At 45.4% G+C, this 71074-nt stretch overlaps 4 protein-coding genes across 4 annotated transcripts in view; 2 read left to right on the top strand and 2 right to left on the bottom strand.

Annotated features, from left to right (window-relative positions):
* Positions 1 to 10862, bottom strand: part of LOC109257302 (olfactory receptor 10J1-like) — a 25543-nt gene extending 14681 nt beyond the window's left edge. The window contains exon 1 of the mRNA XM_019433337.2: positions 10303 to 10862. Coding sequence (XP_019288882.2) covers positions 10303 to 10807 — 505 coding nt within the window. The 5' untranslated portion in view covers positions 10808 to 10862. The remainder of the gene's footprint in view (positions 1 to 10302) is intronic.
* Positions 10863 to 30015: 19153 nt separating this feature from the next.
* Positions 30016 to 32265, top strand: LOC109257197 (olfactory receptor 10J4-like). Its single transcript, XM_053908896.1, is given in 3 exon segments — positions 30016 to 31315; positions 31318 to 31501; positions 31534 to 32265. Coding segments are annotated over 3 exon segments (1023 nt in total). The 5' UTR covers positions 30016 to 31176; the 3' UTR covers positions 32234 to 32265.
* A 4683-nt stretch (positions 32266 to 36948) lies between these two features.
* FCER1A (Fc epsilon receptor Ia) lies at positions 36949 to 42799 on the bottom strand. Its single transcript, XM_019433338.2, has 5 exons — positions 42652 to 42799; positions 42037 to 42057; positions 40749 to 41003; positions 38749 to 39006; positions 36949 to 37308 (listed from the first exon to the last, which is right to left on the bottom strand). The coding sequence occupies exons 1-5, from the start codon at positions 42707 to 42709 to the stop codon at positions 37109 to 37111; spliced, it is 792 nt and encodes a 263-aa protein (XP_019288883.1). The 5' UTR covers positions 42710 to 42799; the 3' UTR covers positions 36949 to 37108.
* A 24589-nt stretch (positions 42800 to 67388) lies between these two features.
* On the top strand, positions 67389 to 69130 carry LOC109257321 (olfactory receptor 10J1-like). Its single transcript, XM_019433357.2, has one exon. It carries the CDS (start codon positions 68127 to 68129, stop codon positions 69057 to 69059), a length of 933 nt encoding a protein of 310 aa, XP_019288902.2. The 5' UTR covers positions 67389 to 68126; the 3' UTR covers positions 69060 to 69130.
* Positions 69131 to 71074: the final 1944 nt, after the last annotated feature.

The following is a 71074-nucleotide window of genomic DNA, read 5'->3' as shown; positions in this document are numbered from 1 at the left end:
CGCTCTCTTCTATTTAGTATTTTGCCTGGTGTATAGTTTTCCCGCCCTTATAGCCAGCCTTCTTATTTTGTGTCAGATAGCTAGCGATGAGTGCTAGAGGGACCATAAAAGAGCTCCTGGAGAATGTCACTGGTGTGCTTGATGATAAATGAAGTGGTCAGGGAAGGAGCACATGAGCTCGTTTCGCTGGAGGCCTGACTGATGGAGAAAGAACAAACGAGAACGTGGAGAACCTGCGCTCTAGACTGAAGGAATGGTAGGGGTAAAGGTCCTCAGAGGGAACACACCTGCCGTGTTGATAGATGTTGGAGTAGTGGGGGGTTCGCAAGAAGAGATGACGCCCTTCTTAAAGCACGGGCGGCAAGGACAGGCAGAGCTTTACAGGCCATCAGGAGGAAGGTGGATTTTATTCCGGGTGCAATGGGGATCTGTTGGATAGTTTAATGAGGGGAAGGGTGTCATCGGATTTTCATTTTTAGAAGATCACTTTGCTATCTAGTAGAGAATGGAATGGAAAAGCACAAGAATAAACAAGGAGAGTGCATCGTGAGAGACTTTCTGGATCAGAGTAGTTTCGGTGGAGATGGGAGGAAACGGATACATTCGCGTTGTGTTTTGTAGATAGGGCTGACAAAGCTCGTCAGGAGACACCAGTCTAGATGGCCCCAAAGGCTCATTTTCTCTCTCCTTTCAGTAGTTTGGCAAAGAGCTGACACAGCAGGTCTAAGAAATTTCAGTGGAAGGAGAGGCCGACGCCAGCTGCCAAGTTCTCGATGCTGCTGCCCTTCTTTGTGACAGGGCTGTTTCCCCCTGGGAGCTCCTGCTGTTGGATAATCACTTAGATAGTCCCTGTTTCCCCTTTTTTATAAGTGTGTCATTCCCGTGGTACACCCAGCCCACTTGTGCACAGCCAAAGCTACGGGTTAAGGAGAGTTGGGAGATTGTGTGTCCTCGTGAATATTTTCTCCTTACAACCTTGTTTGGTTTAACACCCTGCGGTGCTAGCAGGATCTTGTCTTTTTCTTCTTTTGCATAAAAATGTGCTGACCGATGCCATTCTGGGGAGGAGGAGGAAGGAAAAGATAGGATTCAAGATAGGCTCACTGGGTTTTGGATCAAGCAACTGGGTAGAGAAGGTATCATTGGCTAGTTTGGGGAATGGATACTAATTTTGGATGTGTTTTATCTGGAATAATCCTACACCTCCAAATGGAAGTGGCGAAAGTAGGCAGCCAGTTATACAAGCTTGGATCCGGGAAAGACCACAGCTGGAATTATAAATTTGGGATTTCCCCTTATTGTTCATAGCTATCAGCATAACGCGACACGAACTAATCTAAAGCGACCTTTTCTTTAGAAAACGTTGTAGAGGGAGTGGTCAGAAACCTTTCCCTTCACAACAAGAGTCCCAGCTCCAGATAAATGCTAGGCTATAAAATCATGTGGTGTGAAGTCAGAGGATAATTCTACCAAAACTTTAAGGAATAAATAACCACACCAGTCTTTTAAGAAGGTGGGAAGGCTAGAAAAAGAGGGAGCCCTTCAAATTGTTTTATGATGGGCATAGCACTGAAAACAAAGCCTGATTTGATTATCACACATACACTGGACGGACACACACACACACACACACACACACACACACATACATGTTGGGGAAGACGAATTTATTCTACCCTTGAAGGTTCTTCTAGCTGGACTAAGAATCAGATTGATGAGACAGATTAACAGGAGAAAACCCAATTTAATAGCAAATGTATGGAGAAGCCACACAGTCCCGGAATTTCAAAGACAGGCAACAATGTGAGCTCAGGAGAAGGGTAGGGTCTGAGGATACAAAGGGGAAGAAGATGGTTAGTGGGAAGGTGAGAGCAGGTGTCTGGAAAACAAAGGTGCCCTGTTATGCACAGAAGTTTCTTAGGTAGCAGGAATCTCTGTTAATAGTGCTCTTGATATGCCCCGATTCGAGAGACCCCCCCGAAAACAAACCACCAGAGTCCAGAGCCAAAGCCAAGCAGCAAGGGTCGTTTATTGCAGGTTCGAACCCGGTCCTCCGCGCACTCGTCGCCGGTGACGCAAGAGGCCCCGAGCAAGGATCTTACAGCTTCTTTTATAGACAGGCACAAACAAGTTAGGGATTTTTTTGAGGTTACAGAGTTGTTATAGGCTGACGTTTAAATTTGAATGCTCAGCAGAACTCGATTGGTTCCCGCCTTTATTTCAAACCATTCAGTAGAACTTGATTGGTTCCCGCCTTTATGTCAGACTACGACCGGGCGGCCCTGGCTGGTTTCCGGATGGCAGGGGAAGGGAAAGATCTTTTCTTTGCAGTTGTGAGTACACCTGGTAATTTTTCTCTTAGCCTCTCACTCTTTCTGGTACTGGCATACAATTGAGGGGTGGGGGGGGGGGCGGGTAAAGAGCTTCTCCTGAAGCTGCTGGGTTTTGATTGCTCAAAATAGCCTATGTGACAAAGTAGCCCATCTTGGGGCTGCCTGCTGTACACATGCAAGTAGACAGAAAATACGGATTTCACTAAAGTAAATAAAGAGCAACTGGTACTAGATTAAAATAATCGTATCCTGTGGCAATGCGTCACAGCCATATTGCACGCGATCAATAGGAAAACCACTGGATCCAAAACTCTTGGGATTCAAAAACGCGCTTCATCACTTATGGACTATGTAATCTTCGCCCTGTTGTTTAACCTCTAGGCGCCTCAGTTTCCTTTTCACCAAAGTTTATATAACATTCGTACCTATAAAGTGGGGGTAATAATGGTATCTACGTCCCAAGGTTATTTTGAGAATGAAATTAGTTAATTAGCAAACATCCTTAGGAAAGGACCTGACACATGGTAAGTATTCAGTATGTTCCCTATTATAATACCAGTAATACAAGCATTCTGAATGTTTCAATCTATTAATAAATTTAATAAACCATAAACCATATAAACAAAAAGAGGAAAATTATATGCCTCTTTCTCTAGATGCTGGAAAGGATATCCAATAGAATGTAACAACCATTCTTCATTTAAAATAGCCAATTAAATAGGATAGATGAATAATTCTGTAACATAAAAATGAGAAACACTCCCATTAAATAAAACAAGACAGTGGGGTGCCTGGATGGCTCAGTCCATTAAGCATCCAACTTCGGCTCAGGTCATGATCTCACGGTCTGTGGGTTTGAGCCCCGCATCGGGCTCTGTGCTGATGGCTCAGAGCCTGGAGCCTGCTTTAGACTCTGTGTCTCCTCTTCTCTGCCCCTCCCATGCTCATGCTTTGTCTCTCTCTGTTTCTCAATAATAAATAAACATTAAAATTAAAAAAAAAGAGAGACATAGTGGTCACCATAACCATTATTGTTTAACTCCATTATTGTTGTGTACTGACCAACAATATTACATCAAGAGAAAGAGTGAAAAGGTATGAAAACTGGAAAGGGAGAGGTAGAAGTGTAGTTCCCAGGTAATATAATAGAATACTTGTAAAATAACCCAAGAGATTTCACTGAAAAATTATTACATACATTAAAATTATTCCACAAGGACTCTGGGTTCAGGTTTATCATTTTCCTAGCTACACGGGAATAAAAGCCAATTAATAATATAATGGAAGAAAAGCTATTTCCAATTGCAAAATTATAAGAAATGTCAAAGAATAAACAGAAATGTGCAAAATTTATAGAAAAGCAAATTTCTGGTACAGATAAAATGGTATAGATTCATTTCTCTTCTTAAGTACAACTATACCCCCTGGAAATAACCCAAGAGGCAACCAAAGGAGAACTCTGAGAGACGGTGAGAGGAAGCCAGACGTGTTTTAGACCTCAGGCCTACAGAAACAGCACAGTGGCAGGAAATCTTAACCTTCCCCATCCCAACATAAGGTCACCTTGGCCCCTGTGTTTCCTGCCCATCGACCTGGCTCATTTCCTATCCTGGGTCAAAGAGGAGTCCCTCCCACAACAGTTGGCGAGCCTAGCACCACCACCCACTAATAAGTAGCCAGGGAAAGTGTGTTCTCTCCCTGCAGGGCCTGTAGCTCCCCTCCCTGACCCAAAACATTAGGGCTACTGATCCACCAAGAAAACCCAGTTCTGGAAGCCTCTTTGACCTTGTGAGGCTGATGCTTCCCTCCATCCTCCAGAGACAGAGTATAGGCATGGGGAGTACTAGTGGAAGAGACTCTCCATTCCCACATGTGAGGGGCGTGTGACCCTAACAAGCACTTGCCTAGAGAAGCCTCTGTCCCCAAGGCTCAGACTCCCCTCCACACCAGCAGCCCAGCTTGGGGAAACCCCTGGTAACCCTCAGGCAGCACCGGGAGGGCCATCTCAACAGCCCCAAATAAGACAAACACACCAAATAACAGAAAATGTTCTGAAAAGTAAATATCACTGGAACCACAGGCAACAAAAGTAGGCCAGGCCCTGCATGCTAACCCTAAAATGGGCAACTGCCTGCTAAAATAAAAGACTGAAGTAGGATCTCGAGTCTTCTCACATAATAAACAAAATGTTCAGGATGCAAACCAAAAGTTAGTAACAGAAGGACAATAGGAAAACTTCTAAAAACATAAAAATTAAGCATCCTGCTTCTAACAAATCCATGGGTCAAAGACCACGTCTCAAAGGAAATAAAAGAATACATAGAAAGGAGTGAAAATCAATGTAGGATGTGTCGTACATGAATGTGGCTAAAGCAGTGTTGCTGGGGAGATTCATAGCACTGAATGCTTACATTAGAAAGGAAGGAACTTCTCAGATTGGTAATCTAAAGTTCCTACCTCAAGAAACTAGAAAAGAAGAGAAAATAATCTCAAAGCAAGCAGAAAGAAATGGTAAAGAGCAGAAGTCAATGAAATAAAACACTAGGAAAATAGCAGAAGAAAATCCAGGTAACAAAATGGGTTCTCTGAAAACTCAACAAAATTGATAAATCTCTAGAAAGACTGACAAAACTTGAGAATACACAGGTCACCAACATCAAGAATGAAATGAGGGTATCACTACACATTCTGCAGCTATTAAAAGGATGATATGGAAACACTGTGAGCAACCTTGTTTCTAAATCCAGCAACTTGACAGAAGTGGATCAAGTCCACTTGATCAAGTGGATCCTCAAAAAAAACCAAGCTACCAAAACTCAGCCAGATAATCTGAAAAATCCTATAACTATTGGATAATCTGAGTCATTTTATAACCATTAAAGAAATTGAATTCATAGTTTAAAAACTTCTAAGAAATCTCCAGGCCTAGATGGTTTCACTGGAGAATTCTACCAAACATTGAAAGAAAAATCAATATCAAATATGAACAATCTCTTCCAGAAAACAGAACAGGATAGAACACTGATCAACTCACTTTAGGAGTTCATAATTTATGAGGCCACTCTTACCTTGTTACACCACGTAAAGGCTGTACAGATAAAACTATTGGTAAGTATCCCTCAGGAACTTAGATGCAGAAATCCCTAACAAAATATGAGGAAACTGAATACAACAATGTATAAAAAGAATTACACTCCGTGGCCAAGTTGGATTTATTTTAGGAATGCAAAGCTAGATCAATGGTCACAAATCAAACAATGGTATCCACCATATTAACAGATGAAAGAAGAATGATCATATAATGACATCAACTACAAAGAAACACTTGATAAAATCCAGCACTCATGACAAAAATTCTTTGCAAGAATAGAGGAAAATTACCTCAATGTGATAAAAAGCATATCTGAAAAACCTGTACTTAACGGTGAAAAGCTGAATGGTTTCCCCCTTTCGCCCCCACAACATTAGGAATAAGGCAAGGATGTCTGCTTTCACCACTCTTATTTAACATAGTAATGGAAGTTCTAGTCAGTGCAATATGGCAGGAAAAAGAAAAGGCATACGGATCAGAAAGGAAGAAATAAAATCGTCCTCATGACCTAATCGTCTATATAGAAAGACCCAGAGAGTCTACCAAACCCCACCCCCAAAACTCCTAAAATTAGTGACTTAAGCAAGGTCATAACACACAATATCAACACATTTCTGTAAACTAACACTGAATGTATGGAAACCAAAATTAAAAGCACGATATCATTTACCATTTCTCCTAAGAAAATGAAATGCTCAGGTATAGAATGTGTGTAAAATTTGCATGCTGAAAGTTACAAAATGGTGATAAAGGAAATCAAAGAAGACTTAAATAAATGGAGAGACCTACTGTGTCCATGGACTGGAAGATTCCACATCATAAAGATGTCAATTCTCTTTAACTTGATCTATAGATTTGATACAATTCCTATGAAATCCCAACGACGTGCTTCATAGACATAGACAAGCTTGTTCTAAAATTGATACAGAAATACATAAGACTTAGAGTAATTAAAACATTCTTGACAAAGGATAAGAGGACTCACTTGACTCAATATTGAGACTTGCTCTAAAGCTGCATTAACCAGGACAGTACAGTAGTGGAAAGCATAGACACTGCAACAGAAAGAAACCCAGAAACTGATCCACAGAAATATGCTCAACGGACTTTTGACAAATGTGAACATTCAGTTCAGTGGAGCCTGATTGCCTTTATTTATTTTTTTAATGTTTATTCTTGAGAGAGAGAGGGGGAGGGTCAGAGAGAGAGGGAGACACAGAATCTGAAGCAGGCTCCAGGCTCTGAGCTGTCAGCACAGAGCCCGACGTGGGGCTCGAACCCACGAACCGGGAGATCATGACCTGACCTGAGCCAAAGTCAGATGCCTCACCGACTGAGCCACCAGGTGCCCCAGATGATTGCTTTTAAAGATTGGCCTGGAGTAAGTAGTTATCTGCAAGCAAAAATCAAACTTTGACCTCAACCTTAAACTTGAAACAAAACTAACTCAGGGCGTCTGGATGGCTCGGTTGGTTAAGAAGCAGACTCTTGATTTCAGCTCAGGTGATCTCACACTTGGTGGAATCGAGCCCTTCATCAGGCTCGGTGCTGGTGGTGCAAAGCCTGCTTGAGATTCTCTCTCTGCCCCTTCCCCCCCCCCCCCCCGAAAATAAATAAACTTTAAACTAACTCAAAACAGATCATCTAAATGTAAAACATAAAACTATAGAAGTTTTAGGAAAAAAATATAGAAAAATGTTAAAGTTCCTGATTCCAAAGGAGACTTGAGCCAATGGAGAATAACGCTATGTTTTTGAATATGGAGACTCAAGATCATTAAGATGTCAATTTTCCATAAATTATAAATGTGGTAGGATTCCCGTAAAATAGTGCTGGAGTGTGATTTGCTTGTGTGTGTTTAACCGTGTGGAGAATGCTGTGTGCCTTTGGGGTGGGGGAGGGTAGGTTGTAAATTGAACAGACTGCTTCTAAGACTTATGCGAAGCAAAACATCCAAAAAAAAAAAAAATTCTAAAGAAGAATGGCAAATAACTAGCTCTGGTAAATAAAACGCTGAAAAAAAAATCCATGATAATTAATGTTGTGGACACGCGGAATAAACACATAAATGCGACAGAATAAAAATCCTGCCTTGTCTTTGCATTTCCCATTCTTCATTTCACAGGAGTTTCATTCGCCCCAGGGTAAACCTGAAAGAACCCAGAAAAAAAAAATCCATTGAATTTCAAAAAGATTTTTTTTTAAAACGCTTAACTAAAGCATTTGTCTTAAAAGCCGAAACAGTTTTTAACTTCAGCAAACTTTTCTAGAGAGGAAAGCCTCTTTTAGCTTACAAATCATGGTTCTGAATATCAGCCTCTTCATTAGGGGGTCAGGGGCAAAGCTGAGTGCCTAGATGCCTTCAAGGAGGGGCTGAGGGAGGTCCAGGGGCCCTAGAGTAGTCATAAGGAAGGTGAGGTGCACGGACCACATTGGTTAAAGAGCACGAGACCAGGGTCCTCTCAGTTGATGGCACCTGGGGCACCTGGGTGGCTCTGTCGGTTGAGCGTCTGACTCTTGATTTCGGCTCAGGTCATGATCTGATGGTTGTGAGACTGAGCCCCATGTCAGGCTCTCTGGTGAGCACGGAGCCTGCTTGGGATTTTCTCTCTCTGCCTCTCCCTCCACCCCATCTCTCTAAAGAAATAAACTTAAAAAAAAAAATAGATGCCACCAAAGATGACCACTGGGGGTCATGCATCTCCATAGGATCCAACGCGGAGCAGTTAGAAGTGACCGGGGACTATAGTTCCCTCCTCTGTGGTAAGGAGACTAGAAGCCTTGAGCAGAACTTGACTGATTCACCCCGAGGAGAATGGGGAAAAAGGGGGGAGCAGGAATTGAATTCAATTATGTTTACTCAGAAAGTGACTTATTCACTAAATTGCCCCAGTGTGCATGGAAAGGACTCGAGGCCTTTTCCTTTATCCGTCCGATTGGGAGCTCAGAATGACCAAATAGATTGAATTGTAGAACTTCTAAAAGTTAGGTGTTTATGCACCCGCATGCGTCGGGTTTAAATTCATAATCACTTAACACCTTTTGATATTTCTGCATTTCAGAAATATTTTGCAATGAGAGTACTGTGTACTCACGTGTTTATTGTGTCTCTTTACAAATAGCTCAGGAGAGTAACTTTGACTTGCTCAGCAGTTACAACTGCTAATCACCGTGTTATTCAACACCTGTTTCGTCTCACAAGTTGAGTCTGAAGTTCACCCTCATTGTTTTCTATATTTTTGAAGCGAAAAATGGTGAATAGTCTTTCATCATTACACGTCAAACTCAGTTGCTTTGTTTCTATGGAAGTTTCATGTCAAAAATCCTTTACTGTTGACTTTTTTTTTTTTTTTTTTAGCTTTCCAGGAGTAATAATATTAACCTAATATATCAGAAAGATATTTTGTTGACCCTTTTTCATATTTTCATTGAGCTTTCTTTCCTTGCCTTTGTGACTGGGCTTGTGAAGGGCTCAAGACCCAATGTGAGGGACGTTTTCTGAATTCCTGCCCCCTGCCCTGACCGTCCCCTGGTCCCTCTGCTTTCTCCTACTCTCCTCTCACTGGAAGCTCCCATTTGGATCTGCCTGTCATTTTTCTTTCTTCTTACTCAATTTCACAGCGTTCTTTGAGCAGTCGGCTCCCTGAGCCATCTGTCTGCTCTTCTTCTGAGCCCCTTGGTCATCCTGTCCATGGGGGCGGGGCATTGCTGTCAGCCCCACAAGGACTTCTTTGTGTAGCTTGTGTTCAGCCAGAGGAAGCAAAGGGTCAGACCCAGTCATGTGCGCTGTTTCTCTGGCCAGAGCTTCACGACTCTCACACGTGGTTAGGAGTCCCCGGTGCGTAAATTCCCTTCTCCTCCACCCCCAATTTCCCTTCCCTTGAAGCCCCACATGTGAGTTACAGGAAACTTGCAGGGTGTTGCTAGAAAACCTTCTCTCTAGAAGGTTTTTAGCTCATCCCAAACCCATTTCCTGAAAGATAGCTCTCTTTTTGCTTCCCTTATCTTCTTAAAACACAAGGCGATCAGTTTTTGGCCCAGTCTCCATTTTAATAACCACTGGTTCAAGCATCCAGTTTATGTTAAAAGAAGATTCAGTCAAGTGTGATTTTAAAGTGGTTTATACTTCAGGGGAGTGGACTGGTCATTTTAAATGGAAGCTTTTGAGATGAACACTAGATCACGCTCTGACCTTGTAGCTATCTCCTGGAATAGGGCCAATGGGCAACTGTTCACAGGCCTGCAGAGTGACTTATGTTTTTGTTATGTTAACAAAGAGGTTGAGGAAGTAAGAGTCGATTATTAGAAGCCGGCCCCCAGCCTCACTTTTGCTCTGGCCCTGGCTGCGAGGAGTGAGATTTCGCCAATCACTTGAAGCCGTGGCCGTGTAACATTACCTATAAGCTCCCGTGCGGAAGAGCCGCATGCCTATTTGGGTAGAGATTTCATCTTAGGGAAGGGATTTCCTCCCCACCACTCTCCTCAGAGCATCGTGGACTTCTTTGTTTCTCAGACTGTACACCACAGGGTTCAGCAATGGTGTTATCACGGTGTAGGTCACTGAGATTAACTGGTCCTGATCCTTGGTGTTCTCTGACTTGGGCTTGAAGTATGCAATAGAAGCGCAGCCATAGTGGACAATGACCACCATGAGGTGGGAGGAGCAAGTGGCAAAGGCTTTCTTCCGGCCCTCAGCTGAGGCAATCTTGAGGATGGTGGAGATGATGAGGACGTAGGAGATGAGGAGGAAAGTGGCAGGGGCTGTGATGGCCAAGAGGCTTACAGTTAAGGTCAAGATATCATTAACGATTGGAGTAACACAGGCTAAATCCAACACAGGTCGAACATCACAGAAGAAGTGCTCAATCAGCGAGTTACAGAAAGGCAGTCGGAAGATGGCCACAGCCTGAACCAGAGAGAGCAAGAACCCCGAGGCACAGACCGAGGACGCCAGAATGGTACAGGCCCTCCAATTCATGACGATTGAGTAACGAAGTGGGTTGCAGATGGCCACGTAGCGATCAAACCCCATGACTGCTAGCAGGAGGCAGTTGGTGATGGCAAAGCCAAGGAAGAAAAAGAGCTGAGTCCCACAGCCCACCAGGGAGATGGACCGGCTCAGACCCACGAGGCCGGAAAGCATGCGTGGGATGATGACCAGGGAATAGCAAGTCTCTGATGTGGAGAGAACACTTAGAAAGAAGTACATGGGGGTGTGGAGGTGGTGGTCAACACGGATAATAGTCACGATGATGACATTGCCGGCCAGAGTTAAGAGGTACAGGGTTAGAAACACGGCAAACAGTATGAGTTGATGTTCTCGGAAGTTGGAGAAACCTTGGAAAACAAACCCCCTCACCTCTGTGTGATTGGCTGTCTTCATTGAGGACGTCAGATGAGAAGGGTAAAGAGAAGGTTGACACTATCCCTTTGCACCAAAGACCACCACGTCCCCTGGTGAGCACACTGTCAAGAGCAAAGATTCAGTAGCTCAAAACAGGTTCGAAACTTCATGAATCAACCGTCTTTCCCAGGGGCGTGGAAGACTCGGTCCTAGAACTGAAGTAAAGATATCAAAAATCTGAGCAACAGTATTTGAAAGTTTGAGGGAAAGCATTCTTTGCAAGGACACCTGACCCTGTGGATGGCCCATGAAGTTGGTCTAGATTTTCTTAAAATGTTGACCACATTCTCAGGGGACGGTGTGATTAAGTTAGAGACTATGAGATAGACACACAAAAAAGCTTGAAAAATTGGAAATGTTTGGAAATCTATAGTTCAAAGAGGAACTTAAAACGGAAGTTAGGAGGTTTTTAGAATTAAATAGTAATGGAAGCACCACGTAGCAGAACGTGCATTGTGCATTCAGAACGTTATCAGAAGAAAGTTTATCATGGAAAATGCTTGTTTTTTTAAAACTGAAAATTGATGAGAACTCATCCTGAGAAGTTATAAAAATAACAGAGTAGGAGGGGAAAAACAGGCGCCTGGGTGGCTCATTCTGATGAGCGTCTGACTCTTGATTTTGGCTCCGGTCATGATCTCATGGTTTGTGAGTCTGAGCCCCAGAGGCGTTGAGCATGGAGCCTGCTTGAGATTCTCATATTCATTCATTCTCTCGCTCTCTCTCTGTCTCCCCCCCCTCCCCTTCTCTCCCCCCTCCTTCCCCTTCTCCCTCTGCCCCTCTCCCCTGCTTGTGTGCACACTTTTTCTAAAATTAAAAAAAACAAAATGAATAATGATGAAACAGATGTTAATGATAAAATATAGAAGATCTACAAAGGTAAACTTTAGGTAAACTCCTAGTGAAAATCTGATCAAGAAAAACAAGTGAAGACATAAACTGGATTATGAATAAATGAAGGGACACTGTTACAGAAGCTTCAGACACAGAAAGACGAACGGTAACATTATGAACAACTTTACCTCAATATATTTCTAAACTTCAATGAAACGGATACATTTCTAAAAAAATTATCAACTTTGAATCAAGAAGTAGAAAACCTGAAAACTTTTTTAAGAAATAAAGACAGTAATGGGGCCCCTGGGTGGCTCAGTCGGTTAAGCGTCCGACTTTGGCTCAGGTCATGCTCTCACGGTTTGTGGGTTCAAGCCCCGCGTCGGGCTCTTTGCTCACAGCTCAGAGCCTGGAGCCTGCTTCGGATTCTGTGTCTCCCTCTCTCTGCCCCTCCCCTGCTCACACTCTGTCTCTCTCTGTGTCTCAAAAATAAATAAACATAAAAAAATTAAAAACAGAAAAAGCAGTGAAAAAAATCTATAAATAAATCTCTAGGACAAGGTAAATTTACCAGTAAGTGCTATGAAACATTACAAGATAAGCTGATTTCAATATGAAACAGATTTCTATGTTAGGTAGTAAAGAAGTCCTCCTTACCTCCTTTTACAAAGCTGGAATTATCCTGACGACAAATTTAACAGGCCGATCTCACGGATCTAGGTGTAAAACTCTTAAGCAATTATTATCAAGCCAAATCCAGCAATGTATAAAATGGGTACATGACCAAGTTGGTTTTGTTTCAGAATGCGAAATTTGTTTAACATTAAAATGATCCAATAACGTATTTCCTCAAACTGTTTAAAGGGGAAAAGTCATGTGATTATTTCAATAGCTGCCAAAAAGGCATTTTTAAAATTGAGTGTCTACTTATAAGAAGAACCCTGAACCAACTAAGAATAAAAGATTTTCTTTAAGCTGGTAAAGCATGTGTACAGAAGTTCAGCCAACATACACTTCGTGGTAAGATACTAAAGGATTCTCTGTGAGATTGGGAATGAGATAAGGGTGACTGCTTTATCCACCTCCTTCAACATTGAACTGTACGTCCTAGCCAACCCAGTAAGCCACGAAAAAGAAATTAAAGATATAAGGATTGAGAAGGAAGAAACTCTTTACAGATGATGTGCTTGTGCACACAGAAAATCCAAAAGAACCTACTGATAAATTAAACATTATTAAGAGAGTTTAGCAAGCTTTCTGGTACAAAATTTATAGAAATCCATTGAATTTCTGTACTTCAACAAACTGATAGCAAATTAAAGAGGCTGTCATTTATAATAGCTTAAAAATATCAAGTACGTAGGAATAAAGGCCTTCACCAAGAAAATTACAAAACCTTAATGAGGAACACTAAAGAGAACTGAAGTAATGGAACAATGGGCCCCACTGATGAGTTGGAAGATCTAAGATTATGAAGATTCCAATTCATCAGAAATCTATGAGTTCCTAGATCTGTGGTTGACAAATCGGTAGAGTTCAATCAGAATCTCCGATGGATTGCTGTTGGTTGGTTGGTAGCTTCATAACTGATCCTAAAATTTATATGAATGTACTAAGATCTGAGAGAAGCCAAAACACTCTTGAAGAACAGAAGATTGGCCTTTCAAATATTCTTACTTATTAGGCACCAGTCATTAAGAAGGTGTGGTGTTGGCACAGAGGTGAAGAGTCACACTCGTGGAAGAAAACAGAGCTCTGAAATATGGCAACTCTTCATGCCAGGGCTGGCACTGTAGGTTGGTGAATTAGTCAGTGATCTTGGAATTATTGCCTGTCTGTATGGGGGGAAATGAAATTAGATCGCACCATAAAAACATTAATTTCAAATGTATTAAAAAACCTAGGAAGAAGCAAAACGCCCTATGAAACGTTTAGCAGATCATATATGAGAATGTTTATAAAGCTCTGGGTAAGAGATACAAAACATAAAGGAAAATAATGATACATTCTGTTACATAAACATTAACTTCCATGTTTCAAAGTACAGTACAAGAAAAAGGGGCGGGAACAAGTAAATATATATATTAAAAAACCACAAATAAAACACTAGTATCTAGAGTATCTAGAGTTTGAAACACCAAAAAGGAAAAAAAAAAAAAAAAAAAAGATCAGCTTAATATAATGATAGATTTAGCAAGTGTATACGAATCCCATATTAGGGGATGCACAGATGGCATGTGAACAGATTTTTAACGTCATTAGTAGCCAGGGGAAAATAGACCGCAGACCACAATTTCACACCGATCAGGCTGCGAAAAAGTCAAAGCTATCACAAATAAAGAGCACTGGAGGTTCTGGTTCCCTGCTGGAAGGAGAGCGAATTGACACAATCATTTTGGAAAACAGTTTGACATTACCTGTTCAAGTTGCAAACCAACGGCCCCTATAGGTGCCAGCCATTCCACCATTAGAATTTAATCCAGAACAACTAAAGACACACAAAGTTAAAACAGCTTTGTTTATAATAGGGGAAGCAAAACAAACAACAACCCTGAAAAAACCAAACGTTGTTGAGAAGCAGAAAGGATAAAGTAAACCCTACAATATATTATGGAACAGCAAACGAATTAATTATAAAACAGGGGTACGCAAACACAGCCCAGGGGCCAGTGGTCTGTTTTGTAAATAAAGCTTTATTGGGACCCAGTCACACCCACTTGTCTACATGCTGTGTGAATTGCATTCACGCTGTGGCAGTGAAACTGAGTAGCTTCAGCAGGAGTCTGTATGGCTCACAGAGACTAACATGTTTACCACCTGGTCCTTTACAGAAAAGGTCCACGGATCCTGTTAAAGATTCCTAAGGGCACTGGTTACAGTTTCAGACTTCAGCATAGATGAATCTCACAACCATAATGTTGAATAACAGAAGCCAATCACAGACACGTGTGTGTGTGTGTGTGTGTGTGTGTGTGTGTGTGTGTGTGTGTCCCATTGATGTAATGTTCAAAAGAAGGCACGACTAAATAATATATTATTTAGGGATAATCTGTTTCTTTATAAATGTGGGAATACTTTAATCTAAAATTCATGATCGTGACTATTTGGTGAGTATTTGAAGTATTTGAAAGGAGCATCTATGAGGCTTCTAGATTTACAGTGATCTTTAGTTTCTTAGCCCGGGGAGAGGGTAGCTAGGTGTTTGCTATTTTTCTTAAAATGCACATTTGTTTTATATACTCTAATGCATACCCTATTCTACAATAAAAATTTTAAATTATACGTCAAGGAAAGTGTTCATGATATTGTTAAGTGGGGAAAATATCACAAAACAGTAAAAGTCATATGATCCCAATTTTGTAAAGAAAGTAAAGTTCTATATTCACGTGTACGTGAATATGTATGTATACAAAAAAATGAAAATTAAGTAAATGAGAGGCAACTGGGTGGCTCAATTGGTTGGGCATATGACTCGATCTCGGTTCAAGTCGTGATCCCAGGGTCACGGGAACAAGTCCCACATCTGTGCTCGGCGCTCTTTCTCCCTCTTTCTCCTTTCCCTCCCTCTCCCTCCTCTTCTTTCCCTCCCTTGCTCATGCTCACTCCCTTGCTCTCTCTCTAAAGAAATATAAATATGTATAAATGAATATGTGTGACATTTGTAAACAGAAACTAATAAGGTATTTTAAAAATCTGTACTATGTAGCTTTTAAATGATACCCTGAAAATTATGTAATTCAATGGGAAATAAGTTATAAAACAGGATATGATGTATACAAAATTACCTGAGTTAGATGAAAATGTGCCTAGAAAAGATGCTGAATGGAAATCCTCTAAATGTTAGTAGCGTGTGATTCTGCGGTAAACTTATGGGTGAATTTTTGCTGTCTCCTGAATTTCCCAAAGTGTCCATAATAAATATATATTATGCAGTGGGATAAGGTAGCTTCAATTTCTTTTAAGCCTCCCTTGGGGTAATTCTCCTCACCCTCTTTCCATCCAGGCATCCCGCCCATCTTGGTTCTCTCAGGCTTTCATTCATTTGTACATGATAACACTTGTCACATTCAATTGAAATGATTTATTATCTCACTTTTCAACTAGATTGTAAGTTTTTTTGATGACAGATCCTACTTAGTCGTTTCCACCTACCTGGAACTTGGCTCAATTTTTGCCGTACGTCAGGCCTTTGATCCCTGTGTCAAAGGAACTGATAAGGAAAACTCTGGAGGTACTTCTGGTCTGAATGAGTCCCCCCCCCCAACCTCTGCCAAGTACTTCCAGCAGTACTGACAGCGATGGGTGGAAGTCAGAACAGTAGACTCAAGTGAGCATCTCGACCTCAGAGCTGGAGAGAGGAGAGGTGAGGACGTGACTTGCCCATCAGGGGGGCATTGGAGACACATGGAGCTTGTGAAGCACTCAAGCAAAAGATGGACATGTGGCTGACAGGCGGACAGAAAGGGAGAGAATCTGCAGGCTCACTGAAGTTGAGAAGGTTCCAGGGGACAAAGATGGAACTATATAGGAAGACATGGGTGGCTGAGCTAAGTATTGGCAAACCATTATCATCAACATAGACCATTGATCTTGGGTTAGTTTTCCAAATCTCAGTCTGACTTTTGGTGGATAGCTCTTTTCTCTAAAAAGATTGTAGAAATGTATATGAGTTTTTTACATTTGACAGTTTCCTTTATTTGTCAAAGTAATAATGCACCTACTACTTAGAAGTAACTCTGGGGTAGAAATGTGGGGACACTTAATCCCCAAAAGGATGCAAGACGCCTGATAGCACTCATCTAGTTCACGGCAAAGATAACCTGGGGGCCCAGCTCTCTTTGCCCAGTACTGAGTCCTTTGCTCTTGAGAGAGCGTAATACTGGAGGACCTTTCTGTCCCAGCTGAGATACCGATAGGTGTAACGCTGACACGGGAAGCGGGTGAGTCTTCTTAAGGAAGACATTAAGAAACAGGAAGTCACTGTATCTTGTTCTGCGTTGTTTTTGATATCTCTGTGAAGGGATGCGGACTTAATAAGTATTACCCAATTTCCTTTTAGTTCCTAACGTAGCTACTAACATCTTGTTGAGGGGGGGAGGGTGGGAGGCAAGGCTCAGGGGGATTTGGTGTCCCCTTTTTTCCTCTTTTTCTATCTCAAGGACAGCGTCTCCTCCTCTAGAATCTCCAGCCCCAGCCCAGTTCACGTCCGTGTCTCTTTCTCTCCTCCCCCCAACACAGATTATGCCAAGCATATTTTTCTGGAAGCAGTGATCTGATCTGGATGCCCCGTGTTACACTGACAAACGAAAGCAGGGCAGAGAACCTGACCCAGAATTAAGCATTATAAGTAAGAGGAGTCAAGGCAGGGTATAGACCTCAGAGGCCGACGCAGCAATAAAGTTGTCTGGGGTCATTAGAAACCAAACTGGAGAAACGAACATCTGGTTAAGATACCTGCCAGCCTGTGAAGACAGACTACATTGTTTAAAGTTTAGCAATTACCCTACAAAGAAATAAAATACTCATTTTATCGGTGGAGAATCTGAGGGTCAGAAGGATGAACCACTTATCATACGTTTCTAGTAATGATAAGAGCAGGTGTGAAACACAGGTCTCCAAATCCATTCGCTTGCATTGAATCCAAACCGCGCCGAATGAACGTTCAGACAAGAGCTTCAGGTTATGGGGAGGGAGGTACCAGCTGTCGGAAAACTGCCTGACCCTCAGCCTCATTCACTCGAGACACCAGGGACATCGGTAGTAGATGACAAGTCTGGGATTATAGAGGTTGTCTTATTTTTCTCCCCCGTCCACGATTTTTAATAGGTTCCCTCATTATTTACTTACGGGCAGGAGAACAGTCTCTTCCACTTTATAGGCTCCTGGGCTCAGTCGGCAAAGTGGGAAACTCTAAAGTTCAAGAAAAGCATCAGAAAACCAGAACAGGAAAACGAAGAAGCTTAGAATGTCTAAAATCAATTCTCTCCTGGGTTTTTCTACCGACAGCCACTTACTTCCTGCAAAGTTGGCAAAGGAGGCAAATTCTCTGAGTTGCAGATCTACCTTAACTTTTTAAACAAAAAACTCAGAAGAGGACTCTTCACAAGGTCTGGGGGGGGGGGGGGTGCGGGGGAGGAGAACTCGAACCCCCGGCCTAGAAGTGCATCATTTCCTGAGTGTCTAAAGGAAGCTCGGGGTATGGTGACAGGCTCAAAGCCCGGAGCATTGATTCCTCTGGCCTCAGAAGATCCTCCTGCAGAGCTGAAGCCTCTTTAGAAACCCCAGATCCGGGCATTCAGTCTGTGAATTCCCAAATCCCTCTGATCCAGGACTCCAGGGATATCCCCTTGAGAATTGTTCCAGGGCACAGAGGGCAGCGCAGAAAGAGTTTGAGGCTCTATCCCAGGGGACTGATTAGGAGCTTGGGCAATTAGTAGAACAAAACTCTACCTTTGTTGACTGATTCGCAAGAGCGGTTAGCCTCGTAGAAACAAATACGTTTTGCTAAAACTCTAACGAGCGCAGGAGACACCTGCCAAATGCGTGCCTATTAGTCTACATCTGAGGACCGTGCCTTCATTTATTGAAGTAACAAAGAGTAACGCACGGTTCCAGGCACTGTGCTGGGCATTGGTGGTGCAAGTGTGACAAAGACAGTCACGGCATTTGCTTGCATGGAGCTCATCATTAATGTATTAGTCCACCGGGTATTGTGCAGATTAGTAAAAGGAGCCTCCTCTGCATAGACGCAGCCCGTGGGCACCCCTCTTGTTGAGGAGACAGCGTATTTTGGCAGCTGGTAGAAGGGCATCCCTTCACGTGGACGGCTCCGTATTGGGATGTACCACTGGTCGAGTGATGATGGGCCGCCTTTATCCCTCCCGCTGTCCCTTGGTTCGGTATCTTTGTATCGTCTATGGCGGCCACACCAGGCAGGTTTCAAACATCCAAGGTCACAAATAAACACATTATTACAAACAGCGACACATGCCACAAAGGAAGAACAGAGTTTTGCGAGAGCACAGAATAAAGGGGGTGACGTTTTGCTAGTCTGGGAAGTGTAAATATTCCTCTGAGCGGTGATTTTGCGCTGGGGTCTTTAAGATGAGTGAAGGTCAACTAGACGAAGTTAGGGAAGAGAACTGGAGGCAGAGAAAAACAGGAGGGAAGGACTTGATTGTTGACAATGCGTCGTTTCAAGAACTGAAGGAAAGCCCAATTGTGCACAGAGAGCTCGAGGGAGAGATGAATTTGGGTCTGAGGATGTGAGTATAACGGGTCACACAGCACTTGGCGCTTATGGGGCAATGTGGAGCCAGCAAAGCTTTTAAGGAGGCAACGGCACAGTCCGATGTGCTCTCTAAAGCGTCTGGTTGAGAAGTGGGAAATGAATTGGAGAGGAGCAAGTTTGGGACCGGGTTAGGCGGCTGCCACGGTTGTCCAGTGCGAACACGACAGGAGCTAGGGCCACGGCGGCAGGCACGGAGTCACCGACTCCCTGGGATAAGAGAGACCAGTTCACAGCGGGCACCCTAGGGGGTGTGGTCAAGTGACCTGCCTCCTCCAGGACTCAGACGTGATTCAGGAAGCATTTCTCAGAAGAATGCCCATCTAGAGAAGGAAAGTATGATTTTTTTAAAAACAAAAAAATCCGAGGATTCTGTGCTGTGACCCTCCTCTTGAGGCTGGACAGAATCCTGACTTCATTCATTTTAATGGAGAATAAGTCTCTCACCCAATTCCCAGACTGGAGACAGTTCACATTCCCAGAACTCAAGTTAGTGTGTGTGTGTGTGTGTGTGTGTGTGTGTGTGTGTGTGTGTGTAGAATGGCAGTGATCGCACAAAAGGGGATCTCAAATAGAAGCTATAGAAAAGGAGCAAATGCAAACTCTAGATTTGAAAACTATAATAACTGGAATTTCAGGCATCAACAGTAGATCTGAGCTAGCAGAAGAAAGAAGCGGGAAGCCCGAAAATCAATCCTAGAAATCACCCAGCCTTCAGAACAGAAATAGAAGCATGAAAACAGAGGGAATCTCCCAGACCTTTGGGGACAAAGGAAACATCCCAGCATTGGTGTGATGGGATTCCCAGAAAACAAGGCAGAAAAAAAAAACTTAAATAAATAATGGCTGAAAACCTCCCAAATCTGATGAAAACCATTAACAGATTCGAGAAACCCAACAAACCCTGAGTGGGATAAATGCAAAGAGAACCACATCCAACTGCTGAAAGCCATGTACAGACTAATCTTGAAAACCGAAGAAAAGTGACTCACCCTCATGTACAGAGAAAAAGCAGCGTGATTAATAGTGACTTCCCGACAGGAAACAAAATTGAGACCAGAGGAGAGTGAAATGGCATTCAGATTGTCAAGGGGAAAAAACAATTAACAACGACAACAAAATCTGAATCTAGCAACAATATCCTTTAAAAAATGAAGGAAAATTAAGGTGTATCTAGATAAAAAGATGGAGAGAATTTTTGCCAGCAGACCTACCCCGCAAGAAATACTAGACGTTCTTTTGCCTGAACGGAAACGGCAGTTGACAATAACTCATTTCCATAAAGAAGAATGAATAAAACCAGAAATGCTGCCTATCGTAACATGTATAAGTAATCATACAAGAGTGTGTATGTGTGTGTTTATGTGTCCACATTTTTAGGTTCCTCCTGTAGTAATGTTTTTAGAGGAAAACAGACCATCATTCGAAGCGGTCGTATTGTTATAATACTGTATGGCTTTATAAATTGGATTTATAAAAATAAAGATGTTACATGACGATAGTGCAAGGGCATAAGAGGAAGAAACGGAGGCGTATTTCCATTTTGCCGTATTTCATTGAAATCAACTTTGTATTAACCTGAACAACATTGTGATAATTTAAACATGCATAGAACAAGCACTCAAAAAAAATATCCAGTTTTAAAATCAACAAAAGAATCAATAGGGTACAATAAAAAAGTTGTTTAACAGAAAAGGCAGTAAAGGGGAATAGAGGAATGTAAAACACATGAAATTTGGAAAACAGCTAGTGACATGGAAGACAGTGCTTCATTCACACTGTTTATTACATTAAACGTGAACGCACCGACGACTCTTGGTTTCTGTTCAGGTCCTGATCTCACAGTTTGTGAGTGCGAGCCCTGCATAGGGCTCTGTGCAGCCAATGTGGAGCCTGCCTGGGATTTCCTTTCTCTCTCTCTCTCTCTCTCTCTCTCTCTCTCTCTCTCTCTGCCTCTCCCCTGCTCGCTCTGTCTCTCTCTCTCTCTCAAAATAAGTAAACTTAAAAAAGAAGGTGAACACATTGAATCATCAAGTCGAAAGGGCAAGATTGTCAGAACGGATTTTAAAAAGCAAGATGTAGTTGATAAGTTGTTTACAGGCAGTACCTTTAGAGTCAGAGACACAGATACTTTGAAAGTCACGGTGGTAAATAGATACGCCACGCAAACAGTAACCACAGGAGAGCTGTGTTAATATCAGACAAAATAGACTTTGAGACAAGGGATGTTACAAGAGACAAACATTTATGATAAAAGAGTCACTCTGTTAGGAAGATATAAAATTATGAAGGTATATGCACCTGAGAGCAGAGCCCAGAAATCCATGAAAAGGACAGATTGAAAGGAGAAATAGACCACACAACAAATATAGTTGGAGAGCTCAATAATTCTACTTTAGTAATTTATAGAACAATAAGAGAATCCACAAGGATGGAGAATACACGAACAACATCGCCAGACGACTTGACCTGACAGTTCTGGAAAACTACACCTGAAAAGAGCAGAATGTGTATTGTTTTTGAGTACATGTGGCACGTTCTCCAGGCTAGACCGTAGGGCAGGTCACAAAATAAGCTTCAAATTTTTAAAAATGGACATCTTCTTTTCTGATGTTTACATAAAACAATAACTTTCTTTTGATTAGTGTTTGCATGGTATTTTTTCCATTCTTTTATATTTAATCTTTCTGTATGCTGACAAGGTATGTCTTCTATAAACAGAATTTTGTTTTCTTATCCCGTGTGACAGTTTTTGTGTACTAATTGGATTATTATTTTGCATTTAATGAAATTTACATTTTTATATTATAACAAAATTACCGATATCTTTGGGTTTTACGTATGTTACCATTTGTTTTCTACTTTTCCCATTTTTTAGATACCTTTCCTTTTTATCTTATTTTGGAATAATCAAGTATTTTTATTATTCCTTTTACTTGTTCCTTACACATCACTTTAATGTTTATTTTAGAGATTAGATTTCAAGGACCATGCCACGATTATGTGAAACCTGAATTTGATTTATCCCTATCTTCATGTTGTTACTGTGTATTTTCATTCCACAAGTATTTAGACATTCACAAGATATTAATTAATTGGATAATATTACATATAATATTAATTTATGCTTTCCATACATTTATCTTTTATGCTGAAATTCATTTTGGTTATTTTTTGTTTTGGTTTCTGTCTGGCATGAATTTTCCTTCCATCTGAAGAACCCCAGGGGCACCTGGGGGGCTCAGTTGGTTAAGTGAAGAACCCCAGCTCATAGTTCTTTAGTGCAAGTCTTCCGGTGAGGAATTCTCTCATTTTTTTCCATTTCCGAAGCTGTTTTTATTTTGGCTTTTCTTCGTGCATGATATTTTCCTGGAGTCTAGAATTCTCCTTTGGCAGCTACTTCCTTTCAGCCCTTCGATATCATTCCACGGATTTCTGTTTCTTATTACTGCTGTTCAGAAGCCAGTTAACAGTCTTATTGTTATTCCTTGAAAATAGTGTATCTTTTTCCTCTACCTACTTTTAAGCCTTTTTCTTTTTTGGCCATCTTACACGGTATGTGTGCATGCATTTTGTTGGGGTGGGAGGTGTGTGTGTATATGTTTTGCATGGAGTTCAGCGTCATTCTTGACTCTCTGTCCTGATATTGTCCTCAGGTTTGGAAAACTGAGAACATGTTTCTGCATCTGTTGCTTCTGGTACATTCCATCTCTCTCTCCTGTCTACCCATAACTCCAATTACACATACGCTAGACCTTTCACCAGGTTCTCTATGCCTCCTGTGCTCTTGAATATATATTGCACATTCTTTCTCCCTCCCTGTGCTTCTGCTTGGATATTTCCTACTCACATGCTTCTCATTCAGTGATTTTTTTATCTCTAGTTTTCTTCTTTTTTATAGTGAAACTTTTTAAAAAGGTTTACTTATTTATTTTGAGAGAGACAGAGACAGCATGAGTGGGGAGGGGCAGAGAGAAAGGGAGAGAGAGAATCCCAAGCGGGCTCCGCGCTGTCAGCACAGAGCTCGACGCGGGGCTCAAACTCCTGAACCGTGAGATCATGACCTGAGCCAAAGTCGGATGCTTAACCGACTGAGCCCCCCAGGCACTCCTATCTCTGGTTTCTTTCTAATGTGCTGTTAAAATATTCTATTGAGTTCTTAGTTTCAGTTATTACAGTTTTTACTTCTGATGTTTTCACTTTATTTAAAAAAATATATTTTCCAGTGCTCTGTTGTGGTTCCACAATCTGCCAGCTATTTCCTTCAACACAATAAAAATTAGTTTTTTTATTGCTTTGCAACAAATTACCACATACTTTTTTTTTTTACATGTGGCAAATTTACATTCATTTTCTAATATTCTGTCTCAAATAACCACAGATTTAATAGCTTGTAACAACACAGACATGTTATGTCACGGTCCCCGCGGCTCAGGCGCTCCGGGTCCCCCGCTCTCTGTCACGGTCCCCGCGGCTCAGGTGCTCCAGGTCCCCTGCTCTCTGTCATGGTCCCCATGGCTCAGGTGCCTTGGATCCCTTGCTCTCTGTCACGGTCCCCGCGGCTCAGGCGCTCCGGGTCCCCTGCTCTCTGTCACGGTCCCCGCGGCTCAGGTGTTCTGGGTCCCCTGCTCAGGGTCTCAAAAACCTGAAAGCACAATGTCAGCCCAGCCGCATTTCCTTCTGGACCTGGGCGTTCTCTTCCAAATTCACGTGGTCGTCGGCAGATTCATTCCTCGCGGTTGCAGGACTGAGGCCGTGTTTGCTCACTGGCTGTCACCGGAGATCAGTTCCCCCAAGTGCCCACATTGCTTGCCACATGGCCCCCTTGGGAGTCCTCTCAAAACGTGGCCGCTTACCTCTGCAGAGTCAGCAAGGGAGGGTCTCCGTTCTGCTAAGACAGATTTTTATAGGACGTGATGTAAGCGTGAGAGTGACATCCCGTCACCTGTCTGTCCTCTGTTGGGAAGAGGCAAGTTACGGTTGTGCCCATGCTCAGGAGGAGACGATGGTCCGGGGGTGTGTATCTCGGAGTTCTCAGAGCCTTAAAATGGGAACTTTTTTGGTGAATCTATTTCTATTGAGTGCTTTCTTTTTTCCTTCTTGATCTTTAGCCCTGTGGTCTTTTCTCCTGGTACAGTTAGTGCATCTTCACTGCACCCTGCATGCACAATATCGGGGGTCCTCCAGCCCTCCCCGCCCCCTCCCCGGAGGGGGCCTGGTAGTAAATAATGTAGGACTTGTGGACCCAAAGTCTCTCTTGCATCTACTTAATGCTGCTGTGGTCGCGTAAAAGCAACCACAGGCGGCATGTGGGGGCGGGGTGGCTTCTTTTCTTTTAATTTTTTTACTGTTTATTTTTGAGACAGAGACAGAGCATGAGCGGGGGAGGGGCAGAGAGAGGGAGAGAGGGGCAGAGGGAGGGGCTCGAACTCACAAACCGCGAGACCGTGACCCGAGCCGAAGTCGGACGCTTAACCCACTGAGCCACCCAGGCGCCCCGGGAGTGTGGCTTTGATTAAGAAACAAACACAACTTGAATTATGGTCACTGAAATATGACTTTCATACAATTTTCACGCCACACAATGTTATTCTTTAAAAGTTCTTTCTTTCGATCATTACAAAATATATGGCCCATTACACAGCACGTAGGCCGTGGAAAAACCGATGGTGGGTTCATGGGCCGGCAGGCAGTAGTTGGCTTACCCTGCTGTAAGTGAAAAAGCAGTGAAGATAAATTGAGGCTCTACGTTATATTATCTTCCTCTGTTTTACTTCCCAGCAGGTAGTTAGACGACGGGCGAGAACATATTAATAAGCAGGGATTACGTGAAATTGAAGCTGGTTTCAGTCTTTGTGAGGGTTAGTTTCTTTCTACTTTACCTCTCAGTGGAAATACAGCCCTTAAGCATTTGGAGACCACCAGATGACCAGATGCTCTGCTCTCTCTTTTTCTTTTTTTTTGTTGAGTGTTTGGACCAAAGCCTCTGAGCAACAAATTACAGTTCCTTGAAGAAATTGCAAACAGTGGGTGTCGGGCTGACATTTCTACATATCCTTTCTTTGTGGAATCTTGGCCCCTCCATTATTCACCGACTTAGAAGCTACACCACCTCTTTCTTTATTTTTTTTTTTATTTTTTTTAATGTGTATTTAGTTTTCAGAGAGAGAGAGAGAGAGAGACAGAGTGCAGGCAGGGGAGGGGCAGAGAGAGAGGGAGACACAGAATCAGAAGCAGGATTCAGGCTCTGAGCTGTCAGCCCAGAGCCCGACGCGGGGCTCAAACCCACGAACCGGGAGATCATGCCCTGAGCTGAAGTCGGACGCTCAACCGACTGAGCCCCCCAGGCGCCCCAAAGCTACACCACTTCTTATGGTCATTAGAACATCGTCGCAGAGATGGGAGAGAGATAATTCCATCCTTCGATTGGAGGCAGATGTGGAGAGTTAGCGGTGGGGGTGGGGGGAGGGGGGAGGACCCTGGGAAGGGCCCCTTATTCCACTTTCTGACTGAGCCTCAGTTTCTTCATTTGTAAAGTGGGGATAGTAATATTGAATATTTACCTACTTCATCATATTATTGCGAGTCGCCCAAAGCCACGTGAAGGGTGCAGAGCGAGAGCAACTTCCGGGGGGACGTCGCCGTCCTCCCCGTCGCCACACGCGACTCCATCACCCGCAGGCGCGTCAGGAGGCTCGGGTCAGAGGAGCATCCGTCCAGACGCCAGTCAGATTCGTGGCAGATCTGGACGCTGAACCTGGGGAAACGGAGCCCCTAGTCTAATGCTTTTGCACCATCACCAGGCTGCCTTCCTGGATCGTCCTCGCCCGCGGCACCGCCGTTGAGCACAATTTCAAGTTAAATTCGGTCTCAGCGGTAGTCACGGAGGACTTCACCGTGTCCGGACGTGTGCTACTGTTTCTCCCGAAGCCGGATTTCCCGGTTGGAGTCCTGGTTCCTCATGTGTGAGCTCGGTGTCCTAGAGAAAGTTCCACAACGTCTCTGTGCCTGTTTTCTCTCCTGAAGAGGAATGTAGCTACGCTCCCTTGCAGATTGATCGCTAGGATTAGATGAACTAACATATGTACACTGCCCGGTTTAGTACCGAGCAGGTAAGAAGCACGTATCATAAGTGTTAGTAATTATTTTGATGAGTAGCAGCTGTAAGTACCCTGAGAGAAAAGATGGAGAGTCTCTGAAGATGCTTTATAATTGAATTACGGATGTGAGGCCAGTGTGAAGAGTATGACTAAAGAGTTAAAAATATGTGACGCTTGAGCGCCAACTTTTGCCTAGTTCAAAGCCGTTGACGCTCACTGACGTCTGTGTGGGCTGCGGGTAGTGACACGGATGTACTTCGCGGAAGGTGGCCTGGCAAGGCGGAGGCCTTGGGCGGAACCGGGCCAGAAGTTCCAGAATGATGCAGGGTGTGCAGCGAGCAGAGCAGAGATGGGCGAGATTGGTTAAAAGCAGAAGTCACGGGATGGAAGGGAATACAGTCCGTGGTACCGTAATAGCGTTGCGTGAGGACACGGGGTGGCTACACTCGTGGTGGGCGTGGCACAACCCACAGAGTCAGGTTGCACGCCTGAAGCCAGTGTCACGTCGTGTGTGAACTATGCTTCAATCAAGAAAAGGTATAAAAGTGAGAAAGACAAATACCATATGATTTCACTCATATGTGGAGTTTAAGAAACAGAGTAAGTGAGCAAAGGGGGAGAAAAGAGAGAAGAGAGAGAGAAGCCAACCGAGAAACAGACTCTTAACTACAGAGAACACACTGCTGGTCACCAGAGGGGAGGTGGGGGACGGGGAATAGAGGGATGGGGATTAAGGGTGTACTTGTGATGGGGGCGCCTGGGTGGCTCCGTCGGTTAATCAGCCGACTTCTCTGCTCGGGTCATGATCTCGAGGTTCGTGTGTTCGAGCCCCGCGTCGGGCTCTGTGCTGACAGCTCGGAGCCGGAGCCTGCTCCGGATTCTGTGTCTTCCTCTCTCTCTGCCCCTCCTGCGCTCATGCTCTGTTTCTCTCTGTGTCTCAAAAAATGAATAGAAACGTTAAAAAAAATTTTAACAATAGTGCCCTTGTGATGATCACCAGGGGATGGATCTAAGTGTTGATTCACCATATTGTACACCCGAAACTAATATTACACTGTGTGCTAACTATGCTGGAATTTAAACAAAAAGGTAAAGGTAGTCTTACAAGAGAATTCTAGGCATGGATTGGATTGGTGATTGCACCCTGGGACTTTAAACTGGCTTCCAGTGTGGGGTATCTGAAGGTCAGCCCTCTGCGGACCTGGCTGCAGGGTTCCATGCTTAAATCCTTCTTGGCAATCATGGCTTCCCTTCTGCCACACATGAAGCATCCTTTCCAGAAGGGTCTTAAGCTCCTCAGCTTTGGCACCAGAGAAATGGACAGAAAGTATAACACGTACCTTGCGGGACCATGGCCCAACCTACCAAGTTTCCAGATCAGCCTTTTCCCCACAGAGATTTCTCCTAATTGCCAAGCCAGCTCTACCTTTCAAAATGTTAATCCCAGGATGAGGCAACGAGCTTGCTGGGTAATGAGGTCTCTTGGCGCTCTGCTGTTTGGATTGTGTCCTCTGCTACCATAGGTCACTTGGGAGTAGTAGGTGCTGTTTTGGGGAGAGAGACCCAGGAGTCTGGACAGGAAGTCCGCACCTTATTAAGAAACCTCAAGCCAGAATTATTATTGCTTTGTGACCCAAAGAAGAGCTGCTGTCCGAGGAGGCTGTGGGAATCCAGAGGAACTCAAGTGACTTTTCCTGTCCGTCACTCATAGGCTCAGGCACTGAAGACTGGGCTGTGTGTCCTTCCCTTCCTTTCTAGTTTCTTTCCGGTATCCCCTTCTGGGCAATATCTCAAGATTAGCCAGTAAAGGCGGGAGTTCCTGTGAAACCACAGCTCTGCTCAGTAAGACGTTAGCGATCATCAGATAAGAAAATCCGTAGACTTTTGGTAAAATAGCGCTAGTTTTGCACAGTGACCCAGACTCAAGTAACTGATGGATTTAAAATAATCTCGGGAAGGGCATTGACAAAAACCTGGGAAATGCTTTGTAACTGTTAGTACAAATCCATATGTATTGTTGCAGGCGTTCGGTGTCCCGAGTGGGCGGATGTGACTCTCAGAAGACCCAGAGAAACAGGCTGCTGGTGAGTTTCACTTCCTTGTACTCTGGGACGGTGCTTGTTGATTGTAGCGTAATATTCGTTCATCACGGAGTCAACGGTGATCTGTAGAAGGGGGACCACGATCTCTCGTAGACAATCTTGTGCTTTTTATCCTTTTGGAAATGTGTATGTGTGAACTAATGTAAGGAGGAGGGACGTAAGACTTGAGGGCTCTTTCTTTGGGTCCTATACAAAAGGCTGTCCAGAAATCTAACTTCCGTGAGGGCACGGACCCTTGCTTGGTTATCTTTGTGTTCCTGATACTAGCACAGCACTCACTTCGTGACGTACTCAGCACATTGAACTCCTGGAGAGATGGTTTTGCTTGCATTCAAAACAAAATTTTATTATTTACAGTAGACTTAAAAAAACATTGGAGACCCAACAAGACAAGTAAGTTCTCTTCCCTGGAGAAAAACTGTAAGATTGGGTCAGGGACAGGCTTTGTTTCCCTCTTTTTGTTGTCATTTATTTGAGAGAAAGAAAGAGTATTAACCCCAAAGTCCACTGGGGTCTGAATTTCGAGGTTTCTGTCCATCTGTACCCTCCCTACCTTTTTGTCTCTTTCCTTCCTCACCTCCATTTCTTACACCCGAGATGAGTAGCCCTCTTCTTGCCAGTGTTTCTCGTCTCCCCTTCCCACCCTGCTCCCCTTTCCTGGTGGCTCTTCTGGAGTCCACCCACATAGTGGTGCTGGGATAGAGTCGTTTCAGGTGATAGTAATTTAGAGCGGATTAATGGTCTGGAGGAGGAAGAAAACAAATATTCTAGGCTACAGGCAGGAGTAAAATCTTTTTCCAGGCAAGTGGAAGGGAGTTATAAGAACAACCTGGATGCATTTCCATGTATGTGGTCAAATATAATAAGATCTGTGGTTGTCGATGGATGGGTTCCGAACTATCCGTCAAAACCCAAGAACACAACTTGGATGTCACTACAGACTGTTCCCGGCTAGCAGCTGGATGGGCCACTGTGATCTAAGGGAGAAAGAAGATGTTGGGCATCTCTGGGATGGGAGTGCAAAGCAGAACTAAACATCTCATTCTACCAGGTCCACACCCATGTCGGGATAGTACATGGGGCACTACATGGGTCTGGTCCGTGCACCGCGAGAAAGATGTTAAAAGCGCATGATGAAGTTTGTATGAGCAGTTGGAAGGGAAGTGATGAGAGTTATAAAAATCAAGACTGGTTAATCACAGGCTTGTTTACAAATCCTTGAAAGCTGGGCTGAAGCCGATTAAAAAATTCTTTGTAATGTTTATTCGCTTTCGAGAGAGACAGAGCGTGAGCAGGGGAGGGGCAGAGAGACAAGGAGACACAGAATCGGAACCAGGCTCCAGGCTGTCAGCACAGAGCCCGACGTGGGGCTCGAACTCACGGACCTCAAGATCATGACCTGAGCCGAAGTCGGACGCTTCACCGACTGAGCCACCCAGGCGCCCCCAAGTTTTTATCTTACTTCCAGTCTAGTTAACCTACAGTGTTACATCAGTCTCAGTTGTGCAGTGTAGTGGTTCAACGATTCCATCCATTACCCAGTGCTCATCAATGTACCTGGAGACTTCACCCTTCATCCCGCCACCGGTTTCTCCCACCCCCCACCCCTCCTCTGGTGACCAGCAGTGTGTTCTCGATAGTTAACAGTCTGGGATTTTTTGGTTTGTTTCTCAAATTCCACACACGAGTGAGATCATACGGTGTTTGTCTTTCTCTGACTGACTTATTTCTCTTAGCATTGCACCCTCTGGATCCAACCATGTTGTTGCAGATGGCAAGATTTCATTCTTGTTGATGCCCGAGTAATATTCCATTGTGTATGGAATGAATATACCACATCTTTACCCATTCATCTTTACCCATTCATCTATCGAGGGACACTTGAGCTGCTCACATAATGTGGCTGTTCTAAATAATGCTGCAGTAAACATAGGGGTGCATAAATCTTTTCGAGGTAGTGTTTTCATCTCCTTCGGGCAAACACCATCAGCAGATTTTTTACCATTCAGGGGGCTCGCTTGGAACTTGACTGAGGTTGATGCAATGAGGGACCTTGGTTGGGAGACCGTTGCAGGTCTCTGCGGAGAATGACATTGTGCCCACAAGCTGGGTGTTGGTAGAAAGCGCAGGGAAGAGGGGACACAGAATACGGCATTTCGGGAAGGACTGTTTTCCGCATGGAAAAGGATGATGCTCAGCTTTCTGAATGGAAGTAACGGATAACCATGGCGGGTTCTTTCGGGAGTAGACACGGGTTGAAAGGCAAGACTAAACCTGCCGCTGTCCAGTCTCCAGTTCTGAGCTCACATGAGATGAGCCCATTTCTATCCCTGTCTCAACTTGAAGTATGCAAAATTGAAGGGAAAAATAGAATATGTGGTCCTTCTCTGATTAGGTGAGTTTTATCTCTGCTCTCACACTGGGAAAACCAAGCCCCTTCTTGAAAGGATCTCCTCGGATCTGTTCCATCCTGTTTTCTGCTCAAATTCAAGGAGATAAACCATACCCCTGCAGTGCCTTATCAAACCTTTTCCATGGCCTGAGAGGTTATGTGGTGTGGGGCTTTCAGGAGGACCAGCTCGTAGAAATGCTCCCTTTTCTAGTCTTTCATGATCACAGGGGATTTTAGGCGCTGGGCTTGGTGAAGTGACCCTGAGAAGCAGAAATCATTACAGGACTCTTCTGAGCCATTCGGCAGTGACAGTGTCTTCTGACAGGTGTTGAAAGGATATCAGCCTCAGATATGTTCTGTCTTTTACCTCGGTTACTGTCCTCACTAGATCCTTCCCAGCAAATCCAAGAGTGTTTGAGGACCAACTTCTTCCCTGACCTGGACTTGCCTCTTCGATGTCTGGGCAAATTATTTCTACTGATCTCCTCTGTACTCAGCCTCTGCCTTCCCTCTGGGATCTGACTCTGCCGCCGATCTCAGGGTCCTGGGGTGGAGCCCAGGAAGAGGTGGATAGAGGCGATGACCGCAGCTGACACTGATGACCGTCGAGGTCCAGGGCATTTGCTCAGAAGATGGACACACTTTTTACCCAAGGCCTTGGGTTAGCCTGTTCTCTTGTACAGTTGGCTCATCACCCCTGTCCTTTGCCCAGAACCACACCTCCCTCAGTGCCAACACCAAACTCTACTGCCGTGGTCGAGCTCCTCTTTGAAAGGAACTCGGGTGGCCGCACAGGCTGGTCTTTGCCGTCTTTCTGAGTTTGCACCTGCTGACTCTGTCCAGCAATATCATCATCATCGTGACTGTTATTCGTCTGGACCATCACCTCCATACCCCCATGTACTTCTTCCTGAGCATGCTGTCCCTCTCTGAGACCTGCTACACTGTGGCCATCATCTGTGCTTTCCGGCCTCCTGAGTCCCCACCAGCCCATTTCTGTCCAGTCTCCTCAGTCCCCAACGAGCCATCTCCATCCCAGACTGTGCCACTCAGTTCTTCTGTCTCACCTTCGGCATCAACAACTGCTTCCTGCTCACGGCCACGGGGTATGACTGCTACGTGACCACCTGCAACCCCCTGCAGTATTCAGTCGTCATGAGTCAAGAGGCCTGTGTCCAGTTAGCAAGTGGCTCCCTGGGAACTGGCCTGGGCATGGCCATTGTCCAGGTAACATCTGTGTTTGGCCTGCCCTTCTGGGACGCCCTTGTCATCTTTCACTTCTTCTGTGACGTGAGGCCCCTGCTGAAGCTGGCCTGCGTGGACACCCCTGTCAACGAGATCATCAACTTTGTCGTCAGCATCTGTGTCCTGATTCTGCCCATGGGCCTGGTCTTCTTCTCCTACGTCCTCATCGTCTCCACCATCTTCAAGATCCCCTCCGCCCAGGGCCGGAAGAAGGCCTTTGCCACCTGCGCCTCCCGCCTCAGAGTGGTCATCGTCCACTGTGGCTGTGCCTCCGCCGTCTACCTCAAGCCCAAGTCCCAGGGTTCCCTGGGGCAGGACAGACTCACCTCTGTGGCCTACACCGTCCTCACTCCCCTGCTGAGCCCTGTCGTGTACAGCCTGGGGAACAAGGAGGTCAAGGATGCCCTGCGCAGAGCCGTGGGGCAGAAGCCCCTTTCCTCTTAACAAGGACAGATTATTGGAAGGCTTTTAACTGATTTTGTTTAATGTGTATTAATATTAATGCTGTTTCAAAAATGCCTTTAAATATGGGATCAAGAAGGATGCTGGGATGGCTCGGTCAGTTAAGAGTCCGACTTCAGCTCAGGTCATGATCTCATGGCTCGCGGGTTCGAGCCCCGCTTTGGGCTCTGTGCTGACAGCTCGGAGCCTGGAGCCTGCTTCAGATTCTGTATCTGCCACTCTCTCTGACCCTCCCACACTTGCACTCTTGCACTCTGTCTCTCTCTTGTTCAAAAATAAATAAACATTAAAAAAAAATTTTTTTTTAAATTTTCCAGTAAGCTCCTAAACCTGCAGAGGTTAATCTTGAGAAGTTTCTTCTTAGATGCTCCCAACTTAAAACCGGACTTACAGCCAGCATTCCTGTCTGAGCATCACAGAAGGTGAACACGTGCGCTCTGGTGCAAGGCAGGGTCCTTTCTCCCTCATCCTTCTGTGCACTCTGGCCTTCTGCGCCAAGGAATGAGCATACCCTGACTTCCAGACACAGCTCCTGCAATGCCCAGAATCACCCCACGGGGTGACCCTACATGGGCAAAATATCACTTGTGAGAGTGTCACGGGGTCTGCTGGTTATGAAGGGTGGGGCAAGGCAGTGGAAATGAACAAGCTCTCCAAGTCAAGTTAACCTGTCTGACTTTGCACAAAACACTAGCTAGCACGTGAAGTCAGCCTGGAGATCAAAGACACCTTTGCCTTCATGTCCAGATTTCTAAACATAATAGCACCAGTGCCTTGCTATGAGGATAGTCAAAATTATTTTCACAATGTTTGGCTTAGTCATCCTGCTTAAATCCAGATAAAAAGCCATTAGGTAGAGATCTGACGGCCGGGGTCTCACTCTCTTCTGTCACTTGTACTCAGTGGATGCTGTGCTACCCTACCTGGATTGCTTACCTTTGGGCCCCACACATCTGTTCCCCCAGCTGCTGGGAGGCTCTGAGGCAATAGAGGTCAGTTGAGTGGCTCTTCGGAAATTGCTCTTGGTGAAGAGCTACTTTCTCCACAGTCTCACACCTTCTGCCAGGGCAGACCGGCCGCAAAGACTTGCCTACTTCCGGCTGTAAAGACTGGCCCCCGTCCCTCCAGCTAAGATGATTAAAAAGGGCCCTCCCGGCTCCAAGGCTCTCATCTGTGAGCCGGTTTGACGTACATCACATTTCAGCTACTCCCCCTGCCAGGGTCCGCTGCCTTCACTCTCACACGGGTGTTGATGCCGAGGGCACTCTCTGGGACACCTGTTACATTTCAATCAGTTTCAGAGTCTGTTTTCTTTTTCTTTCTTCCTTTTTTTTTTTTTTTTTATGTTTATTTTTGAGAGCGAGAGAGTATGAGCAGGGGAGGGGCAGAGAGAGAGGGAGACAACAGGATCCGAAGCAGGCTTCATGCTCTGAGCTGTCAGTACAGAGCCTGACTCGGGGCTGGAACTCCTGAACTGCGAGGCCATGACCTGAGCCGAAGCTGGACGCTCATCCGACTGAACCATCCGGTTGTGCTCATCAGAATCTGTTTTCTGAGGATCCTAATCTGCAACAGTTTAGCTTCCCATTTCTAGGACAGTCCTTGGCAAGCAGAGAGCCCAGATTTTTAGCCTTGATATATTCTAGTGAAGGCAGGAGGCCAATGGCTTCTATATTTTAATTAAAAAAATAATTTCACCCTATTAATTGAACTATACTTACTTGTGGCTCAATTTGGTTGGTTGGAAACTGGTGAAAAAAATTTAAATGTGAACTTTTCTCAGAATCCACAAGAAGTTATTCCTTTATCCTCAGCAATTTTCAGTTGCATGGCAGCTTTGAATCCCCTTTCGATTACCTTGCAGTGAGATTGCTGACCACTCTCGGTGGTATTTTTAAAATTTCAAATACAGGAAAGGCTAAACGTGAGGCTATATCATTCCAGTTTTCAGGAAGGGAAAGAGTGTGGATGCTCTAAGTGATATGGACAAGTCAACTTGCCCATGATTCTGGGCACATTTTTAGGTAGAAGTTTTGGGACGGGGATGCCATGGAGATTGATGAAACAGCAAATGGGATTTGGACTTGGTAAGTAACTGCCCAGAGCAGGGCCGACAGCTTAACATAGGAAGACAGCACTGTTCTCTGAGGTTATCTAGGGACCCAGGCTGGCAGGTGCCTCTGGCCTTCTCAACATAAAGCTCCCATCTCTGGGTTCAAGGAGATGATCCTGTTGTCCTACTTCCCATTTCGTGAGAAGAGAGAAGGAGCAGGCTCTGTCTTCAAGCACTCGGTTCCCCAGCATACTGATGAGGTGGGTCTTTTGTCTGAGTTTCCATGCTTGAGGTGATCAAGGGAATATGTCTTTCCTTGGCCACCAGTAGGGAGTTAACTGACTTGATTTTCAAAAAACCAATCTCTATTGAGGATTCATGATTTGTGGCAGCCGATTTGGAATAGCAACTATGGGAGAGAAAATTTGCTCTATGAACTGGCTTCGACCAATTTGGTAAGAGACTGGAGGTAGCAGAGGAGGCCCTAAGAGTGAAGGGGAGTGGATTATTTCCATTTTAATCACCTGTAAGATATACATGCTCCCTCTCTGGCATAGACAAAGTATTTTATGTATATAGAAATAAAAACGTCCTTTTATTTTTTATTTTTTTAATGTTTTTATCTAGTTTTGAGAGAGATTGCATGAGCTGGGGGAGGGGGGGTGGGCAGAGAGAGAGAGGGAGACACAGAATCCGAAGCGGGCTCCAGGCTCCGAGCTGTCAGCACAGAGCTCAGCGCGGGGCTCAAACTCGTGAACGGTGAGATCATGACCTGGGCTGATGTTGGACACTTAACCGACCGAGCCACCTAGATGCCCCCAAAACATTCTTTTAAATGCCATATTTTGGAGCCCCACTAAATATTTAAGCCCTAACCACATTTCTTACGGAACAAGAGATGTATGAAGAAGAAGGAAATAGGAAGAAATGAATGGTAGACATGATTCTCAGACAAACCTGAAATTCACGTCCATGGAAGAGTACAGTGAAGACCATGTGTGGAGGATGAAGGAAACATTCACACTAAGAGCTTCTTGGGGATGCGTTCTGAGCCTTCGAGCCTGTGTAGTCACCACATGGGAAATAGGCTTCCGAGTAACGGAGGACAGAACGTCTGGGCTCAAGGGAGCTTAGAAGCCACCTAGTCCAAACCCCCTCTTTTTGCAAAGAAGGAATGGAATCTTAGAGATGGGCAGGCGGCTTGCTCTAGTCACACGGCTAGTTCATGGCGGCTTGAACGTCCAGGTATGTGCTCTAAGCAGAGCTCTTGCAAACTCGGGTGGGGACAAAAGGGGAGGTGAAGGTGAATTGTGATCCTCCAGAATCTAGAAAATGCCTCAGAAGTTGTGTCTCAAGCTGATCAAGCCTGGACTTTCTACGCATGTGAAATATCCCTCAGCTCTTAACTCTGGGTCATTTGGCCTCAGATCCTCAGAGGAGTAAGTCACTTGCTCTTCCGTCTGATGTGTACGAAGCTGTGTGTAGGACACTGTGACGGAAGAAGTTGTCTGTGAAGGTGGTGGCAAGACCATGGTCTCAAGGCTGTAGCCTAAAATGGATCTTGTCTTTTCTTAAAGGCAAGGGAAGTGTCTGGGACAATACCAAGGGTCCTCCCGTGGGGAGTTTTCCTGTTTTTCCTCTTTCTGTTGCAGGAAACTCATAAGGCCCGTTGACACGAAGCCAAGTGCCTAAGCTGTTCAGTGGGAATCTGGTCATTTCTTACGTGTCTGAAATGATTTGGGGGAGAAAAGTAGAAGTGGTATTAAGGAGGTTCATCCCAGATACCTGTATTTAGAAAAAGAAAAAACCAAAAAACGCCAATAGTTCTCTCTGCTTCATGGTCCAAAAACATCTTTTGGAGAAAATGGGACTTGTCAATCTCATGCGTGTTTGTGAACCATCCCCCCACCCCCACCAGATTCACTTCCTCCTGATGTTAGTAATTGTTCTAAAATATAGTAAAGTTAACAGGTGCTCTGATCTCTCATTGACTGTTGTGAGCTCACGGTCAGTACTGCTAATATATGTTACCTCTCTTCCCTAATGCCTCCTCCTGGCACCCAGGATAAGTGTGTCCGCGGCAAAGGTGGTGTGGGGGCGGGAGAGCGAATGTTGGGTCTTTGCCTGAGATCTTTCTCAGTCCTGGGCTGTTTTTCAGAGCTGAGAGTTCCGGTGATTCCTATTTGCTGGAATTTCTCCAAGTTCAGGTGCTATAAGAGGGTTTTCACGACTTTGGGAGATAGCAGAGAGAGAAACAATCACAGGGAAATCTCAGACTGAGACTCATCCCCAGGGTCCTAAGGCTCAGGATGGCCCCAGCTTCAGGGAAATCCAAGAGCTAGAAGCTCAAAAAGGGTAAGTCGAAGTGGGAGCAGAAAAGTGAGTGATCTCACTGGCACGCTCCCAGGTCCTCATAGGCCTGGTCCAGATTTACGATAGTCGGGAGAAAGCCTTCCTCATCTGGGACTGTATGGTTCTTGCCTCTAGAAACAAAAAAAGAAACTAGCAAGCCTCAAATACTTAGACATGTTACCTGGTTTCATACCCCTTTTGTTCAAGTTGGACTTCTCTCTTACAGACGCTAATAAATGAATATATTCATTCTTTCGTTTGTTTAAGTGATGTTTATTGAGCCCTTGCTGTCACATGCCATGTAAGCAGTTTCAGCTGGTTTAATGAAGCAGGTCTGTAAAGCCTTGCGTCCAGACGCTCCCGTGTGCGTTGCGAGCTGTGTTTGACCACGGAGAAGCAATCGCTGATGCCAGAAAGAGGTTGCCGTTGCAAATGTTTCCCAAGCAGCAACATCAGTTCTTTTTGGCGTCTGGCTTGGGACGTGGGTCCATAAGGTTCCTGCTCCTCCTGGTCGTCTTAATCTTCAAGAGCAGGGTCAGCTGCTGCTGGGTCGAGATAAACAGCCCCGTGTCCACAGCAAACAGAAGCACCACCAACGATGGGATCACAAATTGTAGCCAGTGGTATTTGCTTTGGTGCTCCGGAGGGGAATCTGGATGCAACAGGAAACATACGTCATATGAGGAATCGAAAAATGGGGCTCAGGGCTTCATCCTCCCTGAGAGAGGAACCGGGAACGGTCCTCTGTCTTCCAGCGCTAGCATGATATGCTGGCTGGGACCCGAGGGCAACACTCATGGACTTGGGTTCCTCTGCCTATGCTTCCTGGAGCCCCAGGACTCCTGAGACCTTCCCTCAAGCCCCAGCCTGTAGCTCCTCTAGCCAGTGTGCCCAGTGGGGAAGGTCACAGGAAAGGCGATCTCTTTATTGGGGCTCACAGGTGCAGTGGCCCACGTCTGACTTGAGGGTGGAAAGGAGATGGCGAGGCTGGGGAGGGTGGAGGTTCACCAGTGCCTCATTTCTGAATCGTTCATCATTTACCGCGTGCCCGTTGGGGGAAATGAAGACACTGGGCCAGAGCCTCTTTAAGCTGCCTTCCAATTTCCCTCTCTTGTTATTCTGGTTACAAGATACTGATTTTTGTGATGATCCTAGAATTATAGAGCTCCAGAATATTACAGCCAGAAATCCCGTAGAGATCACCTAGACCCGTGGCTCTCAGCACTGGCTGCACAAGACCGTTACCTGAAAGGGCTTTTAAAAATACTGATGCTCAGTCCTCCAAACCAATTAAATCAGAATCTCAAGAGATGAGATGCAAACGTCGGTATTTTTAAAGTTCCTCAAGGGACATCTAGACCAAGCCCTTTATTTTACAGATAAGGATAACAGAAGGCCAATGACAATTAAATAGCACTTAGGTCTCAGGCTGGTTAACAGAATATTGACATTAAAGCTCAATTCTGGCTTCTGGTCCCATGCTTTTTTAGGCATTAGTATGAGCCACGTCTGCCGAGCAAAAGGTCGAATTTCCTCCTTGCAGGGCAGGTAGTCCAAAGGCTCCCTCTCTTTTTAGAGTTTGGAAAGAGCATCTTCGTATTTGGCCCTAGAGGCAGTGCACCTGCCGGGGTCTCCTCATGAGGCTCTGTCTCCTCACCACCCAGTCACACAGCCCACTGGTGTGTGGGTCTCCGTCCCCAGCCCTCCTCCCCAAGTGTGGCGTCTTCAAGCTCTACACCACCTGCATTCCTCCAACACTGAGCCTCCCTTTCAATTTGATAACTAGAAGTGTTCTCCCCGGGAGCCACAGAGGACTCTGGGATTGAACCATTGATCACGATCCGTTATGCTTGGGTGGTGCTTATTAACAGGCTAGACATCCGTTTCACAAATATCCCCTCATTTAGTCTTCATGCTAATTCCACCAGAGACTGAGAGATGTGCTGCCCACCCCGGGCCTCCTCCCTGCAGGCCTGTGGGCTGGACAAGGTGCCCCGGCTGTCCCATTCTGCATGCTGCAGCCACTTCAGGCTCGGGTGTCCTCCCTCTCCCTTCCCCTGCCGTGGGCTCCCCTCCTTCTTTACCATCTCACCTTTTCTCACAACGATGTTGAGGAAGTTAGAGGTGTGATTTTGCTTCGAAATCCAGCCCGTGCAGTAGTAGGTGCCGCTGTCTGTTTCTGTGGCATTGTTAATGGTGATGTTGTAGTTGTCGTACCAGAACCGGAGGAACTTGCCATTCCTGTAGTAGGTCACTCTTTTGACATTCAAATTCCTCCAACTGTGGCACCTGATGAGGAAGGACTCACCCTCCAGCACCACCTCAGTAGAGGCCTGAATGAGCAGCCACTCTGAAGAGGGGTCGTTACGTTATTTAACGGCAAATGGATGGATAGACACAGAGAGACAGAAAAAATAGCAGTCATGTAGAGTCTGCGTCAGGAACCACGTTTTATCATTAACCCGTTTCTTGGCTCAGAAGGGCAAGAAAAAGGAAAAACAAAATCACGCTTCGAGTCTGTCCTCTATACTGATGAATCCTCTCGCCTCCTGAAAAGGGAGTCTGGGGCCATGAAACCACTCGGACATCTCTGCTGAGCCTGTCCACGGAAGGCTCGAATGCCAGTATTCCCTACAGCTCTGTAGACGCCAGTTCTGGTCACTACGGGGTAATAAGACTATTCTGTCCAGGGAGTCCTCGCCTAGGGGCAGGTCTCTTTCATCCTCCCGTCTCTTAGGGGCTCCCTAGTTCTACCGTCAATCATAGTTGGCTCTGAAAGTTCCCCAGCACATGCATGCCCATGTTAATTATGTGTGTAGTTACTCACTTAATATCCTCTTCCTCATTTGGCTCCATACTGCAGGAGGCCAGGGACCATGTCTGATCCTTACATTATATCCCCAGTGCCTAACACAATTACTTCAGAATTGGTAGGTACTCAACGAATACTTGTTAACGAGGAGTCTGTAAAGTCTAAGAGTTGGGTCGTATGGCGAATGTCACCGTGAGAATTGACAGGCATTCACCGAGGGAGAATTTGGAACAAAGATCTGGCTAGGCTGTGCAGGGCACAGTTTATTTAGTAGTGATCCTTAAGGATTTTCTAGAATCCACTCCAAGGAAATAAAGAAGCTATCCCCTGCTCCTTTCGTTTGTGTCTGGAATATGCATAGGGATGTCACCACACCTCTTTTCACTCAAGAGAAAGACATAAAGTAGGCTTATCCTTTAAAGTATGTTTGCATTAAAAAATGTAAAGCCAAATATATCCATGACCTAGCCATTTAAATGAAGTCATTCTTTGGTTCATCCAGCATTTACTAACTAGCCCGCATGTGCCTGAACGTGCTGTCCTAGTGGTTGGCAATAGCAGTCGTGAAATTGGGGCAAACATAACATTTGTTCTTTAGTAAAAGTGGAAGTCGTGAGGGATCTATGTGGATGTCTTTCTTTTTTTTTTTTTTTTTTTTTAAATTTTTTTCAACGTTTTTTATTTATTTTTGGGACAGAGAGAGACAGAGCATGAACGGGGGAGGGTCAGAGAGAGAGGGAGACACAGAATCGGAAACAGGCTCCAGGCTCCGAGCCATCAACCCAGAGCCTGACGCGGGGCTCGAACTCACGGACCGCGAGATCGTGACCTGGCTGAAGTCGGACGCCTAACCGACTGCGCCACCCAGGCGCCCCAATGTGGATGTCTTTCAAAACTAAGAGAGCAACCTGATATCCAGGTCATGGCTCGTGGAAACGGTTGACCAAATTTGACCTTTTGATCCCATTTCAGATATTCAGCTCCTTGCAGTGTTCACATATCCAACATGCCGTGTGAGCATATCATATACATCTGCCCCAAGCAGGAAAAGAGGGGTGAGGTAGACTGGAAGGATCCCACTGGGAGATGGGAGATGGCCAGAACCCCGAAAGGAGGTGGGGCCACGCAGGAGTAGTGGAAGGAGACAGGCAGGTCTTGAGACAGAGACCCTGAGTCCCACCCCAGTGCACCAAGCCCCGGAATAACTTGATCTCTCCCCATCTCCGGATGGGCCATTCCTCACATGGGGGACTCTATCTTTCCATAGTCCTGGAACTTACCACTGAAGACTTTCAAGGACACAGGTTTACTCAGGATGGATCCTTTGTTCCGACACCTGTATTCCCCACTATTTTTGGTTTGGGCTTTCACGATGTCCAAAGTTAAAGTTGTCACTCCCAACTTGGTCTTGTTGTGGTACCACACAGTAGAGTTGAGTTCAAGAGAACTGTTCTCTTTACATGTAAGAGTCACATTGTCTTCTTTCAATATGGGAGTCCATGGTGGATTCAAGGACACTGTAGGTTCCCGGGTGTCTTTGAGAAGATCAAATTGTGGGAAGAGATATAGAGGGAGTGAAAAGGGCTCCAAAGTACAGATATGGCAATAGACAGTTAGTGGTCAGTCTACCCTTGTACGGCCACTAATAAGAAACAGGAAGGAGGAAACAGTGTTGTGGCCCCAGGGAGTCCCAAACTAGGGGGAAAGACGGGACACGAGTTCAACATAGGGTAACCACTTCAGTCCTCCTGATTTCCATGCCAGTATCTGTCAGCGAGGACTACAGCCTCTGGTCAGGCAGAGACGATGTCTATCCTGTTCAGCCCTAGCTCAGCACAATGGCTGGTACAGAGGACATGTTCATTAAATATTTGCTGAGTGGATGAACGTGTGAATAATGGATGAATAAATGTGTTAGACTAGCTGAAACAGTCTCTCCCAGTTCTAAATTTTTATGACTATTTAACTGCGAGTGGATATGGAGTGAAAAATCCACATCAATTCTGGAAGGAAGTGAGAAGCACCGGGAGAATCAGTCTTAATAGGTTTTCTGGAACAAAGAGATGTGGTACAAATTTGACCAAAGCCTGGGAAGCGGCCAGTGGCGATGAGGTACAGAAACAGAACTGGACTTGGACCCCAGGGGATTCTGTTAGAAGCTGGCCCTTGGTCAGCTGCGCGACCCCCAGCAAGCACTTAATCAGGCAAAGCCCTCAGTTATAAAATGGCGGCAATACTAACCATGATGATGATGCAAGTATTGAATGAGGTTGTGTGGCAGTGCCTGGGCAGGGGTGGGGCAGGCTGGGCAGGGGTGGGGCATTTAGATGTTCCGCTGACATGGTTGTTGGCATAGAAAGGGGTGGGGTGCCTCGAGACAATGGGGTGGTATGTGAGCAGGTGTTGAACGGGGGAAAGAAGGCAGGCGGGGAGGGAGTGGGGCTCAGGTTGGTCAGGGAGGGACAGATGCCTAATCATTAGAAAGCAGAGGTGGTGGGGTGATGGGAAACAGTGTAGGGGGGAGTGTGCCCAGCCACGGTGAGACTGACGGAGCAAGGACTCACTCACCTGCTGACATGCCATCTGGATCTGCAAAAGTTCAGAGAGGACAAGTTAGTGTCTCTGCCCAGTCTTCTGGGACTCCCGAGGATGGGGATCTGGGGGTGGTGATGAGGTCTACATCCTTGGAGTTTGTTTGTTTATTTAGAGAGAGAGAGAGAGAATAAGCAGGCTCCGTGCTGTCAGCGTAGAGCCCAACGCAGGGCTCGATCCCATGAACCGTGAGATCCTGACCTGAGCAGAAATCAAGAGTTGGACACTTAACCGACTGAGCCACCTAGGCGCCCCCAACATCCATGGAGTTTTAAGGGGTCAGCCATCTTCTCAGGAATCTGACCCAGGGAGAGAAAGAGCTTCTCTCTTTCCTCTGCCCTCCCTCCCTTGCCCTCTGGGAGATGCCAGAATGACTGCAAGAACGGGCTTCTGGCTGGCTCCCCCTTAGGTCCTGCTCAGCCCAATTTGCTCTGCTCCCAGCTTGTGTCCACTACAGAGTCCCCGGGAGATGCCCTGTGGTTTGCACAGAGCCCAGAAAAGTTCACCACGAAAACTGCCAACGTTCCTACCCCGGCCGCTACCCAGACCCACGTCGGCCCCTCCAGGAGGGGCCGCCGAGCCTCTACTTACAGAGGAGGAGCAGCAGTGCTGTCCACAGCAGAGCAGGGCCTCCCAGGAAAACCGACATCGCCTCCCTGGCTCCCAAATGCCGACTCGACGGGAGAGACCTAACGCCTTAAAATAGACTTAAAGCCAGAAAGGAGAAGGAAATGTTTTCTGTATCATATCTGGTTAACTCATCAGCTGCGCCTGGGTTTGCTTTCTTCTCTGGAGATAATATTCAGAGTAGCACCTAATTGGGCAATTTCATATTTGCCTCCTAGCACACTCCCTTACTGGGGCCAGAAATTGCTGACATTCGGTCGTGGTTCTCTGGAGCCACCATCACTCTTGTTACCTAATTTCCTGCTGGTCCACGAGCCCGCCAATCCTCCCGTTTTCATCCGATTCCCTGAGGATCCACTCTCTGAGCAGCCAAACCGGGGCTGTTTTCAGAGACGCCTCTTCTACTGGGTCTTGATGGGGCTCACAACACAGGATGACAGATGTGAGACCATAGCTTCCAGGGTCTGTTCTAGAATTTATTTTCTTTTCCAGCGTCTATCCATTTTTATGTTTCTAATCTTCCAGCATGACCACCCTTTCCCCTTTCAGCCCATACCAGCTCTCTTCCCCCCGGGACCCCTTCGACCAATTACTCTGTGTTTTAGCTCTAGGCAAGAGATGCTTGCCTTCTCGCAGTACTTGGTATTGTTGACGGATGCTGGAGATGATAGCTCCACAAATGTCCGTCGTCTTTGACATTCACAGGGTGAATTTTATTTTATTTTACTTTATTTTATTTTATTTTATTTTATTTTATTTTATTTTATTCTATTTTACTCTATTTTATTCTATTTATTTTATTTTATTTTGTTTTATTTTATTATTTTATCCTATTTTACTCTATTTTATTCTATTTATTTTATTTTATTTTATTTTATTATTTTATTTTATTCTATTTTACTCTTTTATTCTATTTATTTTATTTTATTATTTTATTTTATTTTATTTTATTTTATTTTATTTTATTTTATATTTTATTTTATTTACATGCAGTATTTATTCTATTAGGTCCTTGCCGAAACTCTGAAGCAGGCGGGAGAGTATGAAGTTAGCTAGGCCCACCTTGCTAACTTTCTGTCCCACCATGCTTTTCTTTACAGACTGTTGGAGTAAGTCTCCCGAATCAACCATAAAGATCCTCCGCAGGCAGACCTAACCAAAACGTCTAGCTTCTATGGCATTAGAGAATTTGGGGCTACAAAGATTCATACATAGAAATTTCCAGATAAGGGAGGCTGGTGACTGGTTTTAGGCCACGTGGTGGCTTAGTGACAGATCTTTAAAGAAAACAGCAAGTCATTTTGAAAAAAGGCAGATTGTTTGGGTTTAAAGATCTGAATTCAAATACTCCTAGTATTTGTCATTAAGGTTTACCTATAATATAGGGACAATAACGGCCTCAAGGTCACAGCTTTATTGTGAGGTGTAATAAGTTGATAAACACGTGAAGTGCATCACCCAGTGTCTAGTATGTAAAAGAGGCTCCATAAGTAGGTCTTCTCCTTCTTTAGTACCATTATTAAAGACTTTTAAAGGGAGCCGGGGTGGCTTAGTCCGTTAAGCATCCGACTTTAGCTCAGGTCATGATCTCACAGCTCGTGGGTTCGAGCCCCTCGTTGGGCTCTGTGCTGACAGCTCAGAGCCTGGAGCCTGCATTGGATTCTGTGTCGCCTTCTCTCTTTGTTCCTCCTCTGCTCGCGCTCTCTCTCCCTCTCAAAAATAAATAAATATTAAACATTTTTAAAGACTTTTAAGAGAAACCTGCATTTAACTGGACTAAGGCAAATGGTCACCCTCCTTTGTTTGATAGGTGGCATAGTTTATTTACATAAAGCAAGCTCATTCATCTTCATAATCATGATGAAGTGAGCATGATAAGGAAAGACTTGAACACAAAAAGGTGTTCAGTGGGGGTGGGGAGGAGGTGAAAGAAATGGGGACGAAGCTGTTTTTATGGTGCCGTCAGAGCAACATTTGACTGGCAAGGTCCTGGCAGAGAGAGAGATCTACTTTATCACGCTGTTGAGAGTTTGTCCAGGGCACTTATGAGATAGTGCTTTTTCCTAGGACACTGATCTGACCATGACATTGCCCTTCGGAGACACTTTCCTGTGACTCACACAGTCTGTTTGAAAGCTTCCTCCTGAGACTCTACCCTGTCCAAACACCTCCTTCTTGAATTGGGTGGGGGGGGGGGGTGAGTACAAGCTTTGGGGGTGAGAGAGACCACTTCCATTTGGTGTGCCTCCTGAAACTTTTGATTCGTGTCTGCTGTTGAAATGAAGGTAGTGTTTTGGCAGTAGTGAGAGCGAACGGTTTGCAGATTCAGCAAAAGCAGTTCATGAGAGCTTCAAAAACCACCCTGTCCATCCAGCCCTGAGACAAAAACAAAAGGAACAACAAAACCAGCAGCATCAACATCAGGAAGAATAAATCATCCCCGTGGTATACAACCACGGGTACCCAAAGGAACAGATCAACACTAAGATAAGGCAGTAGCTCCTCTCCACCCTGGAATAATGGGTTGATACACCAGTTGAATTCCACAATCCTTTCCCTTACCTAAAAACGAAGTCCCCTAAATTTGACATCCGGTCTCTGGCTGGGATGTGCTGTTATTTCCTTGTATGTCCCGCCTGAGCAAGTATGCTCACTGACATCAGTAGACTGGGTCTTAATCTCATTTCTTCCCACAAGCCTTACAATCTGGGTATTCCTAGACAGCATCTGTATCCCATATTGTGACCTATTGTTGGTTCTTGGAAACCTCAGTTTGTATTTATTTCACTTGGGAGCAGTGGAGAAGGGAAAGGCCAATAGCCACGCGTGAACGACGGGGCCGTTGAGCTGGGGTTCATCTCTGCAGCTGGATCCAGAGTGAAAGGCTTTCGATGGGGACTTTTATGATTTGGGACATGGTAGCAGAGGAAGGGTCGGCCCATCGGGTCTCTGGGTTTTTGTGCCCTTCTCCAAAATTGGGAAGCAGACAGAGGGCTAATTTGTTGGCTTTTTCTTCTCTGTGTTCTCCAGCACAAGGCAAGGTCCATGTGACATGGGAATGTGAAATGATGAAAGAGCAAAATAGCTGTCTGCCTGTGGTGTGAATGCACTTGGTAAAAACACCGATCTCTCCCCGAGGACTAGGTACAGGGCTAAGCACACAACAGGTCTCATCTGTTTTGCTCCCACCAACTTTATGTGGTTAAAAAATGAGGAAACGAAAACACAGGGAAGGTGGGTGATTTGTCTAGTCATGCAGCTGCTAAGTGGAAGAATTAAGATTTGAAACTGGGCAGTCTTGCTAAAGAGCCTGGGCTCACGACCACTTCCATATGATGTCTGTCGATCCAGTCTACGCAGTGTGCTCAAAGTACACGTGGATTCATGGGCCCCGCACAAAATTATTTGGATTCCCAGGGATCTGTAACCCACAAATGGGAAATCACTGATCCGGTCCAATCTCCTGTTCTACAGTTTCTGTTCTTGGCTTCACGGGATGACTTCTCCATCCGTAGTCACACAGTGCTGTTGGCATGGTCACATATTTATTATGTATATTTCATAGATGTGCCTGGAGAGAAGAGAGAGAGAGTCGTACCTTTTAATCTAGATTCTTAAGGCCAGGAGGTCATCAGCTCTCTTTGCCACCAGGACGGGAGTCTGTTCAGGAAAGCAGATTCAATAACAGTGCTGGCCGCCTGACGGATTTTCACAATAAAGGCAGTGGTGTTACCACTTTTTTTTTTTTAATTCTTGTCTTGACCTGAACAGTTCCTTGCTTTGGGTAGATCCAGAAGAAATAAATGGAAGCTCTCAGGACTCCCGAAGCGAATACCACTGAAAAGGAGATGGGGACAGGGCTTATGGAAGCCACAATTTTGCGTGTGGACAGAGGGGTTTTTTTTCCCCCAAGAAAAGAAAAATAAGACTTCAGAAAATAATCTCAAAGATGATCTTTTCCTTCCGTCTTTAGAAGACTGAGACGAACTGCTTTCTGACATGGAAGGGACACTCAGTGGGATTTTTCACAGAAACATGGATTTGAGTGGAGACCAGCCACGAAATATATTTCTAGTACCTGATTTTGATAGAATATGCTCTTGCTCTAATTCAAAGGTGATCATAGTATTCGGATTTTATATAGTGATACGGCAAGAGCTAATATCCTATAGACTGTTTATAGGTGAGTCCTACCAGATATCCAGTTAAAGGCTGCCAGCGGTCGAAGGACCTGGCTCAGGTGCACGGTCATGCTCCTAGTCGTAAACATTCGGTCGACTGGGCAAAGGCTTCCTAACTAGTGTTACATCTCTTGGGTGTCCCCTAACACCATAAAATACAGAGAGAAAGCCCTTGAATCAGTCTCCTAACATTTCTTAGGGCTGGACCACTGCCTGAGCGTGACGTGCCCTGTGGGTATCTGGGGTACCACGCGGCCTGTCTTTGAGATGCGTAACCAGCCACTCACTCTCCAGATGAGGCATCTCGGCGGCATCCTGTAGTTGGGAAGCAGTCTGAGCCACGACGTGTGCTCAGGCAAACTGACCATGAACTTCACCTTATAAATGCTGGGTTCCAGCTCAGAGACCCAGAGGCCCTCAGACTTGCCTTCCTGCCTTCCAACAAATGCAGATCAGTTGAAGTGACCCGAGTTTTCCTTCCGAATGGGGAGAACAGAATTATTCGCCTGTTAAGGAAGATTCTCAGAGGGCATGGTGGTGTTAAAAAAAAAATTGTATAATATGTTAGACTATTGCATTAAATTTTAAAACATAAAGTGTAAAAATAAATTATTGTCCACACATATTTTACAGAGATTACGTGTAAGACTGATGAGAGAGTGCCGCTCTGAACAGGCTCTGGGGTTTGATTCTCAGCTCAGACCACTTATGACATGTGACCCCTGTCAAATTGCTCGGCGTCTCTGTGCCTCAGCCTCATATCTGGGAAAATGGAGGCAGTGCTGACACCTGTTGCTGTGAGTGTTCACTGAATTGATGTCGCGAAAGGTTTAGAGAGACGTTGGCAGAAAGGAAAGCCGTAGGTGTGATTTATTGTGTGAGTATTGAGCAAGGAGCCTTTGGACTTGTGAAGAACGGAGATAGACCCTCTCATGTGTTCTTGGGCAAAGAGCTCGAAAGACCACTGGTGGGTCCAGGGGGCAACACTGGGTCCAAGGACGCAGTCTGCGTGCCCAGGCCAGGTGTGCACGGGGAAGCAGACCGCGCCTCCCTCTCAGAGTGGGTGTGGGAGCTCGGGGCGGTTGCTCGCTGGGGGTCCCGGCCCCTTCCCAGGCGTGCTTGCAGACAGAGAAACCCCTCTTGCAGTCAGCCCTCGAGTCAAGTGTAGTGTGGGCCAGTTTATGTCATGCTTCCTTACAGAATTACACAGTTAAAAAATGGAAACAGCCTTCTCTTAAAGGAAACCCTGCAGGCTGTTAGCAGATAAGGACAAGAGGTCTTAGCTCAGCCAAGGATATTTGCATTTTAATAGGTAACTTCTGCAGCCCTAATCTTTCAGGACCCACCAGACAGTACTGTGACCAGTGTTTCTGGGGGTGATGATGGGTACGGGTCGGGGTTGAAAACTGAGGACAGAGGGAGTCGTCTGCACCTCTCAGGTCATACTCCCTGAGTGTGTCATCCCTGCCGCAGGCCGTCAGGAAATGGGTATGTGTGTATGTGCGAGAGAGAGTGTGTGTGTGTGTGTGTGCATGTGTGCGCGACCGTGTGTGTGTGTGTGCGCGGCCAGGTGTGTCTGAGTGTGTGCACAAGCATGTGTGTCCGTGAGCACGTGTGTCTTAGTGTGTGCGAGCACGTGTGTGCATAAGCACGTGTGTATGTGCATGTGTGTGTGAACATGCGTGTGTATACACAAGTATATGTGTCTGAGTGTGTGTGTGCGTGCGCGAGCACGTGTCTGTGTGAGCATGTGTGTGTGTGAACATGTGTTTGTGAGTGTGTGCACAAGTATGTATGAGCATGTGTGTGTGTGCGTGTGCACGAGTGTCTGAGTGTGTGCGAGCATGTGTCTGTGAGTGTGTGTGTCTGTGCACGAGCACGTGTGTGCCTGTGTGTGAGAACATGTGTGTGTGCACGAGCATGTGTGTCTGAGTATGTGCGTGTGTGTGCGAACATGTGTGTGAGTGTATACACAAGTATATGTGAGTATGTGTGTGTGTGCGTGAGCATGTGCATGCATGCACGAGCACGTGTGTGCACGAGCATATGTGTGTGTTCATGTGCATGAGCATGTTTTGAGTGCACAAGTATGTATAAGCATGTGCATGCGTGCGTGAGCACGTGTGTCTGAGTATGTGTGCGAGCATGTGCGTGTGCGTTTGCACGCAAGCACGTGTGTGTCTGAGTGCGTGTGTGCGAGCATGTGTGTGTGAGTATGTGTGTCTGTGCATGAGCACGTGTGTCTGAGTGTGTGAGTACGTGTGTGTCTGAGTGTGTGTGACAGCATGTGTGTGTGCACGAGCATGTGTGTCTGAGTGTGTGTGTGTGTGCACAAGGATGTGTGTGCGTGAGCACATGTCTGAGTGTGTGCATGTGTGTGCGAACATGTGTGTGAGTATATAAGCAGGTATATGTGTGTGCGTGTGCGAGCATGTGTTTGTGTGTGCACAAGCATGTATGAGTATGTGCATGCATGCGTGAGCACGTGTGTGCACGAGCATGTGTGTGCGTGTGTGAGCACGTTTTGAGTGTGTGCACAAGTATGTATGAGCATGTGCATGCGTGCATGAACACGTGTCTGTGTGCATGTGCACGAGCACGTGTGTGTCTGAGTGTGTGCGTGCAAGCGGTTGCATATTGCTGGCTGCAGCAATGTCTACAACACACATTGTTCGCTCTCAGGAGGCACCAAACACCCCACAGCACCCAGAATGGCCTCGTGCGGAAGAAAGAATTGCCCCGTTTCTGCACGACTTCAGAATGTCCAACCAGCCCTTTTATCATTATTTGCGCCTTGAATCTGTTTGACAAATAAATGCAAAGATTTCTTTTTTTACATTTCTTCCTATATGCTGGGTGGTCTAGGGGAAAAACCCGTGTATGCCGAGAGAAGGTGAGTCCCTTCTCTTCCTGGAGCAGCATCCTTCAATCATGCACCGTGTGACCGAATCAGACCCCCAGCAACCAAGCTTCCGGGTCATTGCCTCACCCGCCGCCCCCTCCTCTCCACCTGCGTGGGGGCTGGCACACTCATCACGGGTGTGTTTTCTTATCATAAAGTTGTTCGGTTTTATGTCTCCTGTAGGTTAAGACTTTCTGTGTGTACGAGAGGTGGGTCTGGCTTCAGATGCCCGTAACTTCCGCAGTTTGGACCCTCCTTAAAAAACTGAATAGAAGATTATGAATACGATATTAGATATCGGAGTGACGATTTAGAACAAGAAATTATATCACAAAAAATTATAAAATATAGAAAAGGTGAAAAATGACGTGAACGTTATAAAGGTCCAGAAAAGATGGCAATGAATTTGCTGCCAGATATTCCACTCTAACACTCTTCTTTTCCTCTGTACCTTTACTACAGACTCTTTGATCTCCTGTTCACCAGTGATATTGTATTATCATTTTTAATAGAGAAATTAGAAATACAATCCATTCTTTCCCCTAGCATTGCTGATGAGCAGTTTTTTCTTTAAAAAAATTTTTTTTAATGTTTATTTATTTTTGAGGGAGAGACAGAACCAGAGTGTGAGCGGGGGAGGAGCAGAGAGAGAGAGGGAGACACAGAATCCGAAACAGGCTCCGGGCTCCAAGCTGTCAGCACAGAGCCCGACGCCGGGCTCGAACTCACAGACCATGAGATCATGACCTGAGCCAAAGTCGGACGCTTAACCGACTCAGCCACCCAGGCGCCCCCAGCAGTTTTTTCTGTTATCGGTACTTGGGGCGCATAGCAAGTGCAGTTTCTAGGAGGTGTCCACGCTGTTTGTATTGCTACAGGTTTGTGCCTGACAAACAGAGGAGTCCTGATAAGTTTTGTTTTGTTTCGTTTTGTTTTGGTTTGGTTTGGTTTCCATGCCAAAAAAGACGAAGCGTCATGGCGTGTTTATAATTTTGTACTTCACTTTACCGAAAATGTTCTTGGAGAGAACCTCCGTTTTCACTAGACCCGGAAAGGTACCAAATCCTCTGCGTACAATTTTACACACAGCTGACGCTTGGGAAAACGTTCTGGCAAGATTAGCTTCTGACTCCAGATGTTTCAACAGGGGTGTTCCTTGGCTGCCCACAAATTTCCAGCGCCGAGCGCCGGAGGATGGGGTCACGCTGCAGCCTGACCTCTGCCTCCACCTTTGCGTCCCGAAGCCAAGACGGTTAGCTCTTTGGTGGAAGCCACCCCTCCCACGATGGCTCAAAGTGCCTCGCCTCGTCTTACCCCACCTGGCGGGAACTGCAAACCACGTGCATCTATTACGCTGAACCAGAACCCCCTCAACCCTCGTCCTCCTTAGCTGGATGCCAGAACCTTCCTGCAGCTACCGTCATGTTGCCAATAGGAGAGGAAGCGGGGAGAGACGGTGGTCTTGTCCAAATGGGGCCAAGTCATCTTCCTTCTGGAAATGTTACAGAAGCGTATGGCTTCTTCCAGGACCTTGGAGGGGCCCACGCCAGTGAGGGGCATGACGGCTAGCTTTCATCAGTGCCCCCTCCACGCCCGACTGCATCCATAGGTGAGTCCATGGTCCATGCATTCTCATCAGGATAGCCGAGAAGGTGTTACCAAATATGTGGCACAAAATGGGTTCTGATGGGATTGAAAAGCACTGGTCCGGGTTTTGAAGAAGAGAAGGGGACCAGGTGAAGGTGAACGAGGTGCCTGGTACCAGGCAGGTTCCAGGGAAATCTTCCTTTCCTTCAAGAAAACCTGTGAGTATCTAGTGTCTGACCCAAAACTGGAACGTACGGTCTGACACGGGATGCGAGCAGCGGACTGAATATTGGAAACAGATGCAGCGTCAGAAAACTCAGGACATTTTGGTAGCCGTTCCTATAGGCCAACGTTTCTCATAGGATTTCTCAAGGATTTGCAAATTCTTTAAATGAGAAAATACGTACAGTTTTCATTGGTGATGCTCTGAACACGTAAAATAAGTTACGGCTCATTCAGGTGACCATTTCACAAGTAAAATCGCCACTTGATTTCAGCGCCTTCGTGTGCGTCTTTGTTTACAATTCACAGCTGCATCCGTGACTGTCAAGTCCTTTTGTACCCCTGAAAGTGGGTTAAAAAAGGGAAAAGTGGAAGGAAGTTTCCCCCAGCACACGGACCCCCAGAGAACGGGCTGCCGAAGACACAACCACCTTCTGTTTCGTTGGGTTTGGTTAAATTGAACTGTAATCGACAGAGTGATTTGACATTTTTAAACATCACCAAACGATCCCTACAGTAAGTCTAGTTATCTGTCACCTTGTAAAGCTGTTGCAGTTTTATGGACACTGCTCTGTGCTGTACGTTACGTCCCCATGACTTACTTATTTTACAACTGGTAGTTGACACTTCTTAATCCCCGTCAGCTGTGTCAACCGCTCTGGTGACCACCTGTTTCTTTCCTGCATCTGTGAGTCTGTCTCTAACACAACCCTCTCTATCACAGCTCCTACGACAGTCGTGTTGCAGAGAGATGTGTGAAGATCCTGTCTGCACACAACCCATGGGGCAACGGTTGATTCGAAAATATAAATAAATAATTTTTGTATATTCCCAATTCCAAAATTAGATTTATACCGATTTCTAATATATTTCAATATTGTCAAAATGTTCGTCTTTTACCATATGTTTTCACCCATATGGGGATCTTGAGAAACTTCACGAAAGACCATGGGGGAGGGGAAGGGGAAAAAATAGTTACAAACAGAGAGGGAGGGAGGCAACCCGTAAGAGACTCTTAAATACAGAGAACAAACTGAGGGTTGGCGGGGGGTGGGGGAGAGGGAAATGGGTGATGGGCATTGAGGAGGGCACTTGTTGGGATGAGCACTGGGTGTTGTATGAAAACCAATGTGACGGTAAATTATATTAAGAAAATGTTCACCTCTAAGAGAAAAAGAGAACTATGCAGGATTATCACGGGCTCCTAGCAGTCAGCATTAAACATAGACTGCTGGTAGGGTTTTGGTAAGTTATATGCTCTAATTTCTCGGAGTGAACAAAAAAATCTTGAAGTCGATTAATGTTGTTTTGCACGACATGCTTTTCCAAACAGGCAGTCCCTGAAGCTGAATTATTATGACCATTAATGAGGTCATAGGAATGACTTAAATATAGATATAGACCGAATACTTGATCATTCTACCATGAAACCCCACACACAAAATTTCGTTTTAGCACAAAAACATTGTTCAGCCTATTATTTTCCTTTCTTTATTCAACAAACATGTATGTGCTAAGCCTTCTGTAATGTGCTGGTAATGCAAATGAGAACTACCTACATAGAGCAGATTTCTTCCCTCACAGAGTGACGATTCTGTTGGAAAAGACAGACATGGCACAAGTAAACAAATAAAATGGGAACAGCTTGTAATTAACGTTTGGAAGAAACAAATAACATTGCTGGACAGAATTACAGGGGTCATTTAGATAGGACGGTCAAGAAAAGGCCTTTCAAGAAAAGTGGTTTTTAGAGCATGAGATGGAATGGACCAAGCAAAAAGCTATGGCAGGTTCAATGTCCCCCAAACAAGAAGGAATTTAGAGAATTCCAAGAATTCAGAGAAGACGAGTGAGACTGAAGCACGATACAGTAGCTCAAAATATGATTAGACGTATATATAGCGGCTGAGTGCGGCAAGTATCAGGATTTTATTTGCAGGGCAATGAAAAGCCATCAATCAAACTATTTGAACAAGGGAACACACACACACACACACACACACACACACACAGAGGCATTTGTGTGTGTGTTCACCTTTAAACAGTTTTTAAAAACTAATTAAAAAAAAAATTTTAATGTTTATTTGACAGAGAAACAGAGCATGAATGGGGGAGGGGCAGAGAGTGAGGGGGACACAGATTCCAAAGCAGGCTCCAGGCTCCGAGCTGTCAGCACAGAGCCCAACATGGGGCTCGAACTCACAAATGGCAAGATCATGACCTGAGCCGAAGTCAGAAGCTCAACCGACTGAGCCACCCAGGCGCCCCTAAAACTAATTTTTTTAACGTTTATTTATTTTTGAGAGAGACAGAGAATGAGCAGGGGCGGGGCAGAGGGAGAGGGACACAGAATCCGAAGCAGGCTCCAGGCTCCGAGCTGTCAGCACAGAGCCCGACATGGGGCTCGAATTCACAAACGGCAAGATCATGACCTGAGCCGAAGTCGGAACCTCAACTGACTGAGCCACCCAGGCGCCCCACCTTTAAACGGTGTAATGGCAGGGCTCCCGGGTGGCTCAGTCGGTTAAGCGTCCGACTTCAGCCCAGGTCATGATCTCACGGCTCATGAGTTCGAGCCCCACGTCGGGCTCTGTGCTGACAGTTCGGAACCTGGAGTCTGCTTCGGATTCTGTGTCTCTCTCTCCTTCTCTCTCTCTCTGCCCCTCCCTTGCTAGTGCTCTTTCTCCATCTCAAAAATAAATAAAGTAAAAAAAAATCTTAAAAAAATAAACGGTTTGATGGCTTTTCGTCGAATACGAGAATGCACACATCTATGCACACACACATGCACATACACACCGCAGCTGTGCATGATGCAGATTTGTCCAGTGGCAGCTGGGAGATGGTCAGGACGCAGTAGGACACGATGACAGATCAGCCTGCAGAGGGAGCAGTGCGGGTGAAGACGAGTTGACGGAGTTCAGGCATATGTTGGAAGTGGTATTAACAGGACTTGCTGACAGATTGGAGCATGAGGGAAGCATAAAATAGCATTCCCAAGTTTCTGTTTTTAATCACTGGGTAGACAGTGATACCACTCATTACATGGTGAAGACTGACGAAGTGCCAGATGTAGGGAGGAAAGTCAAGTGTTCTGGTTTGGAGATGCTTTAGTTTGAAGCGTGTCTGTGACAGCTACGTGTTTACGCTCAACAGGCAGTTCTAAGAGCTGGGAGACCAGAAGAAATGTCTGGACTAGAGACACAAAGTTGAAAATCGCTGGCATATGTTTAAAGCCACTGGAGCAAGATGAAATCAGCCAAAGAGGGAGAAGGAGCCGCTGGGAAAAGAGAACGTCCCAGGACAGAGCCATGAGAAAATCTGATATTTAGAGGATGGAGAGAAGGGGAAGATCCAGAAAGAGACCAGTAAGAAATGGCCAGTAAGGAAGCACAGAGAACCATGTCACTAAAGGTGAGGAGTTGATTATATTGAATTTTATTGAGAGGGGAAGCAAGACAATAGAATTATTCTTTGGATTTGACAATATGGAAAGTTCTGGAGCCTTAACAGTGGCTGTTTCAGGGGGACTGGTGTGTGTGGAAGGCAGCTTGAAGTGGGCTGGAAAGGGACTTGGGAGCGGCATGCCTGTCTGAGTTTTGCCGTGTGCCAATGATGCAGGAAGACACAGGGTCGAGAGAGGGTTTGCATTTTATGGGAGATGCTAGATCCTACTGTTAGCAGATAGGAATAATCCAGTAAGTGGAGACAGACAATGAGGGAAGGCAGAGTCAGGTAGTGGAAAGGGTGAAGTCCTTGAATCAGCAAAAAGGGGAGAAATGGTTCCCATTCATTCAATTCACTTAAGAGTTCTTGGCTCTTGAACATAACACAGGTGCTTCTGTTATCACGTCATATGCATTTATTTTAACCAGTCCTTGCATTCTGCAAAAACACACACTAAAAATAACAAGTCTTTTGGGAAAAAAAAATATCGTGGCAGGTCACGCAAAACCTATAACCAGAGCATTGACATAAACATTAGCATGTCTGTGAAATAAATTAAACCGTCTTAAGCAAATGTTAAATCTCTAATAAAGGAGTCCAATCCACAGTAGGTGTAGAGCTTCATCTTCTTCAAAGGTAAAGGAAGGTTGATGGAAGGCGGTGACGAGGAGAAAACACACAAAAGCCATCGATAGGAGCGGACCGTCCGATAAAACGCTCAAGACAGACGCACGGTAAAACTAAGCCCCCTTCAAGCAAATGGTCTTCGTCCAGGGTCCTCCAGCCCCAGCTGTGCTCCACTGAGCTAGTAAGATCTCTGTCCGGCCGCTCTTCCTTGGTAGTAAACGTGAACACGCTGGGAACATTCTCCTGAGAACGAGCTTCCACATCATATTGACATGATTCCTGGGGTTACCAATAGTATATGGAACGTTTGCATTCCAGAAACATGTGCTGCATCAGCACCGAAACTGTAGGGCATTTCGCGTTAAGCAGCTGCTGTGTGCATAGCAACACCAAGCACTGTGTAGGGCTCAAAAGTGCAAGAGAAGGAGTGTCCCCTCACCATGTTGGACTTTGTCAAACTCCTGATTTCCGCAGGCAGAAATAATAAAGGAGAGACTGGAATGTGTTGCAGTAAAAATAATAAACAGGGAACAGCAACAGTAATAATTGTTGACACTTACGGAGCACTGGCTCCATGGCAGTGGTTTCTCCCATTTGACACCCACAAGAACCCCGTGGAGTGGTACTGGTAACATCCTTATTTTTCACGAAGTAGAGGGGTCATACACGCAGCGAACGGCAGAGCCAGGATTTGAAACTCAGAGGCCTGAACGGCTGGGTTCTTAAGTAGGGGGAAAGAAGGCATTCAGTGTGGTGTCCCGGTATTTTCCCCACAACATTTGGGATCGTTGAATCGTTCAGTCCGTCTCCAACAAGTTGAGAACTCATGGCCACGTTTTGCCTTACAGCTGATGAAGCACTATTCTGGAAGAGCACCTAAAGCTCGTGGGGCTGCAGGAAAAGTCTGGGAAAAAGTGATTGGAGCTGGCAGAGCAGGTGCCGGGCGTTAGTGTGGTCGCCATTTCACGTGGCAAGACCAAGCCTCTGTCCCATGGGTCGGACAGGCAAACAGAAGGTGATAGAGGCTTGAACCATCTTGCCCCACGGGACCATTGTTTGGGTGGGTGATGGGGACTCCAATGGCATGACGCTGTGGAGTGAGTTGCTTCCAATGACAGCCAAAGGAGGTGGAGCCTTAGATGGGCAGGCGGATGGGACAGAGACTCCTCTGAAAACCCTACGAAGGCCCTTCTCTGAGAGCACCTGCATTTGGCTAACCAACAGAGAAGAAAGAACCAATCGATGTTGACAAAATAGTGACAACTAACAAAAAAGAGGACCTCACCACCAGCGTCCCTCCACTTACGAGGTGGTAGTCGTGTGCAGGAACAGCTGCGTAAAAAAAAAGTTACGACAAAGGCAGGAGCGACCGCGCCTACACTGTGGGTGACCGTTGTCTCATTCCGCCCTCTCCCCGCTTCCCCCAACAACGAGGGGCTGGTGCTAGAAAGAGAAAGGGGCATGGGTGGCGAGGTCACCATCCTTCACCTCCCAACACACCTCAAGCCACTGAAGCCACAAACCCTGTTCCGTGCTCGGGCAGCAGGGTAGGCGTGGGGGGTGGGGCACGGTTAGGTAGAGGAGGAGGGATGATGGAAACTGGAGGGAATTTCAGTTAGAAGGTAAAATTAAAATTTGAAAACACAGGATTGTGTGTAGTAACTCCAATGAGTCTGCGTTAGTAACGCAAGGTGATGAAAAGTTTATGAAATTGGTGTAAGATGTCATTAAGGGAGCATGCTGTCCAGCAGGAATCGAGCCACAGGAGTGGTTATTGGGAAAAAAAAAAAAAGTTAACAATTTCATGTTTATGTCTCACAAGTTGAGACTCCTTTCAAAACAGTTGTGTCCGGGAAGTGGAAAGGTTGGACCCCATGAGCCGCAAGGTCCTCTGCAGGTCTAACATCCAAGCATTTGCTGGCAGTCGGGACCGGAGGAGTTCGGGCAGCTCAGTTACATGGACGGTGTGGCCCTGTGGTGTTTGGCAAAAGGCAGTGGCTGCCGCTGCCTGGCCGACGAGTCCTCGGTTCTCCTCTCCGGTCCGCCAGGTGGTAGCTCAGGACGTGTCGTAACCTCACCTTCTGTGATCTTGTCTCACACTGGCAGAGGTGAAAGGAAAAAGCAGGAGGCGGTGATAGATTTGAAAGTGGAAGTGACTGGAAGGATGCGGTTGAAAACACAGTACAAGAAGGAAGGTAGGATTGATGGTAACCGTGGGGTGTCTGGTAGAAGAAGTGACTCGGGGGACAGATGGTACCTTCGGGCTCCTGATCGGTTTTATCCTAGGTCCCAGGGTAGGGGGAAATATCATACGACTTTAAAATAGGAAAGCACCTTAGAGATAATCAATTTAAAGTGCTCGTGTTAGGGAGCGAGAAACCTGAGCCACAGAACGTGGTTTGTGTGAGTTTGTGTGGCTATCTAAGACATTAATCGGAGGCAAACACAGGACAGAATTATGAGGCTTCGTTTGTTTGTTTGTTCTGATGGAAGGTTCAGACTGAGGAAAGTATGAGAGACCCAGTGCTCCTAAGGACTGTCCTCGTCCAGTGTGGGGAGAAATATACTGAAGAAATGAGCAAATGAATGAGCTAAAGCATCCCAGGTAATAGCAAGACGGAGTCAGAGGGATGTGATAAAGCGAGCACGGGCGGCTAATTTGTGTATCTAGGTTAATCACAGACCGAAATGATAGCGGGGCAGTTGGCTCTCAATCTGCAGTTCGGTGAATCGCCACATTAAATGACACTCACCCGCAGCCCTGCCAAACAGACTGGCAGATGTGTACCTTTCCCTACGCGACCGTGGCTGGCGAGCTTCTCTTTAGGAGAAACCCCAGCACGTAGAAGTGTCACTGCATCAGGGCTGAGGAGAGTTCCAGGACTGGCAGTGATTCACAGCCCTGAATGCATCCAAATGCTCAGGGAGGGGAACCGAGAATAGCCCCGCGAATTCGCTCATTCGAAAACCTTGGTGTCGCCCCCATCATCCGGGGTTTGTGTCTCAGCCGCGCAAACTTCAGATCTCAGTGGCAAACTCTACAAAGCTGACCAGTCTCTGGGACGTCACTCAAACTCACTAGATGACCCCGAATGCGAATTCGTCCATTCTTTGCGGTACATATACCAGACCAGTCATACCTGTGTGGCTTTTGCTTCCTGGTGGATAGAAGTAACTAGTATATTAAAATGCATGCCAGAAGATTTCTTGTCGTTCCCATATGACTCTGTTCCTACCCTATCAAAGAACGCGTCACAATAGATGAACAGCACATCTTTTGTGTCTGGTTCCTCATCACGTACCACGTGGGTTTGATTCGTTCTCTTTACGTGGTGTTCAGCACAGCTCAGGGCACGTGTAGGTTTTCTGTAAATATTTATTAGAGGCGTAAAGGAGCAATTAGCTCATTGATTACTTCGATCATGATATCGCAATCTAAGAAATTATCCTTCTCTTCCTTAGAGACAATTTTCTAAAAAAATTAAAAAAAAAATCTCTCGAAGAGCATTGGTCGCATGCTCAACCCCTGTGTCTCCATCCCTGGTGGGAACTGTGAATCTCATCTTGGCCTCTGAGAAGGAAAACCAGCACGCAAGAGTTTCCTCTTTGATTCGTTCCTATGGTAATACCGTCAAGTGTTTTCTTTGATGACTGATGGCTTGCCAGGTCTGCTGAGATAGATGGAGTGCGGGCAAGATACAGCCTCTGATTCCCCTTCTGTTATTAAAACCACAGGGTACTTCACTACACATTTAACTAACTGGAAAGACAGGATAAGAAAGTCAGTAAGCGAGGGGCACCTGGGTGGCTCAGTCGGTTAGGCGACCGACTTCGGCTCAGGTCACGATCTCACGGTTTGTGAGCTCGAGCCCCTCGTCGGGCTCTGTGCTGACAGCTAGGAGCCTGGAACCTGCTTCGGATTCTGCGTCTCCCTCTCTCTCTGCGCCTCCCCTGCTCATGCTCTGTGTCTCTCTGTCTCTCAATAATAAATAAACGTTAAAAAATTTTTTTGAAAAAAAAAAAGCCAATAAACGAAAAGGAAGGTGACGTTCGTCGTGCTGCCTGGCTCTGACCTGTAGGTGCCCTTCACCCCGGGCACGCATCACCTCGCTGAAGAAGAGTCTCCTCTGACCTGCCTTTCAGGGTGTCTTTGTGGCAGAAACTCCAGCTCTTCCAGAAACCACGAGGAGTTTGATCTTCTATGACACGTCCATGGCCGTGTGCGTGGATTATTCTGAAGTGTGCTACTCAGACCTTGGGGTGAATGAGAAGGTGTACACCATCCTTTTCTCCCTTGGATCCATCACCGACCCCTTGTTTCTAGAGCTTTTGTTTCTTCTGCTCAGAGAATCGTTTGTGGGTCTGCTTCCGTTCGCAGACACCGCTCCTACCTTCGCGCTATACCCCATCTCACGCCTCAGCTGGGGTGACACGGGCTGGCCGCGCTAGGACTGTGTGTGGTCCTGCATCGCCCACATGTCAAAAGGGAATCCCTCCCCTCCTACCACCTCCCCCCCCCCCCGGATATAACGGAACACGCACTAGACTCCGATTAGAGGGTCCAAGTTTGGATTCTATTTCTACCCAGTCCTACCTCACTCACTGCCCTAATGGATGAAAAGAAACTTCCGTACACAGTTTCACAGAATAAATGTAAGAGAAGTGACGTGACGAGGAAAGCACTGTTGGCAACTTCTAATAAAAAATTGATTTAGACAAAAGTCATCAAAAGATGAAATGATAAAATATTGATGGGATCGATTTGAATAGAGCACCGGGCTGTTGCTCCCTGAAATGCTGATCAATTTTGCATTGCTTACGGTGGCATACCAAATAGTATGTGCCTTGTGGCTGGGCAGTCAGATAAATGTAGGATGCCTCGCTCAATTTGAATATCAGATAAAGAAGGAATCATTTTCAGGGTAGATATGTCTCATGTCATATTTGGGACATACTTATCCTAAAAAACTATTTGTTGTTTATTTAAAATCCAAATTTAACTAGGTATCCTCTATTTTTATTCGTTAACCTGGTAACTCTACTTGATGTAATGCAAAGCTGTGTGCGTGTGTGTGTATAGTTTAATAGACATATAATGTATATATAAAGTGTAATATAGTATAACGCAGTTTATGGTATCTATATTTTAATACAGTTTGTGTCGTTTAATAAGGTTCACCCCATTCAGCCTTTAGAACTGACTTCCAATTTACAGGCAATACAGGGCATAGAGAAACAAATGATATGATGTGTAAATGATATCCTGAAGGTGAGATTGTGACCTGGTTTTTATTTTTATTTTTATTTTTTTTAAATGAAAGGAAATGTTTCTTTTTTTTTTAAACGTTTATTTATTTTGAGAGAAAAAGAGAGACAATCCCGAGCAGGCTCTGCACTGTCAGCAGGGAGCCCGACGTGGGGCTTGAACTCATGAATCTTGAGATCTTGACTTAAGTGAAATCAAGAGTCAGACATTTAACGACTGGGCCACCCAGGCACCCCTGACCTGCTTTTTCAACATGTCAATGAAATGGAAAAAACTGGGTGGGGAATGACAGAATGCTCTAGACCACAGATGCTCAACGAAGGATGGTTTTGCCCCTCAGCAGGTATTTGGCAATACTTAGAGGTGTTGTGGTCTCCCCCAGTATGCTGTAGGGAGGGGAGACGATGCTGCGGGCGTCTAGTGGGCAGAGGCCAGGAGAGCTGCTAACCATCTCATAACATGTGGGACACCCCCGCCCCCACCACACCGCACTAAATATCGGGCCCCAGATGACAGCAGTGCCACTGTTAAAAGAGACCCCGATCTGGACTAAAAGAGCCTTTGAAGACTCTGCAATTGATTGCCATGCACAGGCCCTTCTGCATCTTGACCCCGCACTTCACATACAGCATGCCTAACGATGGAAAGAAATTTTCCATCTAATTAAAAATTAGGCAACTAATTAAAAATGATAGGGTATCGGGGCGCCTGGGTGGCTCAGTTGCTTAAGCGTCTGGCTTCGGCTCAGGTCATGATCTCTTGGTTTGTGAGTTCAAGCCCCGCGTTGGGCTCTGGGCTGACAGCTCGGAGCCTGAGGCCTGCTTAGGACTCTGTGTCTCCCTCTCTCTCTCTGCCCCTTCCCCATTCACGCTCTTTCTCTCTCTCAAAAGTAAATAAACATTAAAAAAATTTTTAATTAAGGGGGCTCCTGGGTGGCTTAGTCGGTTAAGCATCCGACTTTGGCTCAGGTCATGATTTTGTGGGTTCGGGGGTTCGAGCCCTGCGTCGGGCTCTGCGCTGACAGCTCAGAGCTTGGAACTGCTTCCGATTCTGTATCTCCTTCTCTTTCTGCCCTCCCCCACTTGTGCTCTGTGTCTATCAAAAACAAATTAAAAAATTTTTAAAAATTAAAAAAAATGATAGGGTACACTAATGCTTATTTACGTGGGAAAGGCTCACAATACATCACTGAGAGAAAAAACGAGCCAGATAGAAGGAAGTTTGCACAGCATGACCTCATAGAATTGAAAGGGAGAAAGAGCTACAAAAATAACAGTCGTTCTGCTTCTGCTGTAAACAGAAGGGTGTGTGTGTAAACAGATACACACATACGAACGCAGAGAGAAGCAATTAGAGGGTTAGTCATCAAAATATTAATAGTGTTGGTATTTCTAAGTTGGAGATCATCGTAAGTGATTTATACGGTTTTTTTCCTCTTTTCCGTGCTTTCAATGATGAACATCCATGACCTTTTTCATCAGAGTGGAAACAGGATTGTTTTGGAAAGGAAGGTCTTGGTCTGGGTTGAAGGACGGAAAGACAGCAATCCCTTTCTGCAGCGCAGAGCTGAAATGGCTCCTCAGACATCTCCCGTGCCTCCAGAGAACCTTGATGGAGACGGTCATGCTGAGCCAGAAACTAAATGAACCGGAGCATAGATCTGCTGTGTCATTCTCTCCCCAGCAAGATCCAAGAATGAACCAACGGGAGCACAAGGAATGGGCCTGACAGAAGCCTCTGCCCTTTCCGAGTGTGGGAGCTGGGTCTCCCTCGATGGGAATTAGGCTGGGATGTATGTCCAGTGAGCCTTAAGGAAAGTGGCTATGGGCTGAAGCCGGACAAGACAAGACCTGGCCGCCATACCCCTCTGCTTGCCCCAGTCGTGTTTGGATATGCTTCAAGAGGCTGTCTGTTCTCTAGTCCTGAGAAACTAGAATGTAGGGTCTTTGCTTTGTAAGCTCATCCAGTATTCCCATGGGTTACTTAATGGAACTCAATGCACTATTAGTTCCTGAAACCCCAACAATCCCCAACAATGAGTCAACAGATGAAAACATCTCCCTCATCTGCTACCCAGGTTCCTAACGAAGCTCTCGAGACAAAGCCCTAGGGCTCTCCCATCCCTATCTCTTGGTACCTCAGAGAGAATTTCAAAAGGATGGTCCCAGGAGACTTGGGGCAAGGGAATTGCTTTTCTTGGGGCTGATAAATATCCAAAGCTCTAAAGTCTGGAGTTTATGAGGTTGAATTTTTTTTCCTGGGCCATTTCCCAAGCCAAAGGAATCACTGTCCTCAGCTTCAAGCAACATGGCAATCATTTGAGGTTTTCTCTGATACCAGAGAAGCCTGAATTGTCCTTGCTTTGTACATTTTAGCTTCCCTGGTACATGGCTCTTGAACACAAGGTGTTTCTACTGGCTTCCTTTGAATAGATTCAGCCCTTTCGATGACTTTTAAAAAATCACTGTCTGGAAAGTGATTCCTTCTTCCTTTCGCCGAGGTCAGAAGCAGTGAGTGGCTGCGGGTGGGACTTCAGTGAAAATGGAGTGAGTGCCATGTGTGTTTTCTAACTTTTTATCATTTTCCAAGTTTTTCATTATTTTTTGACTGTATTGATTCTCATGCCACAAATATTATCTTTTCTTCATGCTGATCTTGCTGTGGTGATGGATTCAAGGACATGAGAGAGGACATGACAGTAATCTTCCACTATCGGGCTGAAAAGGAAATAGAAGGTGAGGTATAGTAGGGAGGTGGCACATTGCAGGGAGACAGACATTGAGTCAAGAGAAAGTGATATTATCTAAGAATTAAGGCCACTCGAAAATAGAATTGATGATAGTATATCTACGTGGATCTGTATACTCGGGGAGGGTGCACCGCTGGTAACGAAGATTGGGATAGATCGACTCCACTGTTATGAAGAATATTCAAGGTATAATATTAAGTGAAAGAATTGGTATGCGCAGTTTAATTTCTTTGGGTAAAATTGAAATGATATGGAAATACGCACAATGGTACTTAAACATTTCTGGACAAAATTTATTTTATTTTTAAAATCTTTTTTAAAATAAATATTTTTTTTTTGAGAGAGAGAGAGCACACACAAGCAGGAGAGGGTCAGAGAGAGAGGGAGAGAGAGACTGTCAAGCAGGCTCCGTGCTGTCAGCCCAGAGCCCAACGTGGGGCTCGAACTCAAGGAACCGTGAGATCATGGCCTGAGCCGAAATCAAGAGTCGGCTGGGCTGCTTAATCAACTGAGCCACCCAGGCACCCCTAGATAGAAAATTCAAAAAGAAACAAACATGAATCATGTATACCCCTGGACCAGAAAATGCAAAGCACAGAAGGGGAAAACTAACTTTCTCGTTTATACCCTTTGTACAGATGGCAGTTTTTCCCCTGAAGCATTTTTATAATACAAAAAAACCTAGTTTTATTTTTTTGAGTAAATTTAGTATCTTAAAAAAAAAGAGTGGATGCTAACTTGTAAGATAATGAATTTCCAATCAGTGGAAGCACTGAAGCAGAATTTGGGGAAATATTTGTGAGGAATGCTTGCTTTTAAAATTACCTCCTGGTGCTAAGGTCCCGTGATTCCGTTATATTAAAGGACTTAACGCCACCAAGCACATGCATTTTCCCAGCTTGCTTCCCCCTGGAAAGACTTGAAGAATGAAATGGATAAGATTAACCCATTGTCCAGGATTGCTTGTCAGGTGGAAGCAGAATATGATTTCTCTGGAGGGAAATATTTGACTTTTTTCAGTGTGGAGGGATGTTTTTGGCTAAAGATCCAGAATCCAAGAAAACAGAAAGTGCTGTAAAGTGTTGCTCTTCTCTGGATTCCACAGAGGTAGGCTGCCATTTTGTTTCTGCTGTCATGAGCTTACTAACCTCGTTAACACTCATCAGGTCTTTACCGTCTGGATGAGTCCTTGTTTTCCTGAGGGGGTAATGAGAGAAGAGATGACATTCCAGGGATGCACAAGCTCAATTCAGTCTTTTCTCTTCTCTACCTCACTTACCTTCTTATCCCCCTTAGCGGAGGTAGGATTGACTTTCCAGTTACCTAAGATTGGGGTTTCACCTTGTTCAGTAACACATCATGAATCTCAGTTAAATAGCAGTGGTTAAAGACTAGCCTAGCACTACCTCTCAAAGGAAAATGAACACATACTTTGCTCTCCACTTTCCCCTATATTTTGCAAATACTTTATATTTTCCTGTTCTTCAAAAATCTGTAGTAAGGAAATTCCAAAATCTGCCCTTAGCTGCTTGCATCCCACGGTGGTGATAGTCAGAATTGATCCTGCCTTTTTTTTTTAACATTACCCTCTGTTTTAAATTTTTTTTAAGTTTATTTATTTTTAGACTAAGAATGACAGCACAAGCGGGTGAGGGACAGAGAAAAGGAGAGGCAGAATCCCAAGCAGGTTCCCTGCCATCAGCACAGAGCCTGATGGAGGGCTCAAACTCATAAGCTGTAAGATTGGGACCTGAGCCGAGATCAAGGGTTGGACGCTTAACTGACTACGCCACCCAGGCATCCCAGATCCTGCCTTTATTTAAAATTTCAATATTTTGATCATCGTGGATTTTTGCTTAGTTAGCTTTTTAAAACAATATTGCATTAAAATTGTCTTCATCTTGGGGCGCCTGGGTGGCTCAGTCAGTTAAGTGTCTGACTTTGGTTCAGGTCACGATCTCGCCGTTTGTGAGCTCGAGCCCTGCATCGGGCTCTGTGCTGACAGCTCAGAGCCTGGAGCCTGCTTCACATTCTGTGTCTCCCTCTTTCTGCTCCTTCCCCGCTCGCTCTCTGTCTTGCTCCAAAATAAATAAATGCTAAATTTTTTTTTAAATTATCTTCATCTTGATTGCTGAGTATTTTTGGTTCTCCCTTACATTTCGTGCCCGAGATGAGTGCCTCATGTACCACATTTCACTTCCAGCACTGTCCAAAAAGGTTTTTTTTTTTTTTTTTTTTTTTTTTTTTACCAACTACAATCTTTCTTTAAAAACCGAAGTTGGGCACCTGGGTGGCTCAGTGGGTTAAGCGGTTAAGTGACTCTTGGTTTCGGCTCAGGTCATGATCTCAAGGTTTTGTGCGTTTGAGCCCTGGGTCTGGCTCTGCACTGGCAGCAAGGAGCCTGCTTGGGATTCTCTCTCTCCCTCAAAATAAATAAATATACTTAAAAAAATAATTAAAGATAAAAAAAGATTTTAATGAAGTTAATCTCCTCTGGATCTGGCTGTTGGGTGCCCAAATTTCTAAGAAGTGCCTGTTCAGAGACCAACTTAGTCTCATGTGAGACTGTCAGCTTTCTCTTCTCTAGGGTCAGTTAACCCACTTTTACCTTTTCTCCTCAATCTTCTGCACAACCTCATTGTAGAGTCTCCCTGGAAGAAGAATTGAACAATTAGCAAATTTTTTGGTATGTTTAGAAGAGAAACTGTTAAGAAGAAAATCTGGATTATAATGGAGAGTATAAAAAGAAAAATAATTTGAGATTCTCCATTTACTATCCAGAAAAAATATTTTTAGCATTTTGGTATATTTACTTCCAACCCATTTTTAGTGGTGTGTGTACCATTCCATAGGTTTCCTTTCTTTATTCCTTCTTTTTTCTTTTCTTTTTCTTTTTGAAAAATTATGGACTGCCTTTCTTTCTTTCTTTCTTTCTTTCTTTCTTTCTTTCTTTCTTTCTTTCTTTCTATTGTATAGACATGTATATTATGTGTGCACTTATTAGACATGTATTTGTTGCATAATTCCTATCAGATGGATATATTATAATTCATTCTTCATTTATTTGTATTGTTTTTCATATTATTATAAATAGTCTTCTAAAAGCTTCTTATACATATATCCTGATACGTATCTGTGATTATTTCTTTAAAATAAATAATTGGAAGTAGAAGTATTAAGTCAAAGAGAATGGGCACTCATTGTCGCTAATATGCTAATATTCCATTTACTTACCAAGGAAAACATCCTAAAGTTTTTTCTAGTTTCCCAATGTTTTCCAGATTTTCCATTTTCTTCCCCATGCAAACTCATTCCCAGAGTGAGGAACATGCATTTGCTCTTTCCAATAAGAAATCTGGAAAAAAAAACGGTCTTCTTTCTCACCTGTTTTGTAGCCATGAGGCTACTTTGGGCAGTTGTGGGATAGGACAAATCACGTTGTCTTTCAAATGGGAAGATTGGGTCTATGATGTACTAATTTGGGACAAACCACTGAACCCTAAGTGTCTTAGATGCTCCATCTGCAAAATGGGAATAATAGTTATCTAATATATGAGATTAATATGCCATTAAATAATACATACAAAACCTCTTTATAAACTGGAAAGTGCCATAAGGGACCATTCTTGTCTTCTATTATTATTAGCATTTTACTACTCTTTTTTTAAAATACTGGTCTCTAAAATTCCCCAGATAGGGAATAGGGAGAGAATGCAAACTGGTTTCTTCAAAGGTCCCCAGTTTATAATTCCGAAGGAATTAGAAAAGAGAGGCTCGGCGTCTACTCGTGAGTCAGCCTACCCGTGAAAATTCACAGCCAAGCACAAGCCGGAAAACACGCAAACACACACGGGACCCGAGAACCAGTTCGGGAACAACACGTAGCGACTGACCTACAGTGGGCGGGTGCCCATTGGCAGGGCCCGGCTCCGTCCGTGCTGAAGAAACAGGGGAATGTGTCTGGTTGAAAACTCCTGTCGGGAGGCAGTCAGGTCTGAAGCTGTTGAATGATTTGTGAAAAGATGCAGACAAGCGCAACAGGGACAAAGCAAACGCTCGGACCCCTCGGAGCAGAGAGCGACATCCCGCTTGGCAACGCAGAAGGTAAGACCTTGAAGAAGATGGTCGAAATTGTGGCTTCAACGAGGTAGAAGAGGTTGACAGATTTGTTTCAGGTAAACAAAAATCTGAGGTTGTAATTCACGAGAAAGTTTGTCTCAAGTTGATGAGTTTTCTATTCCTTTAGCTCCAGCTCCCTCCTTACACCAAACCAGGACACCTCTTCCAAACTTGCCCTGGGTGTTTTCCGCCTCTCACCTACAGGCGCAGGAGGCCCCATTAACCTGGCACATCTGACGGGCGGGTCCTTGTTGCCCCTTCTTCTAGTCCTGAGCGGGCGCTGGGTGCTGGCCCGGTCTGACTGACTGAGTCTCCACCCCGTAGACACAGCATTCATCGATGAAGAGAGAGAACCACACCGCGGTGGGTGAATTTGTTCTCCAGGGTTTTTCCAGCTTTCGTGAACACAAGATCATCCTCTTTGTGATATTTCTTACCTTGTACCTTTTAACTCTGGCTGGTAATGTCATCATTGTGACAGTCATCAGCTTTGCTCGTCACCTGCACACCCCCATGTACTTCTTCCTTGGTGTTCTTTCCACTTCTGAGACTGTCTACACACTGGTCATTGTACCGCGGATGCTTTGCAGCCTCACAGGCCTGAGTCAGCCCATCTCCTTGGCTGGCTGTGCCACCCAGATGTTCTTCTTCATCACCCTGGCCATCAACAACTGCTTCCTGCTCACGGCAATGGGGTACGACCGCTACGTGGCCATCTGCGACCCCTTGAGGTACACGGTCATCATGAACAAGAGGGCGTGTGCCCTGCTCGTATCAGGGGCTTGCAGCATTGGGCTGTTTGTGGCCATAATTCAGATTTCCTCTGTATTCAGACTGCCCTTTTGTGACAGAGAGGTGGCCCATTATTTCTGTGACATCCGCCCAGTTATGAAACTCTCCTGTGCTGATACCACTCTACATGACATAATTAATTTTATCATCAGCTCACTCGTTATTGTGGTTCCCATGGGCCTGGTCTTCATCTCCTACGTCCTCATCGTCTCCACCATCCTCAAGATCCCCTCCGCCCGGGGCCGGAAGAAGGCCTTTGCCACCTGCGCCTCTCACCTCACGGTGGTCGTCGTCCACTACGGCTGTGCCTCCGTCGCCTACCTCAAGCCCAAGTCGGAGAACGCCAGGGATCAGGACCAGCTGATCTCGGTGACCTACACCGTCATCACCCCCCTGCTGAACCCGGTGGTGTATACCCTGAGGAACAAGGAGGTCAAGGATGTTCTTCACCGTGCTATTCGCAAAAACCCTCTTGCTTAGGATCTATGGCAGTTTGCCTGTCGTCTTCTGGGTATTTCGTAATCTCAAAAAAAAAAAATTGGATTTACTCTCTACCCAGAAAAAGTTGCAGGATGTGGTGGTGGCTTCAGTGAGGAGTCTAGAGTTGCCCTGACTTGAAGTTCATTTTCATCATCATGGTCCCATGCCTTCTACTAATCTCGGAGGTTACCTCCAGAGGCACTGCTCGGAAGATGGAGAGCTGGTCGGGAACGACAACGTAGAGGGTGGCTCATCATTACCGGTTTGCTGATGGCAGGAAGCTGGGCTGTATAATACCTATTTGGAGTGAGGGGTTGAGAGAGCCACCTGAATGCCAGGCAGATCCTGAGCTCTGGAACATCGAGACAGCATGGCTGGTGCACAGGATGTGCTGGAAACACAGTCAAAACTACGTTCCCACTTCTCATCACCTTTCCTCTGCACAGCGACGAGAGTAACAGACCGTGACATTCCAGAAGAAATATCCTCTGCCTTAACATGCTCACCTGCCTTGGAGACCCATGAGATTTCTTCCGGTTCTACTGAAGCTTGCACTAGAGCTGTCTCCTTGGTGAGTCTCGTATATCCACATGTGCGTAAGGAGGCTGACCCATCCGGCCACCGCATTCCACCGCCTGTGAAGTGACACGTACGTGGCGCATTCACGAGTGTGGGGCTGTCTGAAGACCTCTTTGGGGAACTAAATGTATCAGCTCCACTTCCCAACTCACTTTGGCTATCTCGGATCTGGGTAATTAGCGTGTGTGAAGCCTGAGCCGAAACATGTGTCTTGCCTTCCCTTCCTCATTTCTGCATGGCTGAATTCATTGTCCGTCAACAGTTGGGTGCCTACTTCCTCAGTGTGATCACTTGTCCAGATGCAGTCTGGACACCTCCAAGTTCCTATCACTACGGCCTTCTGAAGGGGGAAATTGTACTGATTTGTAAGAAAGGTGTAAGGTTTTAGGGATATTTGGCCTCGCGTGGAAAAGGGGCAGAACTTGCCAGATGTCTTCCTGTCTGTAAAAGGGTGACATTAAATGATCATCATTAACCAGATTGGGGAATCTGCCAATTCACCTGCCAGCCTTCTCCCGCTCCAGGGCAGTCCAAGTGGTGGCTCCCTGGTGGTCTAGTGGTTAGGATTCGGTCTCAAGGGCAGTCCAAGTGTCCCCACTGAGGATGGATTGAGAGCGTATGTCCGACAGGCAGCTCGGGGAACCCTAATGGTAGAGGAGCCAAGAAGGGAGATCCTCATATTTACAGAGCATTACCTGAAAGAGTGAAAGCTTTGCCTCCTCGCTGCAGCTGCCTTATCTTTGGCCTTATCTGGCTTCCCTGATAACACCATGGAATCCCATCTGGGCCATGAGGTTCAAGGAAAATACTCTCATGGGCCTGCTTCTCAGAAAGCGCCACTGGAGATCCTCTCTTTGGGGGTCCTGCTCACTGTAGCAGGCCCATTCCCTAAAGCTGTACCCAACAGTCGACTCATTTTTATAGATCTCTGAATTTTTGCACATATTCTCCCTGCCAGGACGTTCCACAACTGTCCAGGGCTTTATAAGATTGGTGCCCATATTGAAAACAGTGGGTCCCCCTGAGTTCCTATAGTTCGATGCTGCAGAAAATTATGGGGTGATTTTCCCAAAGTAATGTTTGCAACAATAAAGAATGTGTGTGAAAGGTATACCCATCCTTTGTCTTTTTTAAAAAAAAATGTAGTTTAAGGGTGCCTGAGTGGCTCAGTCGGTTAAGCATCCAACTCTTGATTTCAGTTCAGGTCATGATCTCACAGTTCATGGGCTTGAGTCCTGCATTGGGCTCCTTGCTGTCAGTGCAGAGCATGCTGGGGATTCTCTCTCTTTCCCTCTCTCTCTGCCCCTCCCCTGCGCTCTCTCGCTCTCTCTCTCTCAAATAAATAAACTTTTAAAAAAATTGAATGAAAAATAAAATGTGGTTTATACCATTATAACAGAGCCGGAAAAAAAATTAAGCCAACACATTTAATTTCA

This window comes from Panthera pardus, unplaced genomic scaffold, assembly GCF_024362965.1.
Source record: "Panthera pardus isolate Hobbes unplaced genomic scaffold, ASM2436296v1 HiC_scaffold_21, whole genome shotgun sequence".
NCBI classification, from domain to species: domain Eukaryota; kingdom Metazoa; phylum Chordata; class Mammalia; order Carnivora; family Felidae; genus Panthera; species Panthera pardus.
This window is presented reverse-complemented; position numbering and strand designations above follow the sequence as displayed.

Coding starts and splice junctions, on each gene's coding strand:
- FCER1A (XM_019433338.2), bottom strand. CDS start 42,709: ATGTCGGTTTTCCTGGGAGGCCCTGCTCTGCTGTGGACAGCACTGCTG. Junction 42,058..42,651: donor AGCACTGCTGCTCCTCCTCT/GTAAGTAGAGGC, acceptor GAACTTTTGCAG/ATCCAGATGGCATGTCAGCA. Junction 39,007..40,748: donor GTCCTTGAAAGTCTTCAGTG/GTAAGTTCCAGG, acceptor ACCCCTCTTCAG/AGTGGCTGCTCATTCAGGCC.
- LOC109257321 (XM_019433357.2), top strand. CDS start 68,127: ATGAAGAGAGAGAACCACACCGCGGTGGGTGAATTTGTTCTCCAGGGT.